This window comes from Mytilus californianus, unplaced genomic scaffold (genome assembly GCF_021869535.1).
Source record: "Mytilus californianus isolate M0D057914Y unplaced genomic scaffold, xbMytCali1.0.p SCAF_3, whole genome shotgun sequence".
Taxonomy (NCBI): Eukaryota; Metazoa; Mollusca; class Bivalvia; order Mytilida; family Mytilidae; genus Mytilus; species Mytilus californianus.
The window spans coordinates 115,135,716-115,197,403 of NW_026262679.1; the positions used below are offsets into that span (position 1 = coordinate 115,135,716).

Genomic DNA, 61,688 nt, shown 5'->3' on the forward strand with positions numbered 1-61,688 from the left:
GTTCTATACCTTTTGGTAGTCAAGTTAAGCGCAAAATAAAAGAATGTACACTCAAACCATTTTGGGAAAATAGCACAGACGTCCTTGCACGCTCTATGTAAGCCTAACTAATTTCCTGGAGACAGATTCAAATAAGCAAAAACTAAACGAAGAGGAAAATGAAAGAAAAAAAAAAAAAAAACACTGACTCCTTCTTTCGTGAATATATGTTTATAAATCAACAATAGTCAGACTCATTTTGGAAGGTTTTATGGTTCTAAAAAGAGCCGTTTTCAATATGCGATTGACTTTGTTCTGTAATAATCTGTCTGGGTGTTATCACTTTAACTGCTTCTTCGGCAGTGTTTACATTTGATTCTTCCTCTAACACTGCAGTGTAGACCGTCTTTCTTCACAGTTCCGTTACATCTGGTACCATAATGATGTCAACCTCGTCTTACGACTTTTTTCTACTCACGGAATGGTTATGCCAGTGTGACTCTGACTATGACTGAAAACAGTCTTTAACAGTTTTAATCGTTTACGATGAAATTATGCTGTTTCTTCGTTTATTGCCGATATTATACTGTGATTATAAAATTTGCATCTACTCAGATTGACGGCATTGCACAACACTGTAACTCGCCTATTTTTACACAGGCCTGCGCAGAAGAAAGTCCCGCGCTAAAATTCTATTTATTTGGCTAATTTACTTCACTATAATGCCGTCATAATCATAACTCCACCCTTTGCACGTGAAAAAGTGGTGTAGATTCGAACTGACAATCTAATAAAGTAAAAACAGCGAATATCATGCCGTTCAGTTAGGTGTTGTTAGGTTGCTGTTTAATTGATGTATACCTTGCATCTTCCTTTATTCATATTCTATGTTGTATGTGTCAAAAAGTTGTTACCTATTTACTAAACATTGAACATATTTTCTCATTTTATAGCTGACGATTATCATTACAAAATCTATTTCACGGCACCCCCCTTTTCTAAAAGAAATTTCAAAACACAAAAAAAAATGCAGAAAGCAAAAGTAAAACACCCCAAAAAATGTTGTTCCACACACAATACGAAACAAAACAAGCTACTTCTCTCAGAGGTTAGCATACTATATGAAGGGTTTGAACCCCTTATATAGTACACAATTTGCAAAATTTCCTCAGAGAAGGTATTGACAAAAATCTTGGTCGTTTATATACGTATTTTATACGTTTGTAAGGTTTTTGGCATTTTTCGTATTTTTTGAAGTCGTGATCTGCACAGACTAAAATTAAATAGTCCCAAAAAAAAATTTAAACAATGACTCAATCATAAAATGAGTCTTTATCATGCTTTTTTCCTGATAACAAACACAAATTTTGCAAAACTTTGAAATATTTCCGTATTATCATACCTTTTCCATCAAATAATTTTTACATATAAGTTTGCATTGCGACATTTGTAATCTAACCTGCCGACCGTGCAAGGGCTGTATAGCCAGTCAAGGTCGTTAAAAACTTCCATTTGTTGTAATCTAACCGCAGTCTAGTATATTACAGTCTAGTCTGTTGGGAACTTAGCCCTCGTCGGGACTGAGTGAAACCCGTACGTACATTGAGACGAGGGGATTTAATCTTAGATGCAACTCTTCTCTTATCTCTCTCTCCAAGTAATGTTGTAAGACAAAAGGGGGGATGGTTGAGGTTGAAAAAATACTATAATTCAACCCTGTTACATTTCATTTTCTTATACGTGAGTGAGGAACGTTGTCGTTGGTGGTCGTATGTTATATCGTAATGTGTCCCCCTTTATTTAGAGAATTTAGTGTTACTATCAAATCTTTGATTGTTTCTGTTGAATTTTATATATATCTTTCATGGAATCTAGACAATTATGAGCGAGACATATTGTGTGTGTATTTGCCAAAGACTGTATGTATGCACCGAGATGTTTTTTTTTTATTTCTGTCGTCGGGCTGCTGTCCCGTTGACGTATACACCCCATCTGATTCTCCATCTATTTCTCACCTAATTTTTCGTGAACACTGCTGGCTGAAAAAATTTATATAAATCTGATGGTACTTATAAGACATATTGTAAGGACATCTGTCTTTTGTTGAAGACTATATATACACGTCTCCCTCTAGATGTCTTTCGGTTATTTCTGTAGTTGGGTTGCTGTCTCATTGACGTATACCTCACATGCATCTCCTTTTATTCATGCATCACTTAATTTTCCGTGTGAACGGATGGCTGAATTTTTTTTTTTATATATATATTATCATATAAATCTGATAGCACTGTCAGTTTTGTTTTGTATCAACTATAGCGGATTGATTTGAATGTTTTCTACTTAACGTCATGTAGCAAATATTTTACGCATATCAAATCCATTATGTCAGAAAATCAAATTGTAAAGCTAAGGCACATGTGACGAAAATACAAGCCATACATTACTTGTTATTAAGAAATTGTCTCACTCAACAGTCTAATTAATTCTTCGTTTTTGGCGTAGCTTACCAATTGATAAAGGTAGTTCTTCTTGTTGCTGTTTAATAATTGCCGTTGCATGGTGTTTTGTTTACTTCAGTTTATTAAAGAATGATATGCTGTCCTACACTCTAATATCGGTTACTGTACTTTAGAGAAAATGCCTTACAACAACGTCATAAACAGTACAAGATGACATATCACAGGGTCTGGATGGGGGTTCCTTCAATCCAGTATTCTTTAATATTTTAAGCCATTTTTCTCTATTCTTATAAATTTATATAAAAATAAGGAGATGTGGTATGATTGCCAATGAGACAACTATCCACCAAAGTTCAAATGAAGTGGATGTAAGCAATTATAGGCAACCGTACTGCCTTCAACAATGAGAAAAATCCATACCGTATAGTCGGCTATTAAAGGCACCGACATGAAAAATATGAAACAATTCAAACGAGAAAACTAACGGTCTAATTTAGCCCAATCTTCTATATTCATTATATTTCAACACACCTTTATTCTCTATTCTTTAATTTTTTAGCCTATTTTTGTCTATTCTTTATTTTTTTAGCCGCCTTTATTCTGCAAGTTTTGCCCATTATTCTCTATTCTGTAAACCCCACCCAGACCCTCATATCTTTGTGCAATGCAATGCAATTCAATGATAAAAATACATAACCTTGTCATACCGTTATTGAATTTTATGAAACTTTGGTGGTAGTTTTTTTCATGATTACAAGATATATATAATAATAAGAAATGTGGTAGGATTGCCAATAAGACAACTCTCCACCAGAAACCAAATAGATGTAACGGAACTGTGAAGAAAGACGGTCTACACTGCAGTGTTAGAGGAAGAATCAAATGTTAACACTGCCGAAGAAGCAGTTAAAGTGATAACACCCAGACAGATTATTACAGAACAAAGTCAATCGCATATTGAAAACGGCTCTTTTTAGAGCCACAAAACCTTCCAAAATCACAGGATGCTAATTTAATCAACATGTTAATTGCATACAAATTCAGTTTTGTCTCACAAAATTGACTTTTGTGTTTTAATTTCCATATCAGGTAACAAAAGTCAATTTATTTTGTATGCAAATAAGTTAATATTTGCATACATATTTGTTTTGTCATGACAAAAATGAATTTTGTCATTACAAAACTGAAGTTCTCATAAAACAAGTCTGTATCACATAGTTTTGTAAGACAAAAATGATTTTGTTATGACAGAATTGAATTTTGTGTACACAAAATTGATTTTGATTACAAAAAGTTCAAGTCCCATTCGGCACCTCGTAAAAATGACCTCTTTTAACATTTGTTTACATGTAATGTAAGAATTCTTGGAAAATAAGGCCAAACGTTGCTTTAAGAGCATTCCTACTTTTTTCACCTTCTAAGCTGACATTATTTCTTAAGAGCACAATTTGGTGAAAATTATACAATCAGAGACATATGATACATATGTATTTTATAGGTATTAGATGTCTCTAATACAATTTAATAGTAGAGATGGTGTTAAATTTTTCCTTTAAATTTACCTTAAATAGTTCAACTTAATTATTTTGGTTGAGTGATTCTTAAGTCTCCCGAGAGTTGGTGAGACTTATATAGTTTTTGTTCCGTTTTTATTCTATTATCATCAATGTCCTCCCTAAAGGAAGTTGGGCGACATATTGTTATCTCTCTTTTTGTATGGTATTCATGTTCTTCTTCTTCAAATTATTTGTATGGTTAATTTCTTAGAGATTATTGGACTGAACCCAATAAAACTTTACAGAAATGTTACCAGTCTTGTGTAGATGTACAACTATTATTTCTAAATTCCCAAATGGTCACCAATACCATGAAAACGCTGGAATAATTTAACAGAGAACTCTATGGGAACACATTAAAGTAGTATTTTCTTATAGAAAATTTTTGTAGAATTAAGGTATATTTTCCAGGAATCAAAAGGGTGAGGTTAACTCTAGAAACAGTGGAAAAATTTGTAAGGCTGTGCTTTAAATTATTTGAACTAAATATTCTTGTATTGACATTGAAATAAATTTTATTCAAATTTCCTGAAAGACTCTCTGACCAAAGAATTTTGAAAAAATTTACATAGCAACTATAAATATTTGGAAAAAATATTTACCTAACTTTTATAAGGAACAATTGGATTTCAATGATGCAATTCCAGTATTGGTAAATTTCCTGAAAGTCTGTGATGATATAGCAACCATATATTTTTGGAAACATTATACACAAACTTGTACATGGAACAATGATGTGATTCCAATATTGACATTTTTCCTAGAAGTTTCTCAGACCAGCAAATTTTGTAGAAAGGTACCTAGCAACAATATGTTTTTGGAAACATATTGATACAAGCTTGTATATGTAGCAATTCTGCTAAATTGAAATGGCAAGAACCAATAATTTTGGAAGTACTGGTAAGTTTATTTGCAGCCCTTTATTTCTGGAAACATATTGACCAAAGCTTTTATATGGATTATTTCTTGCAATTCCAATTTTGGTATATTGCCCGAAAGACCCAAAAGGCCCACAATTTTTCAAGAAAATTACAGAGGAACCATATGTTATGGGAAATATAATGACCAAAGCTTTTCCTTCTTCTACACTTACAGCCAAAATTGGAATCACAATATTTTGAAACCCAGTTACACAGTAGTCAGTCGGAACAATAATAATTGGGATAAGCCTGTAGCAACCACATATTTGGGCAAATGTTGACCTAAACTTTGACATGCAACAATCGAATTGCATAGGATGTGAACAAAATATTGGTAAAGGATTAAAGAGATGTCATAAGTGAGATTTTCAAATTTTTAGCAAAAAAAGGCTATATATAAGAACATTTTGGCTTATATAAGATAAAGCACTAGCACTGCACAAAATAATCTACTGAACTTCCTGTCACTCTATAGCTGTATAATCCATAAAAAGGTTTATTCTGAACCCAAACTACAATGTTTTCTTAAAATACAAAGATTAAATATTTGACTCTGAAATTCAGTGATAGCTTGAAATATATTTGATTTTTTAATTCTTTTTGTCCCTTAACCATACTTTCTCCTTTTCTGAAAGCCTCTTAGACCCACATTTTTTAAAGGATGGTACCTTGCAAGTTGCAACCACTAACCTAAGCTTTAATATGGAACAATTTCTCGAGATTCCAATTTTGGAAAAATTCTTATATGGTTGTTCATTATGTAATATCATTGTAGTAATAAACCCTTGTTTAAGACGCATATTACTGCAATAATGTGATATATGTTACCTATTGGAATTTTTGAAACAAACATTATGTAGAATAAATCGCAATCAAAGAAAATTTCGTAATAACAATACAAATATTTCGGACCCAATTTCTATTTTAAAAAACAACGATAGACACTATCTATTAACCAAGCTCTGTTCTTTGCCTGTTAATAAATTACATCAAATTTTGGAGGAATGCAACACAATTCCATATTGCAGTCCTAAGTATGAAATCGTCCAAATTATAATTGCATATTGTTATTCTAAATTGTTTCCTAAAATTGATCGCCCTGAAGATCACATCAAACATTTTATTAAAATTAAATATGTCAATAAAGGTTTTGATTTTGTAAATATTGCCGGTATTTTTAATGATCCTTCTGTCAAAGAACAAATTCCTGACTATTTTGATAATACTGAACTCCCTCTTATTTGTAATGTTTACAAAAAATCTACCCGGAAATATGTGTTTAATTACAGCGAAGAGTGTAAAGATGTTAATATCAGTGACAATACAACTACCTCATGCAGTAAATCCGAATACATTTATGGCCACATTTCCCATGTTATAACAGGAGACCTTAACATCATTCATGACCGAGAGTTGAAATCATTGCTCAGTAAAAGACCGAAATATCGTCCCCCGTCAATTATTAATTGGAATGAGTGTCGTAACATCATCGACTCTCTCCGACTCACTCCGTACTTACTGCTCTAAATGGATAAAACGAGAAAAGGCTAACAAGAAATCATTAGATTCTTTTTTTAATTCGCTAATGAACATAGTTGATATACGTATTCAACATTTTAAAGATCATTTTACTCCTAACAACAACCATAATAACCCAATTTCCCGTATTAAACATAAGCTTAAAGAACTCGCCAAGGAATATATTTTTGTCCCGGCTGATAAGGCTGCTAACAATATCATTATTGTTTGACGTAAACTTTACATTGATGTTCTACAAAAGGAAATCACCAATTCACCAACATTCCAACTGACTCCATTTCCGGAAATTGACATCTGTAACAAACATAAACTTTTAGCTACCTCTTTACAAGCAGAACCGAATAGATCTACAATGAAAGTTCCAACTATGTACTGGCTTCCGAAGCTGCAAAAAAAAGCTAACCAAACCTTTAAACAGACTTATTCGGAAAGGATATAGTTACGATACTGTTGTCAAGTCATTAAGGATTGCATATTTTGGTATTGATATTGATTCACTCATAGGGTCTTTACATCGGAAATAAACACATTTATTCTAAAACCAGTTGTTGGCATGATACAGGTTATTTTCTTCTCATATATTTAATGATGGTATGATACTAAACCCCTAACAGGAGGGATTGTACTTGTTTTTCATATGATGAAGACATAATCCTTCAATCAGTTTAATTGAGGCCTGGAGCCGGCATGTCAGTAACTGCTAGTAGTCCTTTGTTCATTTATGTATCATTGTCATTTTGCTTAGTTTCTTTTGTTACCTATTCTGACATCGGACTCAGACTTCTTTTAAACTGAGTTTTACTGTGCGTATTGCTATATGTTTCTTTATTCTACATTGGCAAGAGGTATAGGGGAGGGTTGAGATCTCACAAAACATGTTTAACCCCGCCACATTTTTGCGCCTGTCCCAAGTCAGGAGCCTCTGGTCTTTGTTAGTCTTGTATGTTTTTTAATTTTAGTTCATTTATATGTATTGGAGTTTAGTGTGGCGTCCATTTTCACTGAACTATCAAGATAGCACCTGATCCATTTAATAAAAATATAAAATACATCCTTATCACAGTAAGTAAACACAACATTTAGGCAGCTTTATATATATTCATATCAATGTTATAAAATATTGTAAATTTCAGCAATCCTTGAATACATGTTTTAGGCAGCTTTATATATTCATATCAATGTTATAAAATATTGTAAATTTCAGCAATCCTTGAATACATATTTTCTTCTTTCAATAATTAAACAAATGATCACGTGTAGAACTTCTTGCCTGTATAATACTGTAAATCAACTTATTTTTGTGTTTAGCCATATCTATTCAACTTCACAGCTATATATTTTTCAGATTTTCTAATTTTCTTGATGTATATATTTAAGAAAAGATCGAAGGTTAACATATTCATGACGATTTATATTTGTCAAAGTTGCAAAATAATAAATTGCTTGTGAAAATTAGTTGGTTAACAGTATTGTAATGTTGGGGTTGCTGTCTACCTGACCGTTTTCCTATCTCCTCCTTATATCCATAGTTACAAAGTTACATTCAAACTTAATTATATTCATAACAAAATATATTAAAAGACTATAACAACTAAAACATGTGTTGTTAAAAATAGATAATTAAAAACTTAATTAATGTATTTTTAAAAGATCTCTACAATTTCACACTCCTTCAAAAGCACTGGTTATTAGTTAAAGAATTTTGTAACAATATACATTTCTTCTTCAAAATGAGTTAAGTTGGAAAAGCAGTGGCTAAGCAAACTAACAGAAAAAAGTCACACAAGTTGAGACTGAGAACTTGATATCATCCCCGGTTAGTGTTGCTTAGTCTTTAGTTTTCATGTAGTGTTTTATAGGCTTGTTTTTTGCCATGAATTGGTCTGTTTATCTCATTTTTGTCAAGCCTTCGACTTTAGTCGAAAAGGCGAGACATAGCGATCCTACATTCCGTCGGCGTTGTCATCGGCTGCGTCCACAATTATTCACTCTGTGGTTAAAGTTTTTAAAATTTTAATAACTTTCATAAACTATCCTGGATTTCTACCAAACTTGGACAGAAGCTTGTTTATGATCATAAGATAGTATCCAGAAGTAAATTTTGTAAAAATAAAATTCCATTTTTTCCGTATTTTACTTATATATGGACTTAGTTTTTCTGCCGGGAAATATTACATTCACTCTGTGGTTAAAGTTTTTAAAATTTTAATAACTTTCTTAAACTATCCTGGGTTTGTACCAAACTGAGACAGAAGCTTGTTTATGATCATAAGATAGTATCCAGAAGTAAATTTTGTAAAAAAATAAATCCATTTTTTCCTTATTTTACTTTTAAATGGACTTAGATTTTCTGCCAGGAAATAACACATTCACTCTGTGGTTAAAGTTTTTAAAATTTTAATAACTTTCTTATACTATTTTGGATTTGTACCAAACTTGGACAGAAGCTTGTTTATGATCAAAAGCTAGTATCTAGAAGGAAATTTTGTAAAAAAATAAATCCATTTTTTCCGTATTTTACTTTTAAATGGACTTAGATTTTCTGCCAGGAAACAACACATTCACTCTGTGGTTAAAGTTTTTAAAATTGTTATAACTTTCTTATACTATTTTGGATTTGTACCAAACTTGGACTGAAGCTTGTTTATGATCAAATGCTAGTATCTAGAAGGAAATTTTGTTTTCTTCCAGTTAACATTACATTCAGTCTGCAGTTAAAGTTTTTAAACATTTATTAGATTCATAAACTATCCTGGATTTTTACCAAACTTGGACAGAAGCTTCTTACAATCAAAAGATAGTATCAAGAGGAATATTTTTATTGATTTACTTCCTCATTTTTTTTGAGCTTGCGATTAACAGAAAAGGTAGGCGAGACACTGGGTTCCGCGGAACCCTTACAAATTTTATTAGTTTTAATTCACCCTTTGGTATCTCTACTTCTTTTTTTATAACGAATAACAGACGATTGTTTTACTGTGTCTTTTACATACCTATAATATCAGTTTCTAAAATGGGAACAGTTAATGATAATGTTTGGATCTGTGACAACCACTTAACTTCTGCGGTATCATAAAGTGAAGACCTAAAAGCATACTTATTGATAATAAAATGCTATGCTGGGCACAGCTTGATACGACTGCAGAGGTCGAACCATGAACAGTTGGGGCAAGTATGGACACAACATTCAAGCTTGATACAGCACTGAATTTGGATTGTGATTAAATATTTGACACAGCACAGGTTTCTGACACAGAATGAATGTGGTCTAAGAACTTAAAAATTTTCATTTTACCTATTCAAACCATATCATTATTATTTGCTTTTATATATAAATCAGAAATAACCAATTTAAAATGGAAAATTTTAAAAGAAAAAAAAATCCCCCCCCAAATTTTTTGAACCCCCTTATGATTCATCACCCCCAAACTCACTCCCAGCCTTCCCTTTGTGGTATGGTACCTGCAGTACAATTTCAGAGAGATCCATACACTTGAACACAAGTTATTGTCTGGAAACTAGAAACATGCGTTTTTTGGCCCCAAATTCCTAAATGTTTAGGGCAATTACCACCAAACTCAAACCCAGCTTTCCCTTTGTGATATGGAACCTTGTAGTACAATTTCAGAAAGATCCATACACTTACACACAAGTTATTGTCATGAAACTAGAAAAATGCTTGTTTTTTGCCCCTTTTTTGGCCCCTAATTCCTAATATTTTGACGCAATTACCCCCAAAATCAATCCCAGCATTCCCTTCGTGATATGAAACCTTGTGGTACAATGTCAGAGAGATCCATACACTAACACACAAGTTATGTCTGGAAGTTACAAAAATGCTCATTTTTGGCCCCTTTTTGGCCCCTAATTCCTTAACTGTTGGTACAATAACCCCCAAAATCAATCCAAACCTTCCTTTTGTGGTATTGAATATTATGGTAAAATTTCATAGAGATCCATTGACTAAAACTTAAGTTAGAGTGCGAAAACCAATGTGTCTTAGGACGACGACGACGCTGTCATACCAATATACGACCACAAAAATTTTTTGCGGTCGTATAAAAATAACATATTTACTTACTGCATTATTGTTAATGGAATATCAATTTCGTATTTCCCTCAAACTACCAAAATTTCCCAACAAAATACATATTCTTAATTAAGATGATGATATTGGATGGTAATTTAGGATCCAGTGGCAAATTAAATGCATATTAATTTTGAGAACATTTTAATGTGATATGAATATGAGTCCTGCTTTGTACTAAACCAACACTTTGAGCAGGAGTTTGATCAAGCTAGTTCACAATGTAACAGTACACAGGAATACATGTCGCAAAACCTGGACACATTTGTCTGACTCAAGGCCAATATTTAATAGCTCTTACACCTAAATAATGGGTGGTAAGCAGAGAATCAGCAAATACCAATTTTCAAGTGTTTGGTTTGACCTGGCTGTAGATCAAATCCACAACCTCTTACTCTCCAGGCAGGCATACTACCAAGATGCCACAGAGGTGGTTTAAAAAAAAAACTGATACAAAGAAAAGTGTTTTCCCAAGTATAATTTTTCATTTACTTGTGTTACTTGTAATTTGTTTTCTGTAATTTCAAACACTGAAATGTATATGACTGTTTCTCCTTGATGTCAATGACTGTGGATCTATGATGACAACTTGTTTGAAAGTTTTCTGTGACATTTTACATACATTATCTACTCCACAATGTAAGACCTTACACTGACAGTATAATATACTGAGATCTTCATTTACAGAAACAGTACATATTTCTGAATTTTCTACACTTGTAATTTCTCCTCTGAATTCTTCAGTATATTGCCCATTCTTCTCTAAAAATAAAAAGAATAATATTTTACTTTCTGACTGTCATATAAAATAAATATTCTACCACTGTGTCGACTAAAATATAATAATTCTCACTGGAGCCTAATATTCTTTTTTAAAATTGACATGCAAAGATGCAAATGAAACTGCATATTAAATATCAAAGGCATATCTTACAAAACAAAAATCAAACCAATTACACCACAAAACAGACTTTCAGAGGTCCCCATACACTACTGAAACAGTAGTAGCAACTGATAAATTTTTAATCTTTTGACATTCATATGATCATATATTAAGGTTATATTTAACTCTCCCTGATTATCTTCAAGAATGGAATAGCAAGATACAGTTAAAAGACACATAATGGATCTGGTGTCTTTTTCTGAGCATCCCTTCTGGGAATATTGCAAAAATAATTCTTTGGTTTAAAAATACTTTCCCAAGTATCATTCAATATACAGCAGAAACATCTTAACCTTGAAATTTAAAGATTAAATTATCAAAAAATTTAGTGTCGTTACGTGTATTCTTTTAAAAACAAGGGCAGATAATTATACTGAATTTGAAAGGACAACTTGTGTTTTTTTGGACTTTTCAAGAAAATAAGGCATGTGACCCCTATATTTATTTGACATTTCAGAAATATTTATGAAAAGCAATTCTATCATTTAATTTTAACCAATTCTATAGTTAAATGGATTTCGTCAATAAGGAAAAATTGTGTTAACCCATATAAAATAATGGAATATGATATCTGAAGGATCCTAAAAAGTTTGTTGAAACAGAAAGTAAAACAGATCAGTGTAAGCATGAACATGTGTACTTTAATCAGATTGCATTCATCAGAAACTATCAGTGTAATTTACCTGATAACAAAACCCATCTTGATGGAGAATCTTCTGTCAGATGTGATCCCTCAGGTAAAGATATCTCTAAAGTGAACGTAAGGTCACCAATAGATGGCAGCACTAAGCATTTCATATCTTCAATCTGTCCTTTAAGCTTGATTTGCTGTTTCGGTCTTGAGTCAGTCTCATCTTGTGAGAATATAACAGGAAGCTAAAAATTAAATAATTTAATATTGGGCAGATTATTAATGGGAAAATGTGGTTATTAAAATAAATTTAGAAATAAGGGCTGATATTTGACTGAAAATCATAGGTAGAAAAGAGACTGCTTAGGACACAAACAACATTCACTGTATCACTGCGCCGTGAAACAAATTTTGGAGGGAAATTGATTTCAAATTACAATTCATATAGATATAGAGTATGAGGCTAGAACAGTTCAATCGAAATTAAAATAATTTTCAATACGAAATGAAGCAAAACATACTTTTAACAGATCTTGAAACAACCGAAGAATGAAAAAGCAATTAAAAACTTGTGCATTCTTTCAGGAAATCAATTGGTCAACAAAATGGCTGTTACACGATGCCAAAAAGGCAAATACCTTTTAAAAACTAAAGAAATCTATAGTTATATATGTGGTTTTAAACAATAAACAAATGTCTATGGGCACAAGAAAATATGAAAAGGTTAAACTAGTTAATGCCTTAAGATTTATATTTTTGATTTGATGTACTTACATTAGATATAGACTGTGTTTTGAGATCTAGAACTCTGATTTGATGGTTATTTGTATCAGCTATATAAACTTTATCCAGTGATACACAAAGACCACCTGGTTCATTTAGCTGGAACTGTATCACACCATCCCCATCTGTTTCAGGGCCAATAACTGTTGTACAAATAGAAGTCTTCAGATCTACAGATTTTATCTGTAATAGATAAAAAATAGAAAATGTACAAAGACTACTTTTTACATTTTCCAATTAAAGAACCTTTGTGAGCACGCTCACATACCCCACGCCCCCACATTGTCACTGGACAAACAAAGTCTCACCAGATTCCTACGTTCAAAGACTCATAACTCTACAAAAGTCAACTGATATAAATTTTCTTGTGGATATGCACATTTACATATTATGTCCTCATTAACTACAAAGTTTCATAAAGTTCTGTTGTGTGGTTTCAGAGGATTTGCGATGACAAACTGCTGCAGTAGTATATTGAGGCCAATAAGTTCAAAGAGGCATAACTCCTAGAAAAAAATTGAATCATAATTTCCTGTCGAAATGCACATCAACATAGTATGTCCTTATTATCTACAAAGTTTCATGAAATTCTGTTGTGTGGTTTCAGAGGAGTTGCGATGACAGGAATAGGACTGACGGACGGACAGACTGACAGACGGGTGAAAAACATTATACCCTCCGCAACTAAATTGACTCTCCGCAACTTAGTTGACCCTCCGCAACTTAGTTGACCCTCCGCAACTTAGTTGCGTGGGGTATAATAACTAAACATAAAGGTTAAATTGTATTTTATCTACAAATTAAACATCTTACTATCATATGTAAAATAAATGAAAATGAGAATATGTGTCCATAGGACACCATGCCCCACTCACACTATAAAATTTACATGTTCATGAATCCATGAAATATGGGTCAAAACTCTTTTGCATATATTTTATAGTTTTCTTCATAATGAATATGTGTACTAAGTTTCAAATTGATGTGATCACAAACTACCTGTAACCAAAACTTTAACCTGTTACAGGAAGGAGAGTTGCACAGAACAGAACAGAAAACATAATGCCCATTAACTATTGACATGGGGCAGGAAAAACAGCCATCTGTATGAAACAAAAGTATATTGGATAATAAAAACAACTTTGTAAAAGTTCTAGTTATATTTAATGAAAAGGTAAACAGACCAAGATAACATATCCGTACATTGTGTCAACTGTCCTGGAAAACACATCATATTATATTTTAATTTCCTGAAAGCAGATTTTGATTTCAGATTTTATGAATAAAAACATTGCTATTAAAACAAACACTTCCTCTCATGATCTCATGAGAAAAAAATGAAATAGGAAAATATGCTTAATTTTGTAATTATAACTCGGTCTAAGGACTTTGTCAGGATTTCTGAGTATCATACAGTTGTAAAGCTTTTCACATTCATATCTATAAAAAAAAATGTATATTATTCAAATATTCAAATACTATCAGCTGAAAATGATATACAGGTAGATGTCAACCAGGTACAGTAAAACTTGATTATAGGGAACATGCTTATAATAAACTTTTCAATAATCCCTGACAAAATCTATCAAAGATGCATGGCAAAATGTCTGGATATAACGAACTTGCTTACAGCAAAGTTTGTGATATAACAAATCATTTCTTAATCCTTGTAGTCAATATGCACATGTAATGAAGTGTAGTTATTGTGAAGTTTAGATGGCCAAAAGGTAAAATATTTTATTAACAATATGACAAGCCCTTATCCACATAACATCTAATTAGAGGTGGTGGCTTGTTTTTATTGCAATAAAGATATATAAAACTTGATGTTTTACATATTTTATTTAAAACAATCAAGGCAGACTAGATCAAATCGGGTTCACAATGAAGGATTTGGTTAATGTCGACAGTGAAGTTATAGAGACAGATTCCAAGTCAGATGATGCAATCGTTGAAAATATTTTAAACAAGGATTTTGACACTGACGATTCGGAAATAGACAACAAACCAACAGAGGAAATACTAACAAAAAGTGATTGTCTCCTTTTTTCAGAGGTTGGAAATATAATATAATTTGTTTGTATATGTAGTAATACACTTATTGATTAATTGGCCAAACTACCTTGTATAGTTCCTCCTAATTTCCCCCTTACACTGAATTCTTTACATTGTATTACGAAATTCGGTATATCAATATAATGAATTTCATTTATGGCAAAGTTGTACCATTGGTCCCCAGAAATTCATTATAACTAAATTCTACTGTATCATGTATTATGCTATAGAAATATCATTATAATAGATATTATTTATGACACTTTGAGGTTAGAAATTATGATAATGATGGATTGGTGTTTAACATCCAGTGTCAAATACTACATGCATATCAGGCAAGAACATGTTAAAGTGTTATGGATATAGACCCTGCTTTGTACTAAATGCTGAGTAAGATTTTCAATGAGCTAGTTCACAAGTTAACAGTCTGCAAGAATATATGTTACCCTCAACAAACACATTATTCTGATCAGTCTTTGCTCTTACTCCTTAAGCTGTGAGATCTTTTAACAGACCAGAGATCAAACCTATGACCTCTGAGACTGAGGCGATTACTACTAAGAGACCAGCTAAGCAATTTATGAGGTTCCAAATACCTTATGATTATATGAATCAGCAACCAGCAATGGTCCGCTTTCTTCTGTCACTATGGCAACACCTAATGGATGCTGCAGTTTACAGTCATAGCCTTTACCATCTTTGTCTCCATATGCAAATAAATTCTGTAAAAAATAATTGACAAAAATTATAATGCAGAAACCAGTTGTATATGTTTATCCAGTTTGGTAAAGTTTAGCGATATCTAAATAAATACCTTCATATGGACAGAAACCAAAACCTGTTGTATATGTATATCCAGATTGGTTAAGTTTAGCCTTATGTACAGAACTTCATATGGACTTAACACTGACCAATGAACCACGAAAATGAGGTCAGGGTCAATTGTCCATGTCAGACTGACATGTACACCTTACAATCATTTTATACACAAAATATAGTTGACATATTGCTAATGGTATTCGTGAAGCGTACTCAGCTACCAAAACTTAACATTGAAAAATAAACCATGAAAATGAGGTCAAGATCATGAATCCTACAAGATGTACACCTTACAATCATTCCAGATATGAAACTCAAACATCACTAACATAATATTCATACCATTGGATCAAACTCTCCTCCAACCAAAGCTTTGACACCCCCATCTTTCAGCGACACCTTTCTTACAGTAGAACTCTCACTGTCTGCTACAAACATTAAACCAAGTGTTGGTGACAGAGCCAAACCTGATGGCTGAGCAAATCCTGCTTTAGTAGGGTAGCTGTTGTTTCTATTTTCCTCCTGTCCACTGCCAGAAAATCTCAGACAGGTTCCTACAGAGTGGTGACTGTGTTAAAAAGAAGAAATATTCAAATTATAACACAGCTATATCTTATGTATAAAATAATTCTGCTTTTTTACATACAAATAATGATAGTTATCCAAAATGTTCTACCTAATTTATAACTTTATCTTTAATTTTATAGAGATTTATTTGAGAGTTCAAGATGGCTTAAATTAGAAAAAAAATACAAAATTAGCCATATAAGGGGACTAACTACATTAGAGAGTCTATTGATATTTCAGTCATGTTGACCTATTTGTAGATCTTGCTTTGCTTATCATCATCACTTGTCAAAGTTTCTATTATAATTTTCCAGATAATAGCCAAAAAATAAAAAAAATATGCCACAACTCCAATAAGAAGTCTATTAAAGATATCTGACATTTTGTACATCTTGTATTACAGATAATCATTACAGTTTGCTGTTTCTGTCTTAAATCATAGCTTTCAAAATTATAGGCAAAAATACTTAACTTGATAAAAAATCATTAATGTGAAGTTTTGGTCCCTCATTTTTTCTCTATGTATAACATTCTTAAAGATATTAGATGTTTATTTGTATGCAAGCCCCTTTTTCTATTTTTAGCCTTAGCAACCAAATGTTTGTATAATTTGCAAAATGACAACAGTTTGTAAGCTAGACAATATAAGAATGAACTTGGCCAAGCTTTGTCCAGATAGACCTGGTAATTTCAGAGAAGATTTTTTTAAAAATTATCACAACTATTTAGCCAATTGATGGCAACAGCTCACACTTGCCCTGAATGGCATAATTTTAATGTATGGTACAATATATATATAATTATCAATTTAAAAAGCCATCTTTTTTGAAAATTCTGTTATGAATGTGGTTGAACTGAAAGTTAGACTTTATCATAGTTTCCCACTTCCACTATTAAGCTGATGATAACCAGAAAGAATTTGATCATTAATTCCTGTCTGGTACATTTTGGTAAATTCTGAGAAGGAAAAACAATTCTAATAATAGATATACCTTGATTAACTTTCTAAATATGGTTTTCAATTTATGTTGAAAGTGGAGTGAAAATGAATTAAACATTGAAATATACCTCCCACCCAAAAAAAAATGGCCTCATGAATTAATATGTGAATAAAACAAGACAAACCTTCCTTTTAACCAGTCACTATCCTGCAAGAAGTAGACCCAGATCTGATGAGTTCCAGCCAAAGCTATATATAACACATTTTCCTTAACACTTTCTGGAAGAAAAAAGTTTTAGCAGGTTTAATATTAAAACATGAGTGGAACTGAGTTTAAATCAATTGAAATATACATTACTGGATATATATATAAATAAGGAGATGTGGTATGATTGCCAATGAGACAACAAATAAAGTGGATGTAAGCAATTATAGACAACCGTACGGCCTTCAACAATGAGAAAAACCCATTCCGTATAGTCGGCTATAAAAGGGCCCAACATGAAAAATATGTAACAATTGTACTTACCTGGGGATTTTCCTAGAACTACATCCCATGGTGAGGATAACTGTTGATTTGTTCCAAATTTACCACCCTCCTTATCCTGACCTTGAACTCCAGTTCCTGCTAATGTTCTTACTGTTTTAGAGGTCAAATTGATCTAAAAATGATAACCAAAAGTTACTTTTTTGTCTGAGTTGATAAAGCTTTAAATAAAGTGTCCTGTACATGTCTGTAGTTATCATCTATAAGCAAGGAATCCATTTATTGTATTTCCACATCAGGTAAAAACAGCACAGGTAAATGACTTACTGAAGTCAGTTTAATGTCCAGTGACCAATATTTGATGCATATTCTAAATGGAAATCCTACACCAAACTTTGGAGGGAATGGGATGCTTATAAATACAACAGGATATGTGTCATATTCTAATTAAGGCATAAATATTTATTTTTCACAATAAAAAATATTTTTAAGAATCAAATTCCTAATTTTCAAATGAACATACATAGTGTTTTGAGCACTTTTAAGTTAAATTACAGGTAATAAATTATTTTTTCTTTGGTACCAGAATTACATTATTTACAAAATAAATCTGGAAATTTTTTTTCAAAATGTTCCAGGCCGTCCACCCAAACCCCTCAATTCAAATTACCCTCCACTAAGAAGTATAACAATATCAAAGACCACAACAAATGATTTGAAGATCTCAATTTGCTTGTTTGTCAGTTATACTGTTTAGTTTCTCTCTATCAATGACTGTTTTCAAGATAATATTCAAAAACATCAAAATTCCATAAAAGTCATATCAAAGGGTAGTAACTTTTATATGTTGAAGTCATATTGGTATTTTAGTAGATCTTGTGTTGCTGATCACTTTTACATTTACAGATTCTGTTTATCTATTCACTTTTACATTTACAGTTTCTGTTTATCTATTCACTTTTACATTTACAGTTTCTGTTTATCTATTCACTTTTACATTTACAGTTTCTGTTTATCTATTCACTTTTACATTTACAGATTCTGTTTATCTATTCACTTTTACATTTACAGATTCTGTTTATCTATTCACTTTTACATTTACAGTTTCTGTTTATCTATTCACTTTTACATTTACAGTTTCTGTTTATCTATTCACTTTTACATTTACAGATTCTGTTTATCTATTCACTTTTACATTTACAGATTCTGTTTATCTATTCACTTTTACATTTACAGATTCTGTTTATCTATTCACTTTTCAAGAGGATAAACAAAAATGTATAAATTTGTCAAATATCATCATTTAAGGGCATTAACTCATGAAGAAGTCTGATGGTTCGGGTCCAATAGGCATTTTTGTAGATCGTGTATTGCTGCTCCCTTATTGCTGTTTACAGTTTCTGCATATACATTTCTATCTATCATAGTTTTTGAAATAATAGGGGTAAAACATGAAAAGTAGTCGAACATCGTCAATAACTCCTAAGAAGAGTCATCTGATAACTTTTGAGAAAATTTAATTAGGTAGACCTTGTCATTCTAAGCATTTTTATCATTTGTTGCATGTCTGTGCATTTTTAGAAAATAACCTGCTTCTTTTTAATGCTGAAACAATGTTCTATTGAAATAATATAAGACCAGTCTACTACATTCACATTTTCTCTTTGTTTCCTAATAAACAATACTTTAAGCCTTTAAATTTGCATCAAAACAAACAATTTATTCCCAATGGTGAAGGTGAGTATATATGGAATACAAGGCTACTTGACCAATCTATGAATAAGTTGCCCACTAGCTTGAGACTTGTTAGTTCGTACATAACGACAAAATATATAAAACAAACCTCTCTAATTATGTGATTATCTGTGTCAGCTACATAAACAATATCTCCATTGATGGCTACACCTTGTGGAGAGTTAAATCTGGCCTCTGTAAAACTACCACCTACATTACCTCTATCTGTTCCCCCAATACAGTGCTGCAGATAAAAATACACATGATGAAGGCATTAAAATTGCTACAGATGCAGATATGTAGGAGGTGCACTAATAAGGGGTCCTATTTGACCCTAAAATTTAAAGTATTGCAAATTCAAGAGATTTTTGTGTTTAAATAATTTGACAGTTATGTGATAAATTTAAACTGTTAGGTTATCCAAATATCAGGAACATTCACTGAGATTATCAGTCAGGACTTAAATTGACAAAAAGCATAATTAAGACACATATTTGTGAGTGGAAAATGAAAAAGTTCATACTACTTTTACCAAATAAATATTTACATAAGAGGAAAATGTATAGTTCATATAGACAAACACCAAGGGGTAAATCATATACATTGTTGTTGTAGTCGGCACTTGTATCCACCAATCATTTAATAGTTGACCAAATCTATGTACTATTTTTGATCTAAATGTTTAGAAGTAGCTTTTTATAGTATATAACTGCATTTAGTTTTTACAAGAGATTCTGGAGCCTGCATATAAACTACTAGTTTTGTAGTGTTCTGTTACCTCAATTTAAAAAAATACTATAATAGTAGTCAGTGGCTGGCCATTAGCAGTTAACTATGGGAGTCCACACAGTTTCCCACTGTATTGTCTTTTTTGTGATCTTGTAATATTTTGTAAGATGAAATATATATATATATATATATATATATACCTGTACAACACCTAATGGTGACAAAATTAAAATTCTATGGTGGCCTGTATCTGACACTACCAAAATTTTACCATCATTTGAAGTGGTTACTTTCCCAGGAAACTGAAGAGGAGTCTCATTTATTTTTTCTTTCTCCAAAGATAATTTCAAATCACAAGGATTTATCTTGTCTTTAAAATATGCCAATGATTCATCTATAAACTCCAGTAAATTTTCTCTGTGGCCTTCTCCAACAAATGTTTGAAGGAACTGGCCGTCAGGTCCAACTACAACAAACGTTGGCCAGCATTGGATCTGAAGTTTGTTCCAAAGCACTGCATCATGGTCATTTACAACCGGATGGTGAATGTTGTATCGTAGTATGGCACTCAGAATGTTGGCAGACACTTTTTCATTTTCAAATTTGGCAGAATGAACACCAATGATAACTACCCCATCATTCAGCGAATATTTTTGTTCTACCTTCTCCAAATCTGGTAGAACATGAACACAATTTATACAGCAGTAGGTAAAGAAGTCCAAAATTACAATATTTCCTTTTAAATTATTATACAGTGACAAGGACGATGCAATATTTAGCCACTGTAAATCTGGAAATAAAACAAAGAAATTTCAGGACGCACAATGTATGATCATTTCTCTAATTTCTTTTGCAATTTAACTCTTCCTGGACTCAAAAATTTAATCAATGCGTGGTTGCCTATGATCTCAGTAGATGATTGGCTAAACTTGGTGAATCAAAATGTGCTAACAGATGTTAGAAAAATTGGCTACTTTATAAAACATTTTATTTCCTTAAATGCAATGTTTTTGATCAGAAGTGGTCTTTATTAACGTTTGCTACCATTTGATCCAGAGATGCATAAATTAGGTGCATCAATTTCTTAGAGTATGAAGTAGAAATCAGGAATGTGAAAGGCACTCAAAAGGGGAATTTGTTTTTCAAAAATGAAAAATTATTTGATAAACATCAGTGAAACAGATTCTTACATAGTTACTCCTGGATTATCAGATTTATCCAATCTTGATAGCTAAATTGTTGAATTTTAAAATATGAGCCTCAGATAAATCCGATCATTGACGATAATCCACTGGTACCAATGAAAGAATCTATATGATTCATTCTAAAGAGATAAACTAATATATGAAAATTGAAAATTTGTTGATGGAATCACTTTACATGTTGTATTTACTCCTGTTGAATAAAGATTTGTTGTATATGGTATATTACCACAGTGTAACCTACCACAGCTAAATATAGAAGGGTTCAAATGCCTTTTTAACAATAAGGAGATTTGTTATATACAAAGAAAGGTGTATGAAGATAAAAAGGAAAAGATAATTAAATTTGAATGAAAGCACTGGAGAATGAACAATTATTTGTAGGTGACAGATTAATTGATTGAATGTTGTTGTTTAACACAATTTTTAGCACTATTGTGAATTAGCTATATCATGGTGGTCAGTTTTTATAGGTGGAGAAAGCTGCAGCGAACCACCAACCTTCTGCAGGAAACCTGACAATCCTAGTTAAATAAGATTGGATTTGAACGCACCTGCCACATGCAAAGTTCAAGCTCATAACCTCAGAGTTGACAGGGAAGTGATACAGTAATTGACAGATGATTCATGCATGTTATAAGCATCAATCAATTTTTGTGGGTTCAAAAAGAGTTCTAACTACTGGTAATTAGTGATTATTTTTATTCTTTGAAAAAAAGACTAGTAGACTAAATCTTTTTAAACATGTTTAAAGATATTTTTTTTCGTTTATAGGGAAAGCACATTCCAAGTCTTCGAAGACAAGACCCTGATTAGACCATACTTATTTACATAATGTTTTTTTTTAAACTAATATTAACAAAAATATTTAGATTTAATTAAAGAAGAGTTTAGAAACCAATATTTGTACAATCCAAGGAATCATAGATTGAAGTGTCCAAATAGCACGATCATTGGTCTAAGATAAACGAACAAAAAGTTTGCATCAAATGTGAGATACATGATTATAGTGATATTTAAGCTTAGGATCTGTTTTTGTAATTCAATGCAATGTGAAACCTGGATAAATATATCTACCTTTCTCAAATTCTGGCACCTGATATTTCAATTTAGTATCTATTGTTTGTATGTGTTTTCTTATTCTTTCCTTTCTTTGGTTATCTCCCCTGCTTAGATTTGACAGATCTTCATCAAGTTCAGAACACAATGTCAATAATTCCATCAAATCAGCCATGTTTATGCTGTAAAAATCATATAACAAAACATAACAGACAATTATATCTAAAACTTTTATAATGTATCATCATCTAAGAAGAATTTGCTTTTACCCAAAGTTTCACCAACAAGACACAGTACTAAGTTTATCTTATGGGAATTTCCGACATATTGACTGTCTGTTGAAAAAGTCATATCATGGGACATTTTAAAATCTTTCTCACAGGTTAATTATGTAAATGGAATAATTTTAACAGGTTCCACTTTAAAATATTCAATGGCTTTTCTATCTTGACCACTTCGTCATGTTGTAAATGTCATTTGAAAGTATGGAAAGGTAACATTACCCATATGTCGTCAGTCATTTGTTTTCATTTCCAATGTAGTTTTCTAATGAAAGTACAAATGTAACTGTTTGATTCTTGACATTTTATGGACTATGTCATTAGATCTCAGTATGAACTGTTTTGTTTTTTTTACATTTATAAGATATATAAAAATGTAAAGAAGGTGGGGTCAAAGAGACCAGTGAGGCACAGATGGGATGTGTCCCCCAAAAAAAAATTCTGGCACAAATGATATCCAAAAATTTTATGGAAATAGTAAGCATTGCCCTCCTTTTGCCCTGGATGTGCATGGAGACAGAAACCTCATGACATAATTAACAAAAAGACATTAACATCAACAAAGAAGTCTCCAACAACAGACAAGTATTTACAATAATGTCAAGCTCTAAATCATCCAAAGTCTCCAACAACAGACAAGTATTTACAATAATGTCAAGCTCTAAATCATCCAAAGTCTCCAACAACATACAAGTATTTACAATAATGTCAAGCTCTAAATCATCCAAAGTCTCCAACAACAGACAAGTATTTACAATAATGTCAAGCTCTAAATCATCCAAAGTCTCCAACAACAGACAAGTATTTACAATAATGTCAAGCTCTTAATCATCCGAAGTCTTCAACAACAGACAAGTATTTACAATAATGTCAAGCTCTAAATCATCCGAAGTCTTCAACAACAGACAAATATTTACAATAATGTCAAGCTCTAAATCATCCAAAGTCTCCAACAACAGACAAGTATTTACAATAATGTCAAGCTCTAAATCATCCAAAGTCTCCAACAACATACAAGTATTTACAATAATGTCAAGCTCTAAATCATCCAAAGTCTCCAACAACAGACAAGTATTTACAATAATGTCAAGCTCTAAATCATCCAAAGTCTCCAACAACAGACAAGTATTTACAATAATGTCAAGCTCTTAATCATCCGAAGTCTTCAACAACAGACAAGTATTTACAATAATGTCAAGCTCTAAATCATCCGAAGTCTTCAACAACAGACAAATATTTACAATAATGTCAAGCTCTTAATTATCTGAAGTCTTCAACAACAAACAAGTATTTACAATAATGTCAAGCTCTTAATCATCCGAAGTCTTCAACAAACAGACAAGTATTTACAATAATGTCATGCTCTAAATCGTCCAAAGTCTTCAACAACAGACAAGTATTTTCTATATTGTCAAGCTCTTAATCATCTGAAGTCTTTTAAAGAAAGATGTGGATAACATAAACAGAAACTTTCTCAAATTCTAACCCCCTCCCCTCCCAACCAAATTTTCTTATTTAAATACACAAACTCTCTCTTTGTTTTCATTATATTTCAGTGTGTAGGCATTTTGTGTTTTATATTTTACTTTCTCAGTTGATTTATTGAGAAGTCTAGATCTTTGGTCACAATTTTTGACAATATGGCCAACATAGATTAGGTTTGAAATGTTAAAGAGTTTGGAGGGAAAAAATGGATTTTTACTTCTTTGTAACACATAACATGCTTAATACATTTCAAGATTATTTAATGAAAATTGTTTAAAAATTTCTTACAGACTTCTACAGACTGTTCAGTATGACCAGATATTCATTCAGTAAAACTGAAAATTTTTTGTTTGTTTCAGCATATAACCATCCTTTAATATTGTCTCTTTATGTCACAACTATACAAGTCTCAGATGTAGCCAGCCAAGTGTGATGACTGATTTTGCCCAACAAAATCCAGGAAATAATGGTGCACAAAATTGAAATTTTCATACACAAAAAAATAAGGGAGACTTCTACATAAGGAATGTCTGTATCAAGCCAGGAATATGACAGTTGTTTTTCATTGGTTTGATGTGTTTTGAGCTTTTAACTTTGTAAGGGACTTTCCGTTTTCCTTTGATTTTGGTAATTTTGTTATTTTAAAAAGGTAAAGAAATATTTTGTCAGAAAAATTCCAACTTCCAGAATATCAAATGTTTGTCCCCTAGTAATCCCTTTTGGGATTCTGTGTCTGGAGCGGTTTTTGATTTGGCCAAATCAGAAAATCCCTCACGACTCAGAATTCCAAAAGGGATACATTTGTACGTCCCCTAGCCAGGAACATATATATAGATATTAGACATGTTAGATATACTGTTGTTCCCAGTCCTAGCTAAAGCTCTGACACCAGACAGCACCTGTTTCACATCATTAGTCAATTATTCAAGGGAAATAGGAATATACATATCGGACCAAGATAATTGTAAAACTTCCTACTCCTGGTGAATTTTTGAAGATCAATTCATTATGCCATTTATGGATCTAATTGACCCTCCCCCTTTTCATTGAAGGTTTCGTTACGTTGATTTTCCTATAAATTGTCGTATTCACATATAAATTAGGACTAAAAAACGTATCCAAATGCAGCAAATTAAAGTCGTTTTTGATTCTATGACCCAATGGCAATGCAGTGTTTTTTCTCTCTCAATTTTTTGTTTCCCGGAAATACAAAAAGTAACTTATAAACCAACAACGGAACGGAACTGGGCTAATTACGTAATAATCGATACGTTCTGACCGTCAAACATGTTACATTCTCCAATTTTCATGATGATTTACCATTGTGTGGGAAGGTTTAATCAAAGTGCTGGATAGCAACAGTGGAAAGTTTGCAACGGTAGTGTGTAATATTTCAAAAAGGTTGTAAATGTGTAGATTGGGTGTTTAACTTTTTTTCCAACTTTAAAAAAAAAATTACTTAATACAAGAAATAATTGTAACATGATGCTGTTACGAAGTCTCCAAAACAAAGCTCCCATAATTAGTCATTCTCAGGAAGGGGGTGGGAGTGACCCCAGGGGATTCGCCTTTTATTTCATTTGATTTGTTTTATTGTGACATACAAGAACATGTATGGTTTCAGGGTGGGGATCTTGACCGTTTAAAAATTCTCAAAACAAGATGGAGTGGGGGTGACACCCAGGGACTCCCCCTATTTTTTATTTGAATTGTTTTATTGTCCCACACAAGAATATATATGGTTTAGGGGTGGGGATCTCGACCGTTTACAAGTTTTCAAAAAGAAGGGGGTGGGGTGACCCGGCCCGTGGACTTCCTCTATATTTCATTTGATTTGTTTTATTGTCCCATACAAGAATATATATGGTTTATGGGTGGTGATCTCGACTGTTTACAAGTTCTTAAACAGGAAGGGGGTGCAGGTGACCCCAGGGGACTCACCTTTTATTTCATTTGATTTGTTTTATTGTCCCGTACAAGAATATATATGGTTTCGGGGTGGAGATCTTGACCTTTTACAAGTTCTCAAAACAGGATGGGGTGGGAGTGACACCCAGGGACTCCCCCAATTTATTTCATTTGACTTGTTTTATTGTCCAATACAAGAATATATCTGGTTTAGGGGTGGGGATCTCGACCGTTTACAAGTTTTCAAAAAGAAGGGGGGTGGGGTGACCCCTGTGGACTTCCTCTATATTTCATTTGATTTGTTTTATTGTCCCATACAATGATATATATGGTTTAGGGGTGGGGATCTCAACCGTTTACAAGTTTTCAAAAAGAAGGGGGTGGAGTGACCCCTGTGGACTTCCTCTATATTTCATTTGATTTGTTTTATTGTCCCATACAAGAATATATATGGTTTATGGGTGGTGATCTCGACTGTTTACAAGTTCTTAAGCAGGAAGGGGGTGGGAGTGTCCCCAGGGGACTCACCTTTTATTTCATTTGATTTGTTTTATTGTCCCGTACAAGAATATATATGGTTTCTGGGTGGGGATCATGACCATTTACAAGTTCTCAAAACAGGATGGGGTGGGGTGACACCCAGGGACTCCCCCTATATTTCATTTGACTTGTTTTATTGTCCCATACAATAATATATAGGGTTTAGGGGTGGGGATCTCAACCGTTTACAAGTTTTCAAACAGGAGGGGGCTGATCCAGAGGGACTCCCGCTATATTTCATTTGATTTGTTTTATGATCCTGGGATCATTTCTGAAAATACCGTGTGTCTATCACTTACTGTTTTCACGTTATAGTCATTTGAAAATTAAAAAATAAATAAATCCCATAGGGTTCTATTGTAAATCCCTCCCTTCTGTTGGCCACTCAAAATACCCCTAAATAGACCTCAAGAAGAAAAATAATAAGAACTGAGCAAATAGTATAAATACGAATTTTGTTATAGTCCGATTTTCTGATGCCGATTATGTAATAGGCCGAGTTTATTATAGTCCGAGTTTGATGTGGGCCGAGATTAGATACTTTCGATACACTCGGGCTTTTACGTCTTTAATAAACATTGTAAAAATCGTAGTAAGCGTCGAAAAATGTTCATTCATGGAATATTTTAAACACGGTATTTATTTTTTTTCTTCAACCGGAGAAAGGGAGGAAACCCCTGAAACCGGGATTATAGTACTCCCGTTGATATGGATCTCACGCATGTCTGGGGAATACCGATAAAAGCATAATGTCTAAGAGAACTTGACCAAAAGTTATAGTGCGGCTTCATCAGACTTCTTTTTATACTATTAAACTTATTTTTTATTTAAACTATTTTTATATGAAGTTTTTATGTCATATTAATTTGTGTAATATCATTTTTTGTATGTCGAAACTATAAGCCGTTTACATGAAGGGACCCCATTGGAAACAAGCTCTAGAGCTTTCATGGGTTATCCCTGATAAAATATCAGCAAATTTTTTCCATGCACTTAAGGATACTACACTCATAAAATGCCATTATATTTTACAAAGCATGTGTTAGTTTTGTCTTTATGTATCATATATACTTGAGTATTGTATTAACTCATATGCTTGATATTTTATTGAATAAAATATTATTATTATTATTAACGTAGAATCTGCTGTCTCGTGTAGATGTGTATTGATTTTACTTTCCGCACAGCGCAGATCCGCGAAGTAGTGTTTGTGATAGCCATTTTCAAAATGAAGTTGAATTATCGATGAACATTAAGTACATTTTAATTCAAACTGTAAGCTAATCAAAATAGAAGTAACTCAAAATTTCAAAAGCATCTTCCTAGAATTAGTTGTCAAACACCAGTACTACATTATCTAGGAGTAGAACACACATCCTAAAGTAAGATAGTCTGTCACTTCCGGTTTGATGCCGATGCCTTAGGAAAGTTTTTGCTATAGCAAGCTATATCAAACTTTCCAAAAACAGGACATGCAAAACATGGACATTTTCACCTGTAACTTCAAAAGTTATAATTGCCACTGGACGTTAAGCAACCAACAATCAATCAATCAATCAAAAGTTATAAACCGTTTACATATTGTCCAAATTTTTACAGTCTAGTCAGCGGCGGATCAAGATATTTTCACAAGGGGGCCCACTGACTGCCATAAGAGGGGACCCGCTCCAGTCATGCTTCAGTGGTCCTTTAATACTCAACCAAATTTTTCCATCAAAAAAAGGTGGCCCCCCCCCCCATAAATCCGCCTCTGATAGTAAGGCATAATACTAACTTACATCATCTAAAGTTTTTGAAAATTAAGAATTGACAAGATAAAAAAAATTTGCCAGGCCTTGCGGTCATAAAACTTTCGAGCACGATTATTGTACTCAGACTCAGAAATCAACCAATCAAAATACTGGATTTGGTGTTTCGAGCACAAATTTGGTACTCCGAGTACTGAGTAAAGTTTTATGACCAAGGGGCCAGGACAATTAAATTTTAAGAAAACAAAAATGTATGAAATTTCTGAGGAAAGTTTACTTATAATTGAAATAATTTCCGCAAAACAACTTTTTGGCAAATTATTTTTGTATGATTGCAAAGTCTAGGAAATAACCATTCCAAAATCCACAATACGATATTGTTTTCGTCATTTACAAGTAAAATGTTGTACCAGGAGTACCGTATTTGGTTATTATCCGAAATATGTAGTTGGTACCAGGGGTGCGGATTATAAATAACTGAGAACGGTTTTCGATTTGTTTAAAAAAAAAATTCTTTATTGAACTTATAATATTTGAGACTTTTTTTTCAATTCTTTTATTTTTATTTTGTTTATAACTTTTTTCTTCATAATTGACTATCCTCATAGTAAAGGTGTTCAATATCATAATCTCAGGCTCCCAATCAACATGATCAATGAAAAGAAAATATAGTATTAAAGAGTTTTAAAATTTCAATTACTGCTAATTAATTTAGATAAATGTTTGATCTCTATTTTCTATTGTTCCATAATATTCCAATTATTTCTTTTATATTATTTGAACAGTACATCAGCTTGGATAAGCTTAAGCAAATGTTGATTTTAAAAGGGATCTAACAAGGTGAGAAACCCACAAAAATTAAAGACTTTAAATTAATCCCATTGAAATTGGTTAAAAGATTTGTATTTATTGTCAATTGAAGATTTCTTGCTATTGTGCAATACTGTGTAATTTAAGATTTCTTGCTATTGTTCAATACTGTGCTATTGTGCAATACTGTGTTGTTGCGCAATACTGTGCTATTGCGCAATACTGGCCAATTGAAGATTTCTTGCTATTGCGCAATATTGTATAATTGAAGATTTCTTGCTATTGCACAATACTGTGCTATTGTGCAATAATGTGCTATTGTGCAATACTGTGCAATTGAAGATTTCTTGCTATGGCACAATACTGTGCAATTGAAGATTTCTTGCTGTTGCCCAATACAGTGCAATTGAAGATTTCTTGCTATTGCGCAATACTGTGCTATTGTGCAATAATGTGCTATTGCGCAATAATGTGCTATTGCGCATAACTGTGCAATTGAAGATTTCTTACTATTGCGCAATACTGTGTAATTGAAGATTTCTTGCTATTGCGCAATACTGTGCAATCATTTAAAATTTCAAAAATTTTGAAGAAAAAAATTATGAACCCCCCAAAAAAATTGGAAAAAAAAATCCCCCCAAATTTTTTGAACCCCTCCCCCTTGGAGTAATTACTCCAAATTAATCCCAGCCTTCCCTTTGTGGTATGGAACCTTGTAGTACAATTTTAGAGAGATCCATACACTTAAACACTAGTGACTGTCTAGAAACTAGAAAAATGCTTGTTTTTGGCCCTTTTTTTGCCCCTAATTCCTGAACCGTTGGGGCAATTACCCCCAAACTCAATCCCAGCCTTCCCTTTGTGATATGGAACCTTGTGGTACAATTTCTGAAAGATCTATGCACTAACACTTATGTTATTTTCCGGAAACTTCAAAAATGCTTGTTTTTGGCCCCTAATTCCTAAACTGTTGGTACCACAACCCCCAAAATCAATCCCAACCTTCCTTTTGTGGTATTGAACCTTCTAGTAAAATTTCTTAGAGATCCATTCACTTAAGGGAGCTACCATTTGATTTTTATGGGGGGGGGCTACGATGAAAAATTTTGTCCTGCATTTTTTTTAAGTTGCAATCTCTGTCCTGCCTTTTTCATCCTAGCCCCCTCCCCCATAAAAATCAAATGGTAGCTCCCTAAACTAAAGTTATTGTCTGGAAACCAAATGTATCTTCGGACGACACCATAGTATTATACCACGCGTATAAAAAATGAAAATTGAGCAATAAACCGTGAAAATGAGGTCAAGGTCAAATAAAACATGCCAGACTGACATGTAAATTTTTAAAATACTTCCATACACCAAATAAAGCTGACCTATTGCATACAGAATTAGAAAAACAGACCAAAACACAAAAACTTTACTTGAACCACTGAACCATGAAAATGAGGTCAAGGTGAGATGACACCTGCCAGTTGAACATGTACACCTTACAATCATTCCATACACCAAATATAGTAGACCTATTGCTTATAGTATCTGAGATATTGACTTGACCAAGAAAACTTAATCTTGTTCACCGATCCATGAAATGAGGTCGAGGTCAAGCAAAAACTGTCTGACAGGCATGAGGACTGTGCAAGGTAAGCAATTACCAAATAAAGTTATCCTATTACTCATAATTAGAGAGAAAATAAACAATACAAAAAATCTGAACTTTTTTTTCAAGTAGTCACTGAACCATGAAAATGAGGTCAAGGAAAAAGGACATATGACAGACTGAAACTTTATAACATAAGGCATCTATATACAAAGTATGAAGCATCCAGGTCTTCTACCTTCTGAAATATTAAACTTTTAAGTAGTTAGTTAACGCCGCCATTGCCGCAGAATCACTATTCCTATGCCGAGCTTTCTGCGACAGAAGTTGCATGCTCGACAATAAAAATCTACTCTAACATTGTTAGGTTGATTTTCTAGGCACTTTATATTTATATATATATGTATATTTAAGTCAAAACATTTGTGCAACAGTAGATTCTTTTATAATTTTTTCCTTATCTGCGCAGTATTGCCTATTCTAGATGATACAGTACATATATAATATTCATAGATATTTTAATTTGTTTATGTACTTGTTCCAAATATGATCTCTATGTTTCATCTCATAATAACTTGGGAATGTTACCAGTATAAAAACACAAGGTACCGGTGAAAAATGAATTCTGAGGCAGACCAAAAATAAAGGAAAATATGCCGCACAGCCGTTTTTTTTTACCTTTGAATAAAAAAGTAGCGCATATCAACTTTCCATTCTAGGATATAATTTTTTTACGAAACTTCATAGTAAAAGTTGCACAGCTTTAGCCGCAAAGGGAGTTCCTATGGGAAATTGAATTGTCTATATTTACAGAAGTGCAACCTATATATATATATTGTCTCTAATGAAATACCACCAGTTAAAAAAAGATAAATTGCTTCGCAAAGAGCAGCTGGATACGACCGCAGAGGTCCAACTATGAACAGTTGGGGCAAAAATGGACACAATATTCGCGCTTGATACAGGTCTGAATTTGGATTGTAATTCAATATTTGACACATAACAGGTTTCTGACAAAGAATAACTGTAGTCAAAGAACTTAGAATTGGTTATATGATTTTAATTCATATTCAATTTTTTGCTTTTGTGCAATACACTATGCTGTTGCAAATTGACCTCCCTCCCCCCTTTAAAAAAAAAAAAAAAAAAATTGAAGGATTTTCTTTTTGATTTCTGAAATCTTGAGGAGAAAAAAATTGTCCCCCCCCCCTCTTTTTCCAAAAAAAAAAATTCTTTCCTCAGTCATGGTCATAATTTCCATGGAGTATGCAACCATAATAACCCATTTAAATACATCATAAAAGTCTTAAAATAGAAAATGACTTACATAATCATAGCTAAAATTAATTTACCTTAATCAGCATTTTTAAGATTATTATAATTAAAATAGTAACTTCTAAAAATGAATTGACAGCTAATCACCTCAAGACAATACAAAAGTTCTTTATACATAATTTAAAAGCAGTGTAAGGGAGGTAATTCAAAGTAGTTTTTGAATTACCTCCCTTACACTGTAATTTGTACTTAAGTTATTGTCCATTAACCAGGACACCCTTGTTTTTTCTTACTTTTTTGCCCCTAATTCCTAAACCGTTAGAGCCATAACCCCCCAAAGCCAATCCTAACCATCCCTTTGTGGTATGGAAACTTGTGGTCTAATTTCAGAGAGATCCATACACTGTTCCACAAGTCATTATCATGAAACTAGAAAAATGCTTATTTGGGCCCCTTTTTGGCCCCTAATTCCTACTTTGGGACCATAACCCCCAAAATTGATCCCAATCTTCCTTTTGTGGTTATAAACCTTATGTTTAAATTTCAATGAGGTCCATTCACTTAAACTAAAGTTATTGTGCGAAAACCAATGTGTCTTAGGACGACGACGCCAACGTCATACCAATATACGACCTTTGTGGTCGTATAAAAAGCTAGAATTTTGTCCTATCTGCAGAGACAGTCCATCTTAGAATGCCAAACATAGAGATGTTAGTCCATCAGCAGCAATAACTATTTGTACAAAGCTTTATATTTTCATATCTTGTAAACAGATGCCTAATGTTACAATTTAAGCTGTATCATATTATGAATGTGAAATATAAAAAAAAATCTCAATTGCAACATGATTAAAAAAGATTTTATTCAACTCACATATTGGATGGTTTCAGATATTCCATGCATTAATTACTGAATTTTCAGCAGTTTTCAGTGAGGGACTACCAACTGTAAAATTATTGAACTTTTCATCTCAGTTCAATCCTGGTTTTTAGTGGGTTTTGCAATATTAGTTTTCTGTGCAATGCTTTGTGAGCCTTTGTTTTCTTTTGAACATGGTGTTGTCAAACTTTTTATTTTGATTTGTTTATGCCCTCATACTATCTTCTATTATTTTTATATCACAGGTTACCAAATTTTCTTTTAGGTTTAACATCTATAATGATAAAAAAACTAGAACTGTGAGTGAACTCGTAAAAGGATACTTTTACCCTGCCTTGCAATACTATGAGAATATAAAAGAAAGTAATTTTTGATTATCTCCCCTGTAACACATGGAACCAGGATATATTGCTTTAAACACATCCTCAATTAGTGTTCTACAATTATGTAAAGTGTTATCAAAATCCATCTAGCTGTTTAGGAGGAGTTGTGCTTACAAGGCATACAGGTAGTCCATCACAGACATATTGAAAGCTGTAATTAGATTTATCTCCCCCTTAACATTTTGGGCTGGGTTCCTCAGGTAGACCCTACAACTGTGTAAAATATCATTATCAGTCTAGCCTTTTAACAAAGTTGCACAAAGGCCCAAAGAAAGGGTGATTCCTATACCCTCTTTTATTTTGAGTGGTATATTAAAAAAAAAAATGTTTGCTGTTGATTCCAAGGTACCTGTACTTTTTTTCTTAAAACTGATCAACAAAAATGTTATTAAAAATTACAACCATATATATATATATATATTATGTAAATGAAATATTATCTAAAGTGCCTTTGCTGACATGACAATCACCAATCAATCATAAAGTGTCATTTACTCCAAGTATTCCTTCATTTTCAGAAAACCCTTACAGTATCATCCCCCTCTCCCCCCTAAATATGGTATTGGAATTGTTGTCAATACATCTCATGTCAAAAGTTAAGAAGAAATTTAATACATTGTACAACAAATATTGATGATGCACATTAATAAAACAACACATGACATTTTATTAATAAATAACAATAACAATTGCAACAATCTATAATTGTTCACATTCCCGATATTTCTTAATCCTTTTCCATTCCCCAGTTTGATAGTTCATTTGGAAAAACACATCAGCCAACATAGGTTTACTTGTATTATCTGCCTGTAGTACCATCTCCTTTGTTTCACTAAGTCGTATACTTAAAATATGACCTTGTTGAGGACATGGGTTATCTACAAAAAAAAAAATACCACATTGTTCTTGCTGATGGCTTAGGACATTAAGGAAAGAAATAAAAATGTATTACTAAATTTGTGCTGAATTAGGGCTAGAGTTTTCTAGCAAAACAAAAATAAAAACACACTGATTTTTCTTTAAGTTACACTATCCAAAACCTATAACAATGAATGCACAAAAAGAAATGCATCTTCAAATTTCTGAACGTATAAAATGTGGTTTAATAGGCACAATTCAAAGGTTGAACTATTGTATCAACACCAGTATATTGTTGATGACTACATGTTGCCCTCAAGATGTCATTTGGTTATTTTTCTTCTTATGTTTCTGACTCATTGACATATACTAAACATCTGCTCTCATTCATGCTAGCCAAATCTTGGATCAGATGTATAATGGCTACCTACATCTCTATGTTTTTTCTCTTACTATACACAGTAAATCTATGTGAAATATCACAAAAAAATCAATTCAAAAGTTTCACATAGTTTGATTTCAGAAGCTGCTAATTAACAAAAAAAAATTATTTTTAAAGAGCCTTTCTCATTTTTTTATATGTTGCTCAGTCTTAGTTTTCTATATTGTGTTTTGTGTAGTGTTGTTTGTCTTTTTTCTTTATTAGCCATGGCTATGTCAGTTTATTTTCAACTTATGAGTTTGATTGTTCCTTTGGGTTCTTTTGCCTCTCTCTTAATTTCTAGAATTTTATATGAAACAAGTTTATCAAACTATGAGGATGTTTTTAAGATTGGCTAGTTTGGTCTCTCTTAAAACAAATGGAATAATCAAGTTACTGACAAGAAGACAAATCCTTATTAGGTACAACAAATAACTTCCATCCACTCAAGGTTGGTAAGAACATACAAGATCTTAGCTTTATAACTGGTTCATAACATACCTCTGGAACCAGCCATAAACCCTAAAATTAATGCCTTTTCAGGTCTGGTCACAATATTTGATGTTCTAAACATTTCTTGTGCTTCTAACATTTGTTCTCTCTGAAATAAAACAACATTTTGAAACAGTCTTAATAATTGTGACTTTTTTTCTGAAATCAGATTGGTAGTGTTCCAAAGGTTTACAGGTTTTGTGGTCTCGATAGTCTTAATGATTAACAAGATCTAAATTGATAAATATAAAGAGTTTAATTACTTGACAAAAATCAAAATCTGTCCAAAGAATCAATTTCACTGAAAGTAGGTCAACAGCACTAATTGTACTATGGTGCATGATCTGAAACATCTCATAAATATACAAATAAATTATTCTGAATATCAGCTCAATTTTTCAGGTACAGAAATGACATATTTAATGCTGACAGTATAAATTTTCATCTAGAAATTAACTATATTCTTCAGTAAATGACTGTATATTTGTTCCTCAGTTGGGATTTGTCTGGAAGTTATGTAAACAATGCTTTAAAGGCCGTACTTAAACCTATAATTGTTTACTTTTTACACATTGTGACTAAACAACTCTCTTACTATCCATTGGTTAAGTATAACTATGGGAAAAGGGGGAGGGGGCAATGAACTGCACAATGGAAATTGTAAAAAAGTTCACAATAATGTATAACATATTTACATTTCAAAAGGTTTGGATGTGAGATACTAAAATTATTGCATAGAAATTTATTTTATAAAGGACAGATATATGCATGGAAGGGGATACAAATCAATAAATAATTTCATGGTCCACTACAGAGATATTAACATGAATTGATCTTACTGTCAAAGATAATCCTTTCTTTGGAGCATTTTGCTGCTGTGTCGTCTGCAGCTGAGGTTGTTGATTGTTTAGTTGCTGTATTGGTTGTGTAGGTGGTTGCCCAGGCAATGAAACAGGAGTGGGTTGTAATGGATTCTGTGATTGGACAGGCAGTGATGACTGTGTTCTGATCTGTGATTGGCCTAACTGTTGTTCTAACTGTTGCTGTAAATTATCCCTAGCCTGCTGTGTTCTGGTTGCTGATGTCATTGCAAGTGGTGCTGTGTAAACACATAAAACATTTGTCAGATTCAGTGCATAACATGAATTACTGTAAATGTAGAAATTTTTGCATGCAATTTTGTTATTTCCATTTTTGTAGGATGAACAAACTAGAGGCTCTAAAATGCATGTGTGCATCTTCAACAATGGACACTCGCTAACATTGTATTTTTTGTTGATCTTTTATTGCTGATAATTTTTTCTGTTTACAGTTTCTCTCTATCTTAACTTTTTGCCAAAAACACAAAAAAAGGGCAAACAAATTTTTTTTCATTTAAGGGCAATCACTCCTATAAAGAGTATACCAACGATTTCGGCAAAATTTGACTTATTTGTAGATCTTGTCTTGCCGATCATTTTGCTATTTAAAGTGGCTAACAGTTTTCAAGATAAGAGGCAGAACAATAAAAATTGGTAAAAAGTATTCATTAAAGGGCAATAACTCCAAGAAGAGGTGAACTGACGATTTTTGCCAGTAGATTCATTTGTAGATCTATTCTTGCTGATAATTTTTGCTTATTTGATCTATATATTATATCTATCTATTATAGTTTTTCAGATATTAGGCAAAAATCGCAAAAAATTGGTTAATATTGTCATTAAAGGTTAATAACTCCAATAAGGGGTCTTCAGACAATTTCATCTGTGTTGATGCATTTGTAGATTTTGTTTATTGAAGTTTCTATCTATCTATTATTGTTTTTCAGATATTAGGCAAATAGGCAAAAATAAAATGCTCCCCTGGGCGCAGCTTGATACGACCGCAGAGGTCGAACCCTGAACAGTTGGGGCAAGTATGGACAAAACATTCAAGTTTGATACATAACTGAATTTGGATTGTGATTAAATATTTGACACAGCATAGGTTTCTGACACAGAATGAATGTGGTCTAAGAACTTAAAAAATTTTAATTTACCTATTCAAACTATATCATTATTATTTGCTTTTATATATAAATCAAAAATAACCAATTTAAAATGGAAAATTTTAAAGAAAAAAAAGGACCCCCCCCCCCAATTTTTTGAACCCCCTTATGATTCATCAGCCCCAAAATCAATCCCAGCCTTCCCTTTGTGGTATGGTACCTTGCAGTACAATTTCAGAGAGATCCATACACTTGAACACAAGTTATTGCCTTGAAACTAGAAAAATGCTTGTTTTTTGGCCCCTTTTTGGCCTCAAATTCCTAGACATTTAAGGCAATTACCCCCAAACTCAAACCCAGCTTTCCCTTTGTGATATGGAACCTTGTAGTACAATTTCATAAAGATCCATACACTAACACACAAGTTATTGTCCTGAAACTAGAAAAATGCTTGTTTTTTTGCACCTTTTTGGCCCCTTATTCCTAAAATTTGAGGCAATTACCCCCAAAATCAACCCTAGCCTTCCCTTTGTGGTATGGTACCTTTCAGTACAATTTCAGAGAGATCCATACACTTGAACACAAGTTATTGTCTGGAAACTAGAAAAATGCTTATTTTTGTCCCCTTTTGGGCCCCTTTCCTAAACGTTTTGGGCAATTACCCCCAAACTCAATTCCAGCTTTCCCTTTGTGATATGGAACCTTGTAGTACAATTTCAGAAAGATCCATACACTTACACACAAGTTATTGTCATGAAACTAGAAAAATGCTTGTTTTTTGCCCCTTTTTTGGCCCCTAATTCCTAAAATTTGGAGGCAATTACCCCCAAAATCAATCCCAGCATTCCCTTTGTGATATGGAACCTTGTGGTACAATGTCAGAGAGATCCATACACTAACACACAAGTAATGTCTGGAAGTTACAAAAATGCTTATATTTGGCTCTTTTTTCCTTAACTGTTGGTATCATAACCCCCAAAATCAATCCCAACCTTCCTTTTGTGGTATTGAACCTAATGGTAAAATTTCATAGAGATCCATTCACTTAAACTAAAGTTAGAGTGCGAAAACCAATGTGTCTTCGGACGACGACGACGCCAACAACATACCAATATATGACCTCAAAATTTTTTTGTGGTCGTATAAAAATTGGTAAAACTGGTCATTAAAGGCCAATTACTGCAATAAAGGGTCATCAGATGATTTCAACCAGATTTTTTAGTAGATCTATTTTGCTGATAATTTTTGCTAATTTAAGTTTCTATCTGTCTACTATTGTTTTTCAGATATTAGGCAAAAACGCAAAAAATTGATAAAAGCGTCATTAAAGGGTAATAACTCCAATAAGGAGTGGTCTGACAAATTTTACCATGCAAACTTTCTTGTAAATCTTGTCTTGCTATTATTTTTGCTATTTAAAGTTTCTTTTTATCTATTACAACTGTATCAAAACATTGTATCTAAATGTTAACTGCAAAAAAACTTAGTCAATTTAACAGTAACAAATGGAAAAATGAAGATACTTTAAAAATTTTGCTCTGGATACTATATTTTGATCATAAAAAAATTTCTGTTGAAATTTCACAAAATTCCATAAACATGATAAAGGTTTGACAAATTTATTGATGTCTGAAAAACTTGAACCACAACTTAAATGTTGACAATGCAGATGATACGATGGCTATATCTTGCTTTCTCAACAAAAATATTGCAGGTTCAACAAAATATCATCTTTGTGTTATTTATTAGCCCATATCTGCCATTTTTTTCAATGTTTACTTTGTGTATTGCTTCACTTGTCATATGTTGATTTCAAGCACCAAAACAATATTGCATAAATTGTCTATTTACAGTGGCAAAAACCAAATTACATAAAGTGCTGATTTTAGGCTTTATATAAATAAATATTAATAATAAGAGAGTCTTTGCAACATCTCTGCTTTAAAGCTTAAAATTCATGTAGGCATAATATTACTTATGTCATTTGGGATATTAACTGTTTTGAAAGGTTCCTGTATGGCAAGCCGTTTAACTATTTATTCTAACTTTAAGATATCTAATAAACTTTATATCTCATATAGTTTATAAGATATCTTATATAGTTTATAAGATATCTCATACAATTTTCTTTATATTGACATATAAACTATATAAGATATCTTATAAAGTATATGAGATATCTTATATATCTTATATTAGATATCTCAAATAATATATAATATATCTTATAAAAACAAGATTTTATAAGATATCTTATAAAATTTATAAGAAATCTCATATACTTTATAAGATATCTTATATACTTTAAAAGATATCTTCTAAAGTTAATAAGATATCTGGTATAGTTTATCACATATCTTATATAGTTTATAAGATATCTTATATAGTTTATAAGATATCTCATATAATTTATAAGATATCTCATATAATTTATAAGATATCTTATAAAGAAAATTATATAAGAAATCTTATAAATTATATGAGATATCTTATAAGATATCTTATAAACTTTAGAAGATATCTTATAAAGTATATAAGATATCTTATAAGTTTTTATGATATCTTATAAAAACTAGATTTTATAAGATATATGTTCCAAAGTTTATACCAGTAACAAAATAAAGTTGTTAATTATCACAAGAAGGTGTGAAACTTCCTAATCGGTTATGACAAGTGACAAGTTTTTGAAAGGCAAACCCGTCATTCAGTAATCAATTGTTGTCTTTGTGATACCTTTTATTTCCCTCCCTAATTAGCAGCGTGAGGTTTTTAATCTAAAATATAAAACACAGTTATGAAATTGTAAAGAAGGAAAGATACTTTTCTTTACCATTCATGGTTGTTGCCTCTTTTCTAAATTGTTGTCATTTGGTATTTAGCCATACCGATACAATCATTGATCCATGAAACAAGAAGAATGTGTCCATAGTACACGGATGCCCCACTCGCACTATCATTTTCTATGTTCAGTGGAACGTAAAATTGGGGTCAAAACTCTAATTTGGCATAAAAATTAGAAAGATCATATCATAGGGAACATGTGTACTAAGTTTCAAGTTGATTGGACTTCAACTTCATCAAAAACTACCTTGACCAAAAACTTTAACCTGAAGTGGGACAGACAGACGGACGGACAGATGAACGGACGGACTAACGAACAAACAGACACACAGATCGAAAAACATATCTAACTAACGTAGGTGGGGCATAAAAACCAGCTCCACATTGTGGAAGTACAAATTACACGACCAGGGAATGTACAGAAAAAATGAAGTTTCCTTAAATCTATTAGAAAGAGATAACCTATTTTAAAATCTGCAGAAATGCACCATCAATTACTACATCAGAAGAAATTGCAAAAATCATCCGACTTGAGGATCAAAGCTTAAATCTTGGATTTCTGACATGAAAACGTCATTTGACTTAAAAGTGCATTTACTTTTACTGGAGTATCAACAGTAATTTGTAATCAATAATGAACTTACCTGTAAGCTGTGTATTAGCTCTAATCTGTGGAACATATGACACTGAAGGGCCCAGTGATGGGGTAGTCCCAGTAACAATAGCTTGTATTGCTGGAAGTTTCTGAAATGATAGACAACATTATTTTTAAAATAAATTTCTTATAAAATCAATTCTAAAATATATAGAAGTTTCCTTTTGGAAGTTTAAATATTTGTTTTATCATAATGGGAGCAAGCCAAACAACCTTGATGTAGTAACCCTTCCTGTAGCAGTGGGCATACTTACTGATAAGACAGAAAGTACCAGTCCAGAGTCATAGTGTGGTGTATAGGACACTGTTGATGTTAAGGCTTTCTAGGCAGCAGTGGATCTACTAACTGATGGGGCAGGAAGTACCAGTCTAGCAGCATAGTCTGGTGTATGGGACACCGTTGTTGTTATTGAGGCTTGCTCGGCAGCAGTGGATATACTTACTGATGGGGCAGAAGGTACCAGTCTAGCAGCATAGTCTGGTGTTGTTGTTGTTGATGCTTGCTGGGCAGCAGCAGCAGTGGGTATAGTTACTGATGGGACTAGATTTACCAGTCCAGCAGCATAGTCTGGTGTATAAGACACTATTGTTGTTGTTGCGACTTGCTCGACAGCAGTGGGTATACTTACTGATGGGGCAGGATTTACCAGTCTAGAAGCATAGTCTGGTGTATAGGACACTGTTGTTGCTGAGGCTTGCTCCAAAGCAGTGGGTATACTTACTGATGGGGCAGGATTTACCAGTCCAGAAGCATAGTCTTGTGTATAGGACACTGTTGTTGTTGTTGAGTCTTGCTCGACAGCAGTGGGTATACTTACTGATGGGGCAGGATTTACCAGTCCAGCAGCATAGTCTGGTGTATAGGACATTGTGGTTGTTGAGGCTTGCTCCAAAGCATTGGGTATACTTACTATTGTTTCAGATAAGGGTGAAGGTTTGGTACCGTTAAAACATTTAAACCCGCTGCAATTGTTTGCACCTGTCCTAAGTTAGGAATCTGAGGTTCAGTAGCTGCTGTTTGTTGATGTGGTTCATAAGTGTTTCTCGTTTCTCATTTTTTATATAGATTTTACCGTTGGTTATCCCGTTTGAATGGTTTTACACTAGTAATTTTTGGGGCCCTTTATAGCTTACTGTGCAGTATGAGCCAAGACTCCGTGTTGAAGACCGTACTTTGACCTATAATGGTTTACCTTTATAAATTGTGACTTGGATGGAGAGTTGTCTCATTGGCACTCATACGACATCTTCTTATATCTATTTACTGATGGGGCAGGATTTACCAGTCCAGCAGCATAGTCTAGTGCATAGGACACTGTGGTTGTTGAGGCTTGCTCCAAAGCAGTGGGTATACTTACTGATGGGGCAGGATTTACCAGTCCAGCAGCATAGTCTGGTGTATAGGACACTGTTGTTGCTGCGGCTTGCTCGGCAGCAGCAGCTGCAGCTTCCTTTTCTTTCTTAGCTTGCTCTGCAGCCTCCATTTCTGTAAGATACCAATAAAATGTTAAATTACTTTGGCTAATTTTGGAAAAAAAATTATTATCAGTTCACAGAATATACAGAATGTTTCTTATGTTGAACATTAAGAGACTTATCAACCAATGTTAAAAATCAAAATCATCACATGTATTTTTTTACATGACTACATCTTGGGTTTACTGCATTTATCACATTTTGCGAGAAAAAAAAAAATTTAGGTAAAAATTTATTGCACATCGTCCACCATGTTTATTGTTTTTTGGGTTTCTTCTAATTTTTCTCCGATCAGTCAGCATTCTGCTTTTTAACCATGAACTCGTCACATATTCTGATTTTGTCAGATAAACTATTATAATCATCTAACTGTAAAAAGGTAAAAGCATTTGATGACTATCAGCAATAATCTATGTTTTAAAATTTTAACATTTCATATTTCAAGAAAAGGTACAGTGTTTGGAATAGGTTGTTTTCTGGACCAGCAGTTTCATTTAAAGAGGTAAATGTGTTTTTGTACCTACCAATATGTATTGGAATCAGAATTTAAAGTGAATATAAGAAAATGAATTTGGTTTGAATAAATTGTTCGTTTTGCATCATAGTAACTCGCCTATATTTAATATGTTTTACCTTGATCTTTTGTTAAAAGTGATAATATTATACATTACAAACTTGAAATTATTTGAAACTTCTCATGTTTTACAATCATTCAAACTCATTTTACCCTTCAAGCCAGGTTCAAATAAATTATTACCTGCATGAAAAGACTATTAGCTTTGAGGCACTCAATTCAAATGTAATGACAAGTTTTTTCTTGCTAAGAGGTTGGCAACTATGCTCATGAACACATAATAATGATAGCTCAACTTGTTCTTTTTTCCCAATAATATCAAAATCAATGAAAAAGATGATTGCACTACTGTTTACCTGCAATTTTTCTCCTTCTCTTTGCCTCTTTTGCACCAAGCGGTAATTCTTCCATGTCTAATAACTGTACAATAAAAATATCAATTTTACCAACAAATCACTTACATTTGTGCAGTAGTCCTACATTGTTCTGGTTAATATTACCTTTTAATTGGCATGCATATCATAGTTTCTAGTTTTTCAGATTTTCTCCATCAGACAGAATATAATGTCTATTAAAGACTATTCTATCACTTTTAATGCTTAAAAAAAACCCAAAATAACACAGAAATGTAGGTTAAAACAGACTATTAGGGATTATTCAAATCTCTTCTTTTTTAATTGATTTGAATAAGCCTCCTTCTCAGACCCTTTTAATTTTCTTAGTCTGAAGACAATCAAACCACATCTCCTTATTTTTATAATCATGAAATGATGTAAATTACTAAAACTCTAAAAGTACTTGGTTACGTTTTCATCTCTCAGTTGGTACCTAAGAAGTTGCACTTGTTGTCCTGGCTAAGCATACACCTGCCTGTAATTCAACAGGAAGTAGGTGTATAACAGATCAGAAAAGCACTTACACATATAATAAGTCATCTCTCAATCTGCAGACCGGATATAGTCATTCATATAAAAATTGAAGTGTGTCTGACAAAAAATGTTCAATATATTGAAAAGTTCAAAGTATGAAGTTACAGGATGTTGGTGTCTGTCAGATTGTAAAAGCATTCACTCATTACAATTTGTCACTATCAAGCTGCTACCCAAATATGAAGTAATTCTGTTCAGTAGAACTGGAGAAACTTGTGACGGAAATATTAAGTTAATTCAACATTGAAAATCCCAAGTATCAGTAAACAGAGAGAAGCTATCTGACATTTAAGAAAAAATAAGTTCAAAAAGGAAATAGATGTTTCCGAATACTTATCCTATAATACAAGTTTTGCGGATTTACTAAGTGTATAGTAATGAGTATTGTTTACAGTGATTAATATAGACAGCATACTTTGTATGTATTGTGTTTAGACACTTGTCTATTGATGAAGACTGTGTATTGACCTTTGTATGTCATTTGGTTTTTTGTGATTGTGGATTGCTGTCTATTTGATGTATACCTCACATTCAACATAATTCATATATAGAATTAATATGAAAACAAGAGTTAGTTTTGTACCTACTGAATCAACGCTGGTTGGACACTGCAGATTGCTGACTATAGAAATTTACTATGCAGTTCTTTGTCAAAACAAAATCAAAAATCTGAATTGTAATAACTTTTATTTTCAGAAAATGATTCAGATTATAAGACCTCTGTTAATATGTTGATGTAAATGCTTTGTAACTTATACAGCTTCAACAGGCATATTTCATAATCACTAAAGAAGCATATCTATTTGTAGTTTTGGTAATTTTGATATGCAGCAATGCTACCAAATCACAAATCTGTAAAAATGAAGTCTATAGACATTTTCAATAAATCTTACATTTAGCATTTATAATCTTCTGAACTCTGTCAGTCAAGCAGAGTGAACACTATACTGTGACGACAGACATGATCAACTCTTTTCGATGACGACAGACAATGTTGAGCACTCAAATCTTCTTTGACCGACCCCATTAAATACTGGACATCAATACAGAATACTTCACTTTTATGGAATATTGCCACTTCTGTATAAAATATTTCAGTCAAATATTCATAATCCTGTATTTTTTCTGAACTTTTAAAATCATTTTGCTCAGCACATTTGAATCCATTATTATTATTAAAAGTTAGTCATTTATAAAATATTAAGTTTTACAATCACTCATTTTTTTTTCTTTCATGTATGCCTCTGTGATGAATTAAAGTTATAAACCCAAATCTGCTAACATTTTATATCCTTCATTCTTCTGACAGGATTTCTTTCTTTAACAACCAGATCTTGGTTTTAGTTATATATATAAACTTGTCTGATTGTTTAAATCACGAAGAGAGACTTCCTGTGATGGCACTGAAAGACAACAATATCATCTGAGATTCACATCAATCTTACCTTTATACCAACATCCTTGCGTACTGATGTAGGCCTGGCCATTGGTGTTGTAGGTGTAGGATTGACTCTGCTTGGGCCTGAAGTCCCTGGTGATCGAAATCCACTGGATGGTGGAGTCCTATTTGGCAGTCCTTTAAGTGGTGCTAATTATGTTCAAATTATATTTTGAATTAAAATAAATCAAATCAAATGCAGTCTGACAGTGAATACCATATACGTTGTGTAATAATGAGGTATTTTCTAAACAAAGCAAAAATCTTTCCAAACAATACTTAAGGATGTAGTTAGTTGAAATTAAAAAAATCTAGAATATAATATTGATAATCTAAGTCAGAAGAGCGTTAGTAAAGGAACAAAATAAGCTAAAAATATTGAAAGGTTATGGACTCCTTTTAGCGATATTTGATTTTTAAAAAAAATTACGGGAAAAGGCTGATTGGGACTTTTACCTCATGTTTAGCATTGGCATTATTTGGGTCTCAAATCATAAGAAAATAATGGGGAATGTGTCCATGGTATTGCATATAACGTCATAAAGGGACATAACTCAAGAACTGTAAAAGTGACGCTACCCAAATTTGTACTTGATCTGAGTTTCGTAGTAATAAGCATTGTGTATAAGTTTCAAAACATTTGGTTGAGGCAAACCTAAGTTAGAGAACGGAAATGAAAAATTTAGCAATTTTTCCATTTGTAAAGGGCATAACTCTAGAACAGTATAAGTGATGCAACCAAAACTCAAACTTGATTTGTGTTTTGTGGTAATAAGCATTGTGTATAAGATTCATAACATTTGGTTCAGGCAAACTCAAGTAAGAGAACGGAAACCAAAAATTCAGCAATTTTTCCATCTGTAAAGGTAAAAGTGACGCCCCCCAAATTCAAACTTGATATGTGTTTTGTGGTAATAAGTATTGTGTATAAGTTTCATAACATTTGGTTGAGGCAAACTGAAGTAAGAGAACGGAAACCAATTTAGGGACGTATGGAGGGACGTACAGACAGACAAGGGTAAAACTTTATGTCCCTTCTGCTACGGCGGGGGCATAAAAATGCTTTGAATCATGCAAATACCAAAGCACTGGCCAGATTGTACGCTCATGGACTGATAATTCACCAGCAACGGTACCGACTAAAAGGTATAGGATGCCTTTGCTCACAAAACATGAATAACCTTCAAGAAGTATGCGCAAAACCAAAAGTAGGAAAAGCTCTTACAGTCAAAATGTTTAATATTATACCAAGATTGTTTCATACATACTTGCATCGTCCATTTTCTTAGCAAAACTTCTGACTTTTAGTGGTAAACTACTGCTTGGATTATTTTTTTTACTGCTGGCAACTTCAGTGGCTATAACAAATAATGTTCATTTTTATATAAAACTGTCTGTGACACAACATACATTTTTTTAATATCAAAATATTTAAATAAAAAAATTGATGAATAATTGATAACAAATGCTCAATCAGCATGTTCAAGAGTGCGAGGAATTGGGTACATAGCTGTGACTTTTTTTGTGTGTCTTTGGGTTGATGTCTGATTATGCATACCTCATAATCTTTTTTTATTCATATTACATGATATTACTGTTTAAACTGTTTCAAATTGTTAATAAGTTGTGAACAATTGTTTATTTGAGAAAGTTTGAGGATGGATCAATACAAAACCAATTGACAAACATCAACCCCTAATATATAGGTATGAATAAAGAGAGGTGTGGGTATATCTTATTGGGACCTAGATCCAAAACATAGCATATACAATAAAATGCTCCGCTGGGCGCAGCTTGATACGACCACAGAGGTCGAACCCTGAACAGTTGGGGCAAGTATGGACACAACATTCAAGTTTGATACAGCACTGAATTTGGATTGTGATTAAATATTTGACACAGCATAGGTTTCTGACACAGAATGAATGTGGTCTAAGAACTTAAAAAATTTTAATTTACCTATTCAAACCATATCATTATTATTTGCTTTTATATATAAATCAGAAATTACCAATTTAAAATGGAAAATTTTAAAGAAAAAAAAAAGGAAAAAAAGGAAAAAAAAATCCCTCCCCCAAATTTTTTGAACCCCCTTATGATTCATCACCCTCAAACTAAATCCCAGCCTTCTTTTTGCGGTCGTATAAAAATTAAAAGACCATGTACTTTATCTCTTTGTTCTATTGTCTGTATGCTACCAGTCTATACAGAAAATACCAACTTTAACATCTCTGGTTGACCCCAACAACCCATGACCTCCTGCACTGTGGTGAGCACATTGTCACGAGACCAAAGTGCTGAAGAATACAGAAAGCAACTTTTGACAAGTTGCATAATGATGGATCTAAATTTTAAATATGCAAACTTAAAGAACTATGTTTTGCATACATTTTTGCAGTAGTTCAGCTCTCAGTATTGCAGATTTAGGTTTTCTCTTCAATGCAAAATGTTTAATAGGTTGTGGCTGCTGTCCTGTAGCTGCAATCAAAGCTGTTTTGTTCAGAAACTGACATTCCAATGGTAGCATCCGTGCTCCAGCTGCTTTCTTTACTGAAATTTATTCAAAACTTTATGGTTTAAGTAAAGTAAATCATATTTGAAGTTCAACACTGTCATGCTACTCTGCTAGTTATAATTATATAATGTGTGTGTGTGTGTGAGTGAAGACCTTTAAGATTGGTTGATGTTTGATCTTGAAAGATCGAGTCAAATGAAAAATACCTGTGTTTATGGTTTCGCTATTTACTCTATGTTTGATGTGTTTGCCTCAACATTTTTATTGCCACTTTTGATAGCTGTGGCATACTGTAGAAATATGAAATATTTTCCTATACATTCAAAGGCATTAAAGTATAATCAGCAATACAAAAAATAATTAACAGACATCTATTCAATTGTCATGTTTATATGAGAGGTAAAACATACCAGCTTTATTTAAATCTGAAGTCATTTCTGAAAAGATGCCATTATCTTCCAGATCTAGATTTAATGTTCCCATTGATGGAAATGTCTTGAGAATTTCACCAATCATGGACACCCACTGGTCAGTGTCATGTGTGGCCATCAGAAGTATTTCTTCCAGATCAGCTCTCCACTGAAAACATGCAAAAGTTATTGTAAGTTTAGTAACAGCATCTTTAAATATTTGCATTGAAAAATTCTTTTGTACTGTAACTCATAGGGTTGCAATGAATTCCTAACTAACAAACAATGTTTGATCATGTATGAAGTTGATAGCTCTTAGTTTGATATACATGTAGTAAATGTCTAAGGAAATATTTAGCTTTACTAGACTTACATTTGTAAACATTTTCTGAACATTTTCAAACAATGTTCACAGATGTAATTCTAACATATCTAAAAGCTTTCTGATCTTAATAAACATTTTATCAACTTACCGGGTAACATGTAAATATCAACTATTCATGATCAAACAAAATTTTACAGGATTATTGTCAATGTCCAGAATTCCCACTGAGTAACTGTTATAATCTTTTATTACCACTTGTAAGTTACTTGGACAAATTCATTTGTTTTGTACATCACATGTAAATTTTGTCTCCCTTTACAGTCATGACAGTTTTAATGCAGATACACAAGAATTACTATTTAGCCATTGACTGCATTAACCAAAGGACTACTCACGACAATTCTATAGTACCATGAGTACGTAGTATAAATAACTTCGATGATGAATGCTAACAGATGAAAGGTTCCATGAATAAAAGTTTTGTTTAAAAAAAAAACAACTGAAGAATAAAATAACAATACATGTATCAAGCAAAAATAGTAAATACATTAACAGTTGGAAGTTTGTTTGACTGCTGATTCGCTCACAAATACTGTAAACCAAAAAAAAGTTCAATGTACAACAACATACACCTTAACTACTGACAAAATGATTGAGTATTGTTATACAAGAATATATATCTGTTTTCTACGGAAGTCCATTTAGGACCTCCCAAAAATATAAATCGAAATCACGAATTAAAATCGTTATCAAGAATTTATGGAATTAGTTTTTTTTTTGTATTTTCGTAAAAACAGATTAAGTTTGTTATCTCAATTTTTTGTAATTCAACTTTTTTTTTTTTCAATTTGTGATTACTGATTAAATTTGTTATCACAGATTTTTGTAATTCATGATAATGGTTTAAAACCATTATAACAAATTGTATAATTTGTGATAACTGTTACTACAAATTTGTGATAACTATTTCTACAATTTTTTTTTTTTATAACGAATTTAATAAGTTATAACGATTTTAATCCATTATCACGAATTACAAAAAAATTGTGATAACTGTTTCTACCAATTTGTGATAACGATTTACACAATTCGTTGATTTAGAAAATTTGTTACTATGATTTAAATCTGTTATCACGAGTTACAAAAAATTGTGATAATGAATTTAATTCATAATTACAAATTATACATGTTATAAAAACTTATATTTTTACAGACACCATCACGAGTTGGTTGACCGTTATGGAATATCCGTTTCACAGATGATAGCGGAAATGTTCCAAACGTCGTAACTATAACATGTACAATCTAGAATGTGACTTACCGAATTAGACTTATTACTGGGTTTGTACTAACATGAGCAACAGGACCAGTGCCACATGTGGAGCAGGATCTGCTTACCCTTCCAGAGCACCTGAGATCACCCCAGTTTTTGGTGGGGTTCATGTTGCTCAGTCTTTAGTTTTCTATCTTGTGTTTTGTGTACTTTTTTTTGTCTGTTGGTCATTTTCTTTTTTAGCCATGGCATTGTCAGTTTATTTCAACTTATAAATGAGTTTGAATGTCCCTATGGTATCTTTCGCCTCTCTCTTATATAACTAATTCCAGAAATTCGTAATCACAAATTTAATTTGTTTTTAACGAATTCTTCTATTCATGATAACGATTTAAATGTGTGATTTCTAATTCAAAAATATATTTTTTTGGAGGTCCTAAATGGGCTTCTGTAGTTTTCTGAAATGGATGTGACTTCAATTATCCTTCTCAATATTTTCTTCAACTTTAGCATTTTTGGCATTTAATATTACACATGGCTAGTCATGAAGTTGAGCATGGAATTTTAAAGAGATCTGTTATAAATTGAAGGTATGCAAAATTTAATCTGGAGCAATTGTTTGTCATACTGTAAGTAGCTTTGTACAAAAAAAAGTAAATAATTTTGACATAATCATGATAATTAGCCCACTGAAAATAGTTTTTATTTCAACTGTTAAAATCAAAATATATACCCTATTGCAGGGCAGATTGTTTTTCCTATTAACAAAGTCACATAAAATATAAGCTAAAACAGTGGTAATATATATCTCAATATCCAAATCAGTAGTGGGACATGATATTTCTTGTTCAATTGATCTTTAATGAACATGAAAAAAGGCAGTTTAAGGAAAAATTGTAGAAAGATTTAAATTTTCTGGGCCCTGATGCAATTTTATATATCACATGTATATATTCCAAAAGTAAAAATATGAAAATCCAGTGCTGGACTATAGCTACCAATTAATGTTTTAAATTTAAATTAATTGTGCATGTTTTTGCATGATATTTTAAAGGAGAAGGTCCGGTAAGGGCTAGTTTTGGCCTAATATTCGCAGTACATCTAATGAAAGATTTTAGACATTTTTTTTATCACTTTAGTGTCTACTTAGGTCGATTCAATTAGTTTATGTAAAAGATTTTAACTGATTCGGTCATTAGAGAAGCTCAAATTCACGCTTTAATATGCAAAATCTATCAAAAATGCCATAAAACGTCATTTTTCAGATGTTTTTTTCTCTAAAATGGAAGTGGCCGCATTGGTGTTCAGTCTCAACCTTTATGTATGATATGTATTATCATCAAATACAACATATTTCTAAATATTAAGAATGAACACAAATGCTGCCACTTCTGTTTTAGACAAAAACCGTCTTAAAATTAGCACAAATGCTAAAATTGTGAAGATTTCAGTAATATTGCACGAATTTATGATGCTATTTCCTGCTGCATGTGCATTTTATTGTCAAAAACAGCCCATATTTAAGAAACAGATATATTCTATTTTCCAATAAATAGCTAAAAGTTTACATTTTAACATATTTGTAAATATGCTTTATTTTGGGGCCAAAAAGGGGTCTTACTGGGCCTACTCCTTTACTGATAAACAACTGAAATCTTTAAAAAAAACTCAAAAAGAATTCTTACCTCCATTTGGCATTTGGAATACCTCTACCAATTTACAACAGATACAGACATCATTTGCATGTGTAAACAATGTATAGAAATAACATGAAATAAACTGTTACATGTAGATGGTTCTGTTGTATAGTTTAAAATCTATTTACTCTTCATGAAAAAAATCAATTATTGTGTCAGCAACTGTTCAGATATCCTGTTCTTGATTTTCTGATTTGGACGGCCACAAAATACTTTTCGTAGCCACACAAAAATAAAGTAAAAAAAAATAACACATCTTGAACCAGTGAATTTTTAACCTACAGCAACATTTTGTACTCCCTCCCCCTTAAGTAAGCTGTTTCTCCCAGACTTGTTGAAAATATAAATCACATCTATTCTACATTTTAATATTCTATCATTTAAACATAAAAAATTTGAATTTTGTTTTAAATTTGAATAAAGGTTCAATATTGTTAAAGTTTACAATCTTTCTCAACTTATTTAGGTTATTGTTTGCACATAAATATGATGGTATGGTTCAGAGCTCATATAACTACGCAACTAGGGCAAAGAAGTAGCTTTTAATACTATCCATCAATTCACTTTTCCTGACCACTAAAAGTGATACATGTATCCAAGTGTTCACAACAAATGTGTTTAAAATTTCAAGTAGTTACTAATCGTCATATTCTTTTCCAAATCACTTGTCAAAGATTGTTATTCTTGAAAGTTTTTCTTTGTCTGCCATTAAAAAATATATATATTCAAGAATAACAATTAGTAACCACGGACAAACAGGAAAATAAAGAGCCAAAAAGAGAAAAATGTGCTTTCAAAATGCAAACCCATAATTCGACCTTAGAACGTTAATACACATATTCCCAATAGAAAAATATATGTGACAAATGATATCAAATGAAAAAGTATAATTTCTGTCAAAATATATATATTGGTTTCAACATTGTCCTAACAACATGAACAAAGGGCTAAAACCAGAAAGGTTTGGTAATATTTCACCTACAGGTTTTTTTGTACCTTCAATAACAGATGTCATTCAATTGGGTCATCTGATGGCCTGGCCAGTCAATTGGCTTGCATAATCAAGACATTATGTATAGATAAATATAAGAAGATGTGGTATGATTGCCAATGATACAAATCTCCACCAGAGACCAAATGACATAGAAGTTAACTATTTTAGATCACTGTCAGGCCTTCAACAATGAGCAAAACCTATACTGCATAGTCATGATAGTAAGAAATAAAAGGCCTTGAAAATAGACCAATTTCGAGGTTATTTTTATGAATGAGTAAAGCCAGCTTAAAAATCAACTCTTATAGTGCAATTAAAATATACATGTGTGCATGTTTTAAATGTTATGTTTGTAATAAGATGATATATAAAAGCTCAACAGAGCTTCAGAGATGCAAACAGTTTTTTTTCCAGACATTTGGGCCTACAGGGTAGCAAGTTTTGTCATACCCATCAATTTTTTGCCAGACCTACATTTTTTTATATCAGCTTTTTATACAGTAAGAGAACGAAGATAGGATGTCTTTACAGTGACAGTTGCTTTAGTGGATTGTTTTTAGAAATATCTAAAATTCAATTGAGTTCTTTTATTTAATAATTACTACAATATATTTTTAATTTTTTTTATTGTGTACCACTGAACTGCAAGCTAGGGCCATTCTCCATTTTTTTGACAGTTCTCTAAGATTTTTAATTGATTACAACTTTCTCAGGAAAGTGAGGACTGAAAAGTCAATTCAGTTTTAAATTTCCCTCTTTAAAGTTCTCAGTTACAACTCTCATCACAGGGATACATGTACTAACAAAAAATCAATCAGATTGATATAATCTGTGTGCTAATTGTTTCCAGATCTTACTTTTTGTTATCCTTGTATATTTTGATATATTTGTAAATTGCATGAACATGATGAATAAATATATGTTTAAACTTCAAAAAGCAACATTTGAAAATTTTATAACTTTTTTACCATTAATGTTGGTACACAAAATTTTGTTTTAATGGAAGACTACTTTTCATATAATAAATGTCACATTTTAAGTGTTCAGATACATTAACTTTTATTTTGGTGGATAATTACTCATCAATTGAGGTGCTCCTTTATTAGAAGAAGATTCGCAATACAGTTACAGTTACAGAAAGAATGAAAACTGCTGTTTCTCTCCCCAATCTCATGTATCCCCATTGTTTACCGTGAAAGTTGACCTACAAAGTATTGATGTTTGAATCATATGATCTACAGCAAACATACTAACTTTAAATTAATAAATTTTCAACAAGGCAAATTTCAATTCCCCACTAATAGGTTAGCACCAAAAATGCTAAATCTTACTAAAATCCTAGAGAACTGTCTGCCGGTCATTGCACAAAAGCTCAATTTCTGCCCCCTCGGGCCAACAGGTTCGACGATTAGTTGCATCTCTGGAGCTTATGTTTTCTATATACTGACTTTGTCTATAAATAAAGCTTTTGAACTTTGAACTTGAACGCACTGTGACATTAAAATGTATGTGAAATGCAGAAATGTGATTGTCATCATTATGGTGGTTAGTCCGAGATTACTCTGACGTCCAACGGCTGTTTTGCCAGACAAGCTGGGGCCGTGGGACGTCAGAGCTCGTCCCATATCAAAAAGTGGATATTTGCCCGTCCAAAATAGATGCGCTGCTTCGTCGCTTCTGGTGCCAACGGACGGCCTTGGAATTATATAAATCGGGTATCAATTTGTTCATTTTTCATTTATCTCTTCATTTATGTAAGTTTCATCTACCTGCCACCCTTTATTTTCTCATATTTAGACAGTTTTCACAGTGACCCATCGATTCAGACATTTTTACTTTTATTTTCAAATGTTACGAGAGATTTTGCGACCTCGAGACTCAAATATGCAAATATTTATACTTTTTTCACCTCCTTTATAGGAGATCGATATTTAACATTTAGTAGCCAACCACGATTTTTCACCTCCTTTACAGGAGATCGGTATTAAGCATTTAGTGCCAACCACGATAACATTCGAAAGCTCTCGGATATTAACATTGCTTGCATCGTAAATGAGCGAGGTGTTAGATTATATATTCATATTGACCTAGGGTCATATGCATACATCATTTCCCATAGTCCATTGTGCCTTACTTTTTTCTCGTGATCACATGACAATCTTTCAAAATGAAAGTCAAAATGCCAGAATCGGTGGGTCACTGTGAAAACTGTCTAAATATGAGAAAATAAAGAGTGGCAGGTAGGTGAAACTTACATAAATGAAGAGATAAATGAAAAATGAACAAATTATCACCCGATTTATATAATTCCAAGGCCGTCCGTTGGCACCAGAAGCGACGAAGCAGCGCATCTATTTTGGACGGGCAAATATCCACTTTTTGATATGGGACGAGCTCTGACGTCCCACGGCCCCAGCTTGTCTGGCAAAACAGCCGTTGGACGTCAGAGTAATCTCGGACTATATGGTGGTGACTTTAAAATGCATGAAATGACATCTATCTATAATGGACATATGTTTCGTTTATAAAATGAAAATGCTTTATCTATATTGTCTCATGTGTTTAATGTGTATTTACGTGTAGTATCTATGTCAGTTTTAAAAGCTCTAATGTCTAGTAATGAGCTTGTTTTGTGTAATGTCATATATATGCACTTCCTCTAAATAAAGCTTTAAATTGAACTGAATTGAATTAATTTTACTGATCAACTTTCAAACTAGATTGAATTAGCCTATTTGGGGATAGGGTCATATATCACTTTTTATCAGTCGTTCGAAATTTCTAATGCATTGAGTTTGCGATCTAACCTGCTCTACATTCCTCCTTGGCAAGTGAAGAAATGACAACATTAGTTTCACTTTAACGTGTGGTTGAAGTGCATTGTAGCAAGCTTGGATATTTTGTAATTTTGCTTGGTTTATTTGTGAACATATGGTCTTTCCGGACCATAAATCGTCTGTAGAACCTAATTTGTTGTGCAGCCACAGAGCTGTGTCACCAGCAGCCATTTTGGAGAGGCTACCGAAATGCAAAATGAAAGGAAAACAACAATTGGGTGATAAAAATAGCTTTTAATTAGCATAAACTTCCGGTCAAAAAGAAAGTAAAACTTGTGAACAGAAAAGAAGAAAAAGAAGAAAGAACACAAAAACTAAAAGGTAAAAAACAAACATTTATTTGACTTATCAAAACATTGCATTCTGCCAATCGAGGCACACCTATCATTTCAGAGGACAGTGTCAGTTTAGTGGCAGCACATTTAATTCCTTCTTTATGTATTGTTTACACTGTTAGTGTTATATGTATGCATATTTGTATAGGGTAGGAATGCCCTTTACCGTCAGGCGTCACAACGATCAGTTTCGGCTACCGTTAGCGTCAAATTGGTTAAAATTTTACCGTGATTTGTCAAAATATCCTTATCATGATTCGTCAGAGGGCCCAAATAATTATTGGTACCATTACTTTTGGAAAAATATTAACGTGATTCGTCAAAATCAGTCGATTTTTTTATCGTCTAAAAGAAAGAGTACATTTTAATGTCATGCACCAACAATTACCGTTAATGTCATTTGGCAAGAATTTCTACTGTTATTAGTAATGAAAGTACCCCCATTACCACCCTTGTGTATTCATGAATTAGTTTACATATGATTGGAATAGTAAAATATGTGTTTACACATTATATCTATCATCTACTGCCAATTTTAGACATGTTATTTGCCCTGAAACTACGAAAAAGAGATGTCCAACATCTAATAAATTTTAGCAGAGACATATAAAACACTAAACTCTAAACACATTAAAACACTGAATCCCTGGGATGTGTTTTAGTTGATTTTAGTCTCTGATGCATGATTTTTTATTATTAATTGTTTTTAGCTTTTAACTAGCTTTCAGTATCTGCGAGTACTCTCAAATTGTACTTCCGTGTAAATTTGACCTGTTGATACAATTTGTAATGTATTTTTGTTATTTAATGTTTACTTATTCAGTGTTATATCTAGTCTCACTATTTTTAATATATACCACCTTTGATAAGTGTTTATAGTATGACTATAAATTTTCACTTTTGCTCTCGTACTAGGAAAAACAAAATTATTTATTTTGTAAAAATTATTTCCGTACGCCTTGTTTACCTTACAACAAAATTATTTTTATTTACCTGTGTACATTATTTCATTTGGCGGCATTTTGTCCAGGGTTATGGTTGTCTTTCTGATATTGTTTTACATCTAACTCCCTTGTTCTATTAATTTTGTATTTACATTGTGTCATAGATCAAATTTATTCGTTCAGTGTATGTTCACTTATTTTTGTTAATATGTCTTTTGATTGAATTAAGCCATTTCAGTTGATATTTTATAGTGTATCTTTCTATGTTGTGATATTATACTATTGTTTCAGGTAGGGTGAAGGTTGGTGCTTATTAAAACGTTTAAACCCGCTGCATTTGTTTGCACCTGTCCTAAGTCAGAAACCTGATGTTCAGTGGTTGTCGTTTGTTGATGTGGTTGTCGTTTGTTGATGTGGTTCATAAGTGTTTCTCGTTTCTCGTTTTTTGTATAGATTAGACCGTTGGTTTTCCTGTTTGAATGGTTTTACACTAGTAATTTTTTGGGGCCCTTTATAGCTTGCTGTTCGGTGTTAGCCAAGGCTCCGTGTTGAAGGCCGTACTTTGACCTATAATGGTTTACTTTTACAAATTGTGACTTGGATGGAGAGTTGTCTCATTGGCATTAATACCACATCTTCTTATATCTATAAAACATTTACTTTTTTTATAATTGTATTATATGTCTTTAATTCAACTTATTGTTTTCACTTATTTATGCACAGTATTTGATTTTACTCTAATTGATACAATTATACAATAACAGTAATTTATAGACATAATCAGATTTTACTATTCCAATCTTATACATTGTATAAACAAGTTCATAAATACATGTAACAGTGTAAACATGATTTAAGATTCATGATATGTCTTCAACTCAGAATTCTTAAAATCTGAAGTTGATCACATAGATCCAGCATGGCTGGATCAAAAATGTAACGGCAATTGGCTGGGTAGAATTTATTCAAAATTCTTAAAATATTACCCAGGATACTTGCAAAATCACATGTCTAAAGACTAAGAATAATTTATCGTGAAATTTAATTTAACTAATTTATTAATCATAAACCTGATATGGTGCCAGTAGCTCTTTTCAAAATAAAATCTTAAAGCAAAAATTGATCGTAAGTTATACTGAAATGTTCATGACTTACAAGTATTTTTTCTCGTAAGATTTTTTGTGAAATGAGTTGCAGGAAATAAATCCAAAACTTATTGACCTTTTCAGAATAATATGGGCCTTGAAAATTCTTTATTGTTAGAAAATTGTAAGACAATAAATGATTAAGTTAACCAAATTTAGAATTAGTGCCAATGACCTTGAAATAGAAAACAGAATATGCAAAGGTGTAAGCTATGTAACAATGACATTGTTTAAGATTCAATCCATTTTCTACTTCAATGTCCATCACTTTAACTGAAAGGTACACTTTTATTTCTGACATATTATCTAAATTTACTAATTTTAAATCTTTAACTAAATAATAAACAATAAAAATGTACATGTATATGGTTGATGTATTAAAGATTCTATACTATAGATATCAATATGGTAATAAAATTGTTAAATACTTTATTCAAGACTAGAAGAGTCAAAGTGATCCTCCAGCTCTCCCAACACTTTATTTTAAAAACAGCAAAATTATATCTGAAGTTATAGTTAAATTAATTATATGTCCTATTGTGATCAGTCTATCAATCCACCTGTCTGTCCGTCCGTAACAAATTGTGTCTGCTCCATATCTAGAGAACTGTTATGATTTCATACTTTATACTTGACATGTATATTAACCAACACCAGAGGTTGTGTCATAATGTTTGTACAACTTCCTAGGTTAAAGGTCAAGGTCAAAAACTTTGGTTTCAGTTGACAACCCCATGTCCTATGGTAAAGATCGTGTCTGCTCTATATCTTGAGAACCTTTATGATTTCAAAGTTTATACTTGACATGTATATTAACCAACACCAGAGGGGTGTCATAATGTATGTACAACTGCCTAGGTCAAAGGTCAAGGTCAAAAACTTTGGTTTTCAGTTGACAACCCCATGTCGTATGGTAAAGATTGTGTCCGCTCTATATCTAGAGAACTGTTATGATTTCAGTTTATACTTGACATGTATATTAACCAACACCAGAGGGTGTGTCATAATGTATGTACAACTTCCTAGGTCAAAGGTCAAGGTCAAAAACTTTGGTTTCAGATGACTACCCCATGTCCTATGGTAAAGATTCAAATTTTTTAGCACACGTTATTCACAGCGGGGCCCACAGAGATGGCTCCCATCTCAATGATGTCTAGTTTATTTCTGTTTCTTTTGCAGACTTACTTGGACCTACATTCCACAACTATGGATTTATTTAGTTTGTTGAAGAATAATTTATCACCATCCAAAAAGATGATAAATGCAATAACTTCAAAAGATGTTTCATTATTAGAAGAAATTATGAGGTCTGGATTCAATGTGAATTCAAGAGTATATGAACAAGGAGGTGAAACTGCTCTTCATATAGCTGTGTCGAAGGATAATTATAGCAAACCTGTTATTGAAAAACTCATAGAATACAACGCAGATCCATCTGTTACAAATGATTTTGGTGTCACGGCTTTACACAGAGCTGCTATGAATGATGACGCAGACATTACATTCTTATTACAACATGACAAAAGTTCCACGTCTATAAATGACTTCTGGGTCTCTTTCATAAGGGATTTTACTCACTGGCTTCAACATCATACTGTATCACCAAAAACATTAATGATTCTACTTATAGCCACCCCAAACTTTGCTAAATACCCAGAAAATGTTAGAAAAACTATGTTTACCACCGTTTTAAATAAACAGACACCATTTTATAATTGTTTAAAAGTTATGGCTGTGATAGATAAAAGCTTAAGAAACCAGCACATTGCACAAATTCCTGATGATGATGAAAGAAAAGAATTTCTGGAATGGTTAGAAAATTTTAAACGTAAAGTTCCAACTCTTCAGCACTGCAGTCGGATGGCTTTAAGACAAGCACTTGATAACAAATGGAATGTGATATATGGAGCTGAGAGGTTATATTTACCAAAATCTCTAAAACAGTTTGTTAAATTCAATGATATAACCAGTGTTGGCTTATCAACTTAGGGGATTCCAAAAACTGCAAAATAATGTTATTAAATATGTTAAAAGTTTCTCATGTATGATGTTTTATATAATTCATTGACTTTTAGGATAACGAAAAATAACAAAAAGGGTGTTTTGTCTTTGATACTTCATCAAACAGTAAATTGTATAGCTTATAATATTCTTCTATGGTCCTTCCAAAATTCATAACTAAATATCTGGATTTTTTATACCCCACCTAGGGGCATTATGTTTTTCGGTCTGTCCTGCTTCAGGTTAAAGTTTTTGGTCAAGGTAGTTTTTGATGAAGTTGAAGTCCAATCAACTTGAAACTTAGTACACATGTTCCTTATGATATGATCTTTCTAATTTTAATGCCAAATTAGAGTTTTGACCCCAATTTCACAGTCCACTGATCATAGAAAATGATAGTTCCCATTCAGGTTAAAGTTTTTGGTCAATGTAGTTTTTGATGAAGTTGAAGTCCAATAAACTTGAAACTTATTACACATGTTCCCTATGATATGATCTTTTTAATTTTAATGCCAAATTAGAGTTTTGACCCCAATTTCACAGTCCACTGATCATAGAAAATGATAGTGCCCGCTTCAGGTTAAAGTTTTTGGTCAAGGTGATTTTTGATGAAGTTGAAGTCCAATCAACTTGAAACTAAGTACACATTCCCCAAGATATGATCTTTCTTATTTTAATGCCAAATTAGAGTTTTGACCCCAATTTCACGGTTTACTGAGCATAGAAAATGATAGTGCGAGTGGGGCATCCGTGTACTATGGACACATTCTTGTTTCTACAAATTTGGGGTTTATGGCTCATTAATCCCATTTTAATTTTTAGTTATCCTTCTTTAACCTAAAGTCTATAAAGTATATATCATAAAATATCATTTTCAATTGTTATTAAAAAGCTAAATATTATAAAAAGATCCCTAATACACCAATGGGAATTTTTGAAGGTCCATACACAAATTAAAAGAGCCAAGACCTCAGACATCAACAAGTTTAAATCCCTCACATTATTCATTTTCCCTAACGCAAGTTATGATGACAAGTGAACTATTAAATGAAGAGCAGCAATAAAAGTCCAGTATCTTTGTTCTATGGTTGTCTGATTTTATAATGTTTCATATATCTCTTTATTTTATTTCACTGGCAAACAAATAACATTTTTTCAAGTGCCTACAAAGTTTACAGTGATGTTTACATTTCCTAAGATTTATTACGTTTACTTTATGTCCAGTTGGTAGTTAGGATTCCATGCATATTCAATACAAGAACGTATTATACAATGAATAAATGAAGGAGGGTCTGATTAGTACGTTGACCAGGAGTCTAGTCATGAAATGCTGTACCCAAATTTTTGACATTTTTACATATTATGTCTGTTTGTTTTGCTCATACATTGTTGTCAATATAATGGAATTCTATGTGACTGTCATACAAGTTAGAAGTTAAGCTAGCTATGAAATCAGGTTTAATCCACCATTTTCTACATAAGGAAATGCCTGTACCAAGTCAGGAATATGACAGTTGTTTTCAGTTGAGCTTTTCATTTTGCAAATTTGATAAAGGACTTTCCGTTTTGAATTTTTCTTTTTTATAGAGTAGGATATTTTTGTTATTTTACTTTTCACTAGACAATATTGGCATTTGGATTTGACATCATAGCTTATTTTTATATAAGTGATATAAATTGAAATATTTCTTTATTATAATTTCTTTTGTTTCAACTAAATAGTATTTTTGTGTTGCAGGTTAAGTTGAGAGGAAGCTATAATTTTTTATTTCTTTGGAAAAATTAGTAGTGGCTCTCCTAAGCTTATGCTGATTAATTCCTTAAAGCTATCAGGATCAGGGATGGGGTAATCGTAATCTGTAATCGTAATCGATTGTAATTGATTACATGTTTCCCTGTAATCGACAGTAATCTGTAATCGTAATCGATTGTAATTGATTACATGTTTCCCTGTAATCGACAGTAATCTGTAATCGAAGACATTTTCGATTACACGTAATCGTAATTTAATCGATCACAGCAAAAATTAGGATGTAATCATCGATTACTTTCGATTACATTTCAATTACTTTTAGTGAAATAGTTTGATGAAATTAAACCTATTTTAAATGAAAATATATATGCATTCATCACTTTATAGTACAGATAAAATAGAAAGTATTTAGAC

At 32.4% G+C, this 61,688-nt stretch overlaps 3 protein-coding genes across 3 annotated transcripts; 1 reads left to right on the forward strand and 2 right to left on the reverse strand.

Moving 5' to 3' along the window:
- Positions 1-7,468: 7,468 nt before the first annotated feature.
- On the reverse strand, positions 7,469-25,466 carry LOC127735892 (NHL repeat-containing protein 2-like). Its single transcript, XM_052246312.1, has 11 exons — positions 25,234-25,466; positions 22,508-22,671; positions 20,429-21,018; positions 19,609-19,743; positions 17,808-17,940; positions 17,464-17,557; positions 16,114-16,339; positions 15,549-15,674; positions 12,889-13,080; positions 12,167-12,359; positions 7,469-11,302 (listed from the first exon to the last, which is right to left on the reverse strand). Exons 2-11 carry the CDS (start codon positions 22,662-22,664, stop codon positions 11,064-11,066), a joined length of 2,085 nt encoding a protein of 694 aa, XP_052102272.1. The 5' UTR covers positions 22,665-22,671; positions 25,234-25,466; the 3' UTR covers positions 7,469-11,063.
- An 8,576-nt stretch (positions 25,467-34,042) lies between these two features.
- On the reverse strand, positions 34,043-55,302 carry LOC127735893 (negative elongation factor A-like). The gene is made up of 11 exons (XM_052246313.1): positions 55,067-55,302; positions 47,971-48,139; positions 47,434-47,595; positions 46,314-46,403; positions 45,053-45,195; positions 43,035-43,098; positions 41,987-42,114; positions 40,618-40,717; positions 36,006-36,265; positions 35,176-35,275; positions 34,043-34,273 (listed from the first exon to the last, which is right to left on the reverse strand). Exons 1-11 carry the CDS (start codon positions 55,265-55,267, stop codon positions 34,095-34,097), a joined length of 1,596 nt encoding a protein of 531 aa, XP_052102273.1. The 5' UTR covers positions 55,268-55,302; the 3' UTR covers positions 34,043-34,094.
- Positions 55,303-55,321: 19 nt separating this feature from the next.
- On the forward strand, positions 55,322-59,553 carry LOC127735894 (uncharacterized). The gene is made up of 2 exons (XM_052246314.1): positions 55,322-55,417; positions 58,700-59,553. Exon 2 carries the CDS (start codon positions 58,727-58,729, stop codon positions 59,507-59,509), a length of 783 nt encoding a protein of 260 aa, XP_052102274.1. The 5' UTR covers positions 55,322-55,417; positions 58,700-58,726; the 3' UTR covers positions 59,510-59,553.
- The last annotated feature ends 2,135 nt before the right edge of the window (positions 59,554-61,688 follow it).

What these genes read in the sequence shown, in the direction of transcription:
- LOC127735892 (XM_052246312.1), bottom strand. Translation starts at nt 22,664, where the DNA reads ATGGCTGATTTGATGGAATTATTGACATTGTGTTCTGAACTTGATGAA. An exon ending in CACCATTAGGTGTTGTACAG is followed by an intron (nt 19,744 to 20,428) that starts GTATATATATAT and finishes TTTTATCTGCAG; the next exon opens with CACTGTATTGGGGGAACAGA. An exon ending in AGTTCTAGGAAAATCCCCAG is followed by an intron (nt 17,558 to 17,807) that starts GTAAGTACAATT and finishes TTTTTCTTCCAG; the next exon opens with AAAGTGTTAAGGAAAATGTG.
- LOC127735893 (XM_052246313.1), bottom strand. Translation starts at nt 55,267, where the DNA reads ATGGCTGCTGGTGACACAGCTCTGTGGCTGCACAACAAATTAGGTTCT. An exon ending in TGGTAAATCCTGCCCCATCA is followed by an intron (nt 40,718 to 41,986) that starts GTAAGTATACCC and finishes CTATCATTTCAG; the next exon opens with AAACTTCCAGCAATACAAGC. An exon ending in AGAAAGGATTATCTTTGACA is followed by an intron (nt 35,276 to 36,005) that starts GTAAGATCAATT and finishes GTTTTATTTCAG; the next exon opens with AGAGAACAAATGTTAGAAGC.
- LOC127735894 (XM_052246314.1), top strand. Translation starts at nt 58,727, where the DNA reads ATGGATTTATTTAGTTTGTTGAAGAATAATTTATCACCATCCAAAAAG.